The 67,951-nt window shown below is 38.7% G+C and overlaps 2 protein-coding genes across 5 annotated transcripts in view; one reads left to right on the forward strand and one right to left on the reverse strand.

Moving 5' to 3' along the window:
• Positions 1-3,321, forward strand: part of plxna3 (plexin A3) — a 194,902-nt gene extending 191,581 nt beyond the window's left edge. The window contains exon 32 of the mRNA XM_053680416.1: positions 1-3,321. This exon is cut by the window's left edge and continues 576 nt beyond it. The gene's annotated coding sequence lies outside the window, so the exon portion shown is untranslated.
• Positions 3,322-31,015: 27,694 nt separating this feature from the next.
• Positions 31,016-48,973, reverse strand: pnck (pregnancy up-regulated nonubiquitous CaM kinase). Of its 4 annotated transcripts, none has more exons than XM_017467075.3 (12): positions 48,740-48,969; positions 48,198-48,285; positions 45,168-45,299; positions 44,329-44,403; positions 42,257-42,395; positions 41,962-42,085; positions 40,265-40,340; positions 38,731-38,843; positions 37,888-37,966; positions 36,853-36,940; positions 33,743-33,826; positions 31,016-32,105 (listed from the first exon to the last, which is right to left on the reverse strand). In XM_017467075.3, the coding sequence occupies exons 2-12, from the start codon at positions 48,272-48,274 to the stop codon at positions 32,049-32,051; spliced, it is 1,044 nt and encodes a 347-aa protein (XP_017322564.1). In that variant the 5' UTR covers positions 48,275-48,285; positions 48,740-48,969; the 3' UTR covers positions 31,016-32,048. The 4 variants fall into 4 exon arrangements, with proteins under 4 accessions (XP_017322564.1, XP_017322563.1, XP_047011681.1 ...); XM_017467074.3 differs by having other exon boundaries at positions 48,198-48,296; XM_047155725.2 differs by lacking the exon at positions 33,743-33,826 and having other exon boundaries at positions 48,198-48,296; positions 48,740-48,973.
• Between the last annotated feature and the right edge of the window lie 18,978 nt (positions 48,974-67,951).

Genomic DNA, 67,951 nt, shown 5'->3' on the forward strand with positions numbered 1-67,951 from the left:
GATACATTCCAATAAGAAAAGGCGACACGTGCCGTTGCCGTGGAAGCCGTGCTGAATTGTAAAGCCAGTGCCATGAAGGGATGGGGGGGTGGGGGTGGGGATTAAGAAACCGAAAGCAAAATGATGCAATTGAAAACAGTGACATTCGTAAGCTCTGAGAGGGGCCCGGTGGTCTGAGGGAATCTCTGAAAATTCAGTCCTCAGTTCTAAAAACGTGAGAACAGTGGGCATGGAATACAGGAACCGCATCCTCGTCTCAAACAAAATCGCCATAGAGCAACGAAAAGCGCCTTTTCTCTCGTTCTTTTCCTTGTCTCCCGTGAATCTGGGGCCAAACGGACCTGAGCAGTGCAAATCAGCGTCCTTCAGAGCTTGCCTTTCTGTTACGCCCGGACTTATCCCTGAACCCCGACTCGAACATGGCCTCAAGCTGGCCGTTTCTGCTCTAATGGGGTTTCTCCCCTTGATATTGTAACCCCCTACCCCTTACCCCATACCCCTTCCCTCACCCAATCCTCGGTTCCTTAAATTTTTTTGTATTATACCACTGTGTTACTGTGAGGGTTGGAGTGTTTTAACTCAGATCTGTGGTCCTTCCCTGAAGGGAAAGGCTTTGGAGTGTTGTACTTTGATAACAGGCATCCAGACGTAATAGATCCATCCATCCAAGAGCAATAAGTCGAGTTCAAACGGAAGCCATGAGTCGAAATTTCAGCGTCCCATTCCAAACCACGAAATTCCCGTTGTGAGAACCTTTTCTTTTCTATTTTTTCATCCCGTGTCACCGTTTCTGAAAATCGATGGTATATCGTGTAACCGTACTATACACCAAGCACAACAAGGTACAACTGTCACACTGATTATCTCTGATCATTTTAGCAGTTTATTAAAAGCCGCTCGACATTTGAGATTCAGCTGTAGGTAATTGCGAGTCTCTGATATCCGTCTCCGCCCCTTTTGAAACTTATCGCTAATCCGATCGTTGCGCGTCAGTTCTGTCTGTATTCTGCAAACGACACGGCCTTAAATCACCTGTCCTCTTTTCATTTTCCCTGACACTAGCGTCTCAAGGAAACCACAAGGTACTCTGGGAAGAAGTCGTAACGAAGACGCAGCAAATTGGAAAATATTACCAGCTTTCTTTTTTTTCTTTTTTTTATTTTCTTGCCACATGATTCTGAATTCTGCCCTTTTTATTCGAGTATTTATTGTGCTTTCTAATTTATTGTGTTATTTATTATTCTCCAACGCAAGAATGTACGATACGCTATTCGATGTACAGTATTGCTGATTGAGCGTATCATTTCCTCCGTTTTGCCAACGCTTGAGACCTTCCGTACATAAATTCTTTCTTAAAGTAGTCCAAGAGGATTTCTGCAGCGGTGTGGAATTTTCATGATAATGTGTATGTTTTGAAGGTCAAGAGAGGTCAAAGTAATCCGAGTAGACTATTGGTGGGGGGTGTAACACAAGCAAAACGAAGCAGAAGTCAGTTGGGATTTTGTTGTCCTTGGAAGTAGCCAGGCTTATTAATTATGCTTTCAGTTGGACTGTAAATGCACAAGGACATTTTGGTAATAAATTTAAAAAAGAACGTATGTGCTTCAATGGCCTTTAGCGGAAATGAAATCCTCTAAATGATTGAGGTTTCCTGGTTCCATTTGGATGAATCCTCAGATGCTTTAAAGTTTCTGAATCCTGCATATCCTAGCTGCTCGTCAGTTCTTCATTTATTGATTTTTACATAATCCCGGTGCTTCATCACACACCAGTAACCGATCGAAACATATTTGAATGTATTTCAATCCGATCTTAATTCCAGCCCATGTTGAAAGAAGTTTTTAACAAGTCGTTAAATATTTCCAACATTCTCATGAAATTGGCTTAGCGTGATTCCGAATCACTTTTAAGACTTCACGTTGTCGAGCGAGGTGTTTTCTACCAGAATTTGGAGCTCATTAGCATTTAAAAAGCAGGCGCTCTGATAATTAAGTCATGTCCTTTTGAACATTCGTTGTTGGTGTTTTTTTTTTTTCTTTTCGTGGGGCGGAAGGAAGAAGTGGGGAAATCGGGGCCGGCTCGTGTGGAATCTGGGTCTGTCGCGACAGGAGACGCAACGACTTGCATGCTCGAGTGACGAATGTGCCGGGTCAGCAGAGAAACCACTCAGTAAAATTAAAACCAATCATAAATCTACACCAAAAAAATGAAATATATAGAAATAAATATATCTATATATCAAGAACAGTTTGATTGACCACATCTCAAGGTTTACATCTGAATTCCTGAACTGTGAGTAAAAGCCAAACGTACTGTCGGGAAGGGCCTCCTTCTCTGCATACGCACTGCCTGTAAAACTAACGGCCATCAGGGCGATTGATTTTCTGTTTTTGTTTCTCTCTTTGTTTTGTTTTTTTTTTCTTTGTCTTAATAGAGAGTTTCTGGTTAAGTACTCCTCTAGCCATACGATCCGATGTCGTATCTTTTCGTTTTTGCCGCACAGCCGTTCTAACATGCTTCAAGTGTGTAACGTGAAGAAGAAAAAAAAAAAAAGCGCATACTATTAAAAAGCACCTGTACTCGTGAGGAAGAGAGGAGTGGGTAAGGGGGGAAAATTCGTGTTTTTCTGTAGAATCGCTAGAAGAAAAAATGTCTGTTTTTTGAACCATAACTACATTTCAGTCAGTGTTCTAGTTATAAAAGACGTTTAAAAAAAAAAAAAAAAAAAAAAAAAAACACACACATTTTGTCTCAGATGACTTGATTCTAATTTATTTGTCGTTTTTTTTTTTTTTTTTTTTTATTTTTTTTTTGTCTGTTTCTCCCAAATGTTATAATCAATTATATGGTTGAGACTTGTTTACAGTTTCTAAAGATAAAAGGAGTTTATTAACATTAACAATGTGTCTGGAGAGGAAGTAGCTTTGTGTCTGACTGGCTGATTGACTGAGGAATGAATGACTGCTTTGCCTAGTCCTTAATTCTATATAAATATATAAATATATTTTGTATAATTATTGGTTCCGAATGGTTTCTTTTAAATTATTATTTTTTAGTTCCGTCTTTTGTTTTTATAATTTTCAGTCTTTTACATTTGTTTTTGTTTTGTTTTTGTTTTTTTAAAGTCGGTTGACAGGAATTGTAGGAATGAGTCTGTTCAAACGCTGGCTGCAATGAAGTGTTTTGTATATATTTGCACTTTTTTTTACTCGACGCGCAACGGTTTTTGAAAGATCGGACTCTTGATGACACTCAAATGACAAGCATGGTGTTCTTTTATTTTCTGTTTTGCTAATTAAAAGATATGTGGATGATGCTGTATATTTCTTGAATGTTTCCTTTGTATATGTTGTCATCTGCAAGGACTATTTTCTCTCAACAGATTGATGTTTTCATTCAAATAAAGACAAGTGGCTCAGTGAAAACCCAGTGCAGATCGGACGTGAGATCGGATAAAATAACGTGTGGGTCCCAAATGTGTGTGTGTGTGTGTGTGTGTCCATCTTCTATACTGCTTATCCTTTTTCAAGCTCGTGGGAAAACCTGGAGCCTATCCCAGGGAGCATGGGGAAAAAGGCGGGGTACACCCTGGACAGGGTGCCAATGTTTGTGTGTGTGTGTGTGTTGGGGTACTTCAGTTAAATACATATATTAGTTACTTTGTTAATGTTATGGTGTATTAATTCTGTTAACTAATATGGTAAATAATGTCAATTATGGGCACCTTAAAGTAAAATGTTAGAACATTTATTAATATCAATACAGTCCGATACATATTCAAAGTGGTGTCGCAATCAGAAACTCCATCACTTAGCACTAAACTAGGAGCACTACAACAAACAAAAGAACCTCGGGGACTAAAAAGCAAGTGACACACAGTAACCAAGACTTCTTGTATACATACACAGACTATAAATATAAAATATGCTAAATGTTAATTACAAACAACATGTTAAAGCAATAATCATGGGCTGGAAAGAAACCATCTTAAATGGCTCACTTTAATGTGCACAGTAAGCTCGCTGTGTAAAATGGAGTGAGATACGGCTCCATATATAAACACCCGAACAGTGTAGTAAAATGATTCAAAATGGATTGTGGACACTAGCTAGCTATTTCTCTCCTGAATAGCTGCATTAGCACGTCTAGTGTACAGTAGGAAAAACATGTATATAAAATATCACGGTGTCACAACAGTATCAATCAACCATGGGTTAAAAGAAAAAATGATTATGAAATATTTGTACCAAAGACTCTTTGCACGTCCTTGTATACACATCAAAAGAATTCTTTTGGAAAGGCAGTGTGCTGAGCCAAGAAGAAATAATTTAATAATTATCGTGTGCTGCTTAGCCAAAAAAAAAAAAAAAAAAAAAAAAAAAAAGGTAGTTGGTCGGTTTAGTTCTGATCAGCAATGGCAGGTTCTTCTGTGTGTTTGATAGTCGTGTAGGACAGTAACGAACATGCTAGGAGTGGCAGTAGAGGTAGCAATGTGACAGTAGGGGATTACTCGGACAAAGGGTTTTCTTTGTAGTCACATCCCCTGCGCAGAGAAATTAAGGTGGGTCCAGAGGGAGATTTTTGCAAAATTTTGGGAGAGTTGCAAGCAGACACTAAAATATCCGGGGGACCCAGGTAGACGGTACTAGAAAGAAATGCATTTGAGTTGTAATATTGAAAAACATGAATCTGATTATACACCATGACTAGCCGTGAAACTGTACCGACTCGAATATCATTTTGAGCAAAAATACATATAGTCCTACGGAATTAGATCAAAAGCGTCTATTTAGGCGCGTGTTTAACTTGACAGATTACCAGTAATGTACAGTTAATACGGTCAAAGGACCCTCTGACCTAAAAACAAGTGTTCCTGAGACTTTGAGAGGCCCAAAAGTGTCTCCTAAAAGCCTGCGGTGATGAAACGAGAGGAGCAGAGATTGACTCTTAACACTTTTCTCCAGGGAGCGTTTAGTCGTAGGATTGCAGCACAGTGACTTCTACACACTGCAAGTGCTCCTGTTCAAGCTTCCTCTTTAAAATCACCCTCCCGTTACCAACTTCATTCATTACGACAGGTAGATAATGAGCGGTCATTGGGGGTGTGGGGGGAGACAGTTTAAGTGCCTGAATAAACTAACTCAAATTAAAGAAAGTGCCCAGGTACACGGACACAGCGAAAAGATTTTTGAACACCTGGAGCTTATTATGGTTAATACTGTTGTTTTGTTTTGTTTTTCAGTGCGTGCCACAGACAAAACAAAATGACATTGAAATGAACGTTTTTACATACGTCTGTGTAAACGCTGTGTATCTGGCTGGGCTCAGAACCTAATGTAATTCTAAATAAGTGCTCTTAAAGGTTAAATGTAGGTGCATTGGTCTTTTAACACTTTACATTAAGGTTCTGTCAAGTAAGAAATAAAACACAACGTTCCAGCGGTCCTGTGATCATTCACTTTATAGCGGCTATTAAGAGTCACTCCTTCACCGACCTCTCATTTTTTTTCTCATTTGAAAGGAATAAAACTACAAATATGTCATGTTACTGGGGGGAAAAACTGGAAATGGCGAAGATCTTCGTACTTGAAGACTTTCCGGCTCGGACACTGCTAGACTCCTTCCATAAACGTCTCCTTGCAGAAAACGTCACCAAATCAGTGATTAAACAGCACGTAATTCTTTGTTAAAAATATCAGCAAATTGTTTAAATGTGCGTATTGTTAGATTTAGATGATGTACATTGTCTGCCATAGAAGTACCGCGTAAGCCGTTACTGCAGAAACAATAACATCAGAACGATGGGATTTTGCCGTGCAGCTCGAACACCTAGGTTTCAGACGCGTCGTTACAGAAAACTAATCAACACCTTCTGATTCTTCAACTCTGCAGGAGCATTGTGATGTAATTGACATTTCTAGACACGTTAGTTAAGCGCGTACTTCAGCATTATTTTGGCCGAATTCGTAAATCTGATTGGTCAGAAGTTGTTGATTAATTTCCCATAACAGCAGCTCTGACAGTAATTCCAGCTGCAGGTTAATATTAACGCGCTCGTTCTAACATCGTTATCGTTTCTATCGTAACAGCTCACTCACAGCGACTCGTAATGACAGAAGCTCCACATAAATGGATAAGTGGGTAATAAAAATGCGTGTAATTGTTGATATGGTGAAGTTTTCCGTGAAGATATAAAGAGTTTAATGTAAAAGAGTAAATGCGTAGTCTATTATACTGTATATGTATATTAGCTTATTCATTCATTCAGTAAGTGCTTTATCCTGAAAAAGTGGATCCAGAGTCTATCTACTGGGCTTGAAGCAGGGATGCACACCGGACGAAACGCCAGTTCGTTGCAGGGTACGTATGTGGGCTGCGGTTTTAAAAATGACGTGAATTCACGTGCTAAATGGTGTATCAGTAGAAATACAGTAACTATGCAATAGTAACTGCATACGAAATGGGAATAGTAGGTCAAATTCATTATATGAATGTGCTTGGTTTACCAATTTTATTAGATATTCTTTATTTAGGGCAATATATAACTATACAAGTCAAAAACTGTTGTTTTACTACTACCGATTTAAAAAAAAAAAAAAAAAAACCACTCATATGACATTACTTTTTCGATATTATAATGCATTTGGGGGTGGCACAAAACAAAAGTAGCGTTTCTGCGTCACAGCTCCAGGTTCGATTCTGAGCTCGGGTCACCGTCTGTGCAGAGTTTGGCATGCTTTCCCTATGTACCAGTGATTTTTGTCCAGGTTCTCCAGTTTCCTCCTACTGTCCAAGTACATGGCAGGTGGATTTGAACTGGCGAATGAGAGTATACGTGTGTGGTGGCCTGCGATTAGCTGGCGTCCCAACCAGGGTCTATTCCCGCCTTACACCCAGTGTTCCCGGGTTCCACCATGATCCTGACAATGCAAACACTGCAGATTAATTCATTATTAATCAATGATTAGTTACTGAATATGTAATGTATTTGGAAATTGCAGTCATTTTAGTGTTTACTGCAGGTTTGGGAAGGACAGATTTTGAAAATCGGACTGGTTTTATTCTTATATATTATATATGGTTTTGTTCCTTATACCTGGAAACCCAGAGCAGCAAGCAGGTAAACATATACTGTACAGTGATTTTTTTAATATTGTATATTACTTAAACATGTAAATATATTCCAGTTTTCCTTTATTATACATTCGATTTTCAAAGGACTCACGTTTCAATCTGTGACCATTTTACATTTAGCACTAATTTTACATTTTCAAGGATTGATGGCCAATTTTCTTTTTTCTTACTCTTTCTGGAGATAAATTAGTCATCTGCAAGTTGAGGAAGTTTGATGCACCAAACCTGGGCTCTGTTCTGAACCCTGGCAGCACTTAGCATTTAACTTTGATGGCTCTTCTTGAGAAGCACTCGGCCGCTCGGTAAAAGCCTTTGATCACTATTATTTTGAATGAATGCAAGAGAAAGCCTACTAGTGTTCAAAGTAACATCAAATTACTGTATTTTGCTCTTAACATTGTGAACAAAATTGTCTGACAACCTTTTTCCGCATAATGGCTGATTCACAGGGAAAAAAAAAGGCTGTTTGAGGATTTTTATTTATTTATTTTTTTATTTTTTATTAACATGCATACCTAGTTGAGCCTAAAACACTTTACATGAGACGGGACCGAAACGGCACCTAGGACCGTGCGCCATTATGGGGTCTGATTGCATAAATGTAACATGAAACATAACCTCTCAATTGAGAAATATGGATATCTGTCATTTGTGAAGATGCTCCATGATTTGTACGCTAACATATAATGCAATTTATTTTGTTTTCTCTCTGTGTGTTTTTTTACTGGCTGATATTTTAGGGTGGCATCATGAATATTTATGTATCAGAGAGGTGTAACATCTGAAGGGGATAAACAGAAGTGGCGCAGCACCAACGAAAATGAAGGGTTGAAGAAAAGATGGGGGGAAAAACAAGCAGGCAAGGAGGCAGCCTGCCGCTGGGGGAGTACAAAACCTATAAATAAGTAATGTGTTATAAGGAGGGAGGGATGCTCATTAGCCTGACTCTCTCTATCCTGCAGCGATGACGTGTGTGTGTGTGTGGTGTGTGGTGTGTGTGTGTGTGTGTGTAGGCAAAGAGGGGAATGACTACACACACTGTCTCACAAATGAGTCCGTCACAAGCCGGACTCAACCAGCGAGTCCTTGAACTCCTGCGACATCAGAGAAGAGCTAACATTTTCCATTACTCACTAACTTCAGCAGTACATGATAGTGGTGTGTTGGTTTTAGCTTGAAGACATCTTTTTAGCTCCGATACCAAAGCCGCAGCAAGAGCAGCTCACATTAGAGTCTGATTTGTTCCCAGGATTCGTCTGAAACTTTGGCACGGATATGAAACCAAAAAAAAATAACTCCATAAAATATTCAACAGCACAAACTAGAAGAACTAGAAGGAAAGAAATGATGAGCAGGCAGTGATGATGCTTTGATGTTGATGTGTCGGGTTTGTCATGGTTCAGTTTTGAGGCATCAGTTGATAAAGCTTCCTGAGTCAGTCATCAGGATACCATCAGATAATCAAGGATGGTAGAAAAACATGGCCTCCACTATATACAGATGTTCACACACCCATTACCATTAAATATCCATTTGGCTTCTTCCATCATGAAAAAAATAAAAAAAGAAAAAATCATGTCTACTGTTATTTTCTTATTCTGTTGCCTATGTTTTTAGTAGCACTTTATTAATACATAATTTATATTACAGTTGAGGTCATAAGTTTACATACGCCTTGCAGAATCTGCAAAATGTTAAACTTTTGAACAGAATGATGTAAATGATCAGTTTGTCTTCTGGGAAACCGAAATATCTTATATATCTTATCTGATATGTAAATATCTTATGTAGCTTCTGAAGGGAAATACTAAATGAAATATATATATATATATATATATATATATATATATATATATATATATATATATATATATATATATAATTTTTGCTATATTTAAATATTATTTGTTCCCTTATTTTTCAACTGTATTTAAAGTGTTTTTGAATTTTTAAACCCTATTTTATCCCTCTTTATTTTCTGTTTATTTTTATATAAATTCGCATTGGTTTATTGTTTATTTTCCTTTTATTTTCTGCTTAATGAATTTTTGCATTATTTTAATGCTCTGTTTCAATTTATTTACTGCCTTATTTATGGACACACTTCCTTATATTTTTACATCGTATTGTTACGTTTTAAATATATTCCTTTATTCGTCTTCAGTAACAGTTTTATTCCTGTTGAGGGTTGCAGTGGATCTGGAGTTTATCTCGGGAACACCGGGGGTAAAGTCATTCACATTAACTCCTCTGTGACAGGAAAACCCTTAGTTACAGTTGAGAGTTCCATCATAAAGAAAATTCGCCCTTTGTAATTTCGTTATATTTTGTCCAATCACCACTGCTATGTTGGTGGCAATTCCTGCTAGATGAGTTACCACATGGGGCAGCAAAGTGCCATAAAAGCAGTAAGTAGCAGTCATGTTATCTAGCAGTTATCTACTGCTACGCTGAGAAATGTGTCTTAGAATTACACTAACGCAAAATAATAACATGGTTGTTGTTTCATATATAAATTGATTTATAGTTCGGAAATTACGTGTATAGTAGTGAACTGGCTTTGGGACCCTGAGGACTGCTTTGAGATGCAATATTTTATGTCACCACTGATGTTTCTCATCTCATGCTCCATATGCATGCTGCATGCTGAAACATGATGCGAGTAATTTTTTTTTTTCCTAAGGGCCCGTTTGACAAACGACCCATGCTCTTCATGTCCGGTCCACTTATGTAGAGCCGAGTTTCAAACAGTGCTGAGCGTTCATGATGAATGGGGTCTGTGAATCCGGACATGGCGCTCGATCATCGAAGGCCTAATCTAATCCCAATCCAGAGGCGTCAGACATTGCTTTGAGAGCCACTTTGCAAAATTAAAAGCTGCCTCCTGTACTGGCCATCATAAATGCCTTGCCCTATCCCTTAGACTGCATGCGTCAGCTTTCAGGATTTTGCATGTCATCGATTTAGGTGGAGTTTTACAGTCCTCACCATTCTTGCTTGATTGATTTTTTTTTTTTTTATTAGCCCCATCTGGCAGGGGAGAAGGACTTGTGTCTTGGAGGGCTACAGTCTACAGGGATTTGTGGGATTTTTTTTTCTTCTTTTCTAGCACACCAAATTTCAGCATTGGTAAACAGCTGATGTGTTGAATGAATTGTGTTAAATGAGTAAAACTCTGAGGTATTACAGCATAGCTCACCAGAACCCAGTTGCACCAGGTAAACTGAAACATTTCTAATAACATCCTTAATTTCCATACCCAGTCAATAATCATTTATATTTCACGACACATCGTTTTGGAAATACACATTTACATGTACTCCAATGACTGGCAAATGGCATGGTAGTGCAGCAGGTAGTGTTGCTGCCTCACAGCTCCACGATCCCTGGTTCAATCCTGAGCTTGGGTTACTGTTTGTGTGGAGTTTTGCATGTTCTCCTTATGTCCTCATGGGTTTCCTTCATGTCCTCCAGTTTCCTCCCACCTCTCAAAAACATGCTGGTAGGTGGATCATCTGCTCTGAATTGCCTCTAGTGTGTAAATGTGCATGAGTTTGCTGCAGTGGTCTCCCAGTCAGGATGCATTCCTGCCCCATGGCCACTTTTCCCAGGATCGACTCTTAAGGCAACTCCTAATAGTGCCAATTTATTTTCCTTCATTCATTCCTTCTCCTTCCACCTTTTTTGGTGGGGTCGTATTGGCAACAGGCTGAGAAGGTCAGCCAAAGGTTGACCCTGGCCACAGATTCCAGCTGCTCCTTAAGGATCCCCAGATGTTCCCTAGCCAGTTGTAAAATATCATCTCTCCAGTGGGTCCTGGGTCTGACCAGCTGTCTCCATCCAGGATATAGTAGGAGCTGATCAGGACAAGGTGATCATTATATGGTGCTCAAATCACCTCAACAGGCTTCTCTTGATTCAGTGTAGCAGTGGGTCCACTCTGAGAACCTATCATAAAGAGTCTGCCAAGAAACCCTGCAAATGAACATTTCTACCTCTTATACTCACAACTTTCTCCTTATGGTCTCTACCCCATAGATTGACTGGTCAACAGAGAGCTTTGTCTGAAAACTTAGTTTCTGTTTTATCACTACAGACCAGTATAGAGACTATAATGCGGCTGACCCAATATATGTCTTAAGACCCAATCTTTGCTGTCTTTTTCCTCTTCATCACTCACTCATGAAGAATATCCCAAGGTACATAAACTCCTCCACCAGTGGCAAAGTCTTTCCCCTCTTCCCCACTTTTTTCCAGAAATGAACCATGGTCTTGAACTTGGAGGTGGTGATTTTCATCCTAGCCACAAAACGTTCAAATGTAAGGAATGAAACATGACAGGGTGTGCTGTCATAAGAAAATAATCAACATCAAGTTACTATTACCACCATAAAATTGATCTTGAATTGTTTCATTTTTCTTATACCACTTAGGTGGCAATTTGCCACCTAATAGTTTTATTCATTTACAAAAAAAAATCATAGTTTTTATCCATTTTTAATTACAGTGAGCATTTTAGAAACACACATTTTTTAAAATCATCCCTGAAAGGGCTTCTGGGGAATTTCTCAGGAGATCAGCTCTCAAATATCAGAAATATGATCTACAGGGACAAGAACAGTGGCCTTTAACAGCTCTCCATATTCTTATTATAATCAGGAAGAAGGTTTCATCTAATTGTGTAATTGCATTTTAAAAAGTCACCTGCCACAGGTATTCTCAATCAGTCTCAATACATTCAGAGAAAGGCCCAGAGGCCAGTCGCGCTTAATTCATAAAATGGCCTTCAGAAGTAATTACGCCGAATAGGAGCAGGAGGAATGAGTGGCTGGCGCCGGTGTCAGCGTCTCTCTTCTTGTCTGGAGCACCCCACTGCTTTTACTCTGGCACTATAGCTTAATTAACAATGACTATTTGCGCTTACATGTGTAATATACTATTCAAACAGATGTCAGGATGAATACACCAAGAAACAGACACAACACTTAAAAGAAAAGTAAGCTAATCTAATCATTCTGGGATATATGCCTTCAATTGGCTTTGAGGATAATTAAGCCTCTGCCTTTAGCTTTTTGTGCCTTCAACTTTTACCATTGTGCAGTCCATCGGTTATTGAGAATACAACTAATCAGTGCATTAGGCAGTTTGCCAATCATGAGTCCACATGTTTGTTGTCTTTACACAAATATATTGACATGCTTTATTGACATTTAGAAGATTCTATGCCAGTCTTAGGTTCTACATCCTCCTTAGTCAATAAAGCTGTTGTCCAGTAAAAGAAAAACTTCAGTAATATGAAATGGCAATTGTAAGCAAATTATTTTGGCACCCTCACCCAACATTTTAAATAATAGCAGCAAATGACAGTTTTATAATGATGCTCATTCTAATACGCTAACATTTCAACTTACACAGGGAGTTGTGTAGCAGATGCTCCACATATGTTGTTTTTTTAAACCACTTTGGGACATGCTGGATTTTTTTTTTACTATAGGAAAATAATCAACAGTAACGGTTGGTATCAGTAACTCCGCTGTTCCTGTTGATTATTTTCCTATAGGACACAGCACACACTGTAGTGTAAAAGGGAAAAAAAAAATACAGCAATAAAAAAAAGCAAAAAAGTTACTGTAATACACTACTTAGACATATACGATATGTATACTTGATTTGGACAAAAAGTTAAAAAATATATATTTTTGCAACTGCGATAAACGTTCCATGTAGTAACCCTACAGTGTGTAGCTCCAAGTAGAATGACTTTAGGAAGCTAGCGACCCTTAACTATTCAAAGAACCCTTAAAGAACCTTTGATAAGAATCTATCCCTCCATCCATCCATCTATCCCTCCATCCATCCATCTGGTGGTTTGGCTCCACTTGTCCCCTTAGAGTAAAACATTATTGCAAATCAATACGATGTTCTTCTGACTGATCACCTTTTCCCGTGATGAAACATTTCTATCCGGTGTGGTCTCTTCCAGGATGATTCCACCTCCATCCACAGGACTGAATGAGGACTGAATGGTGTGATGAGGATGAATGTGATGTAAATCATATACTATGTCCTTCACAGTCACCAGATCGCACCCCAATAGAACATCTATTTTGGGCATCATCAAAAGCCAAGCTGAGGGAAGAATGGTGTTCATCGCTCCAGTAGAGTTCCAGAGATGTGTCGAACCTGTGCCAAGGAGCATTTACGCTTTTCTGCTAGCTTGTGGTGATATAACAATTTACTTAGATGTTTAAGGATGGTTTTTCCTTTCATTTCCGTCCTGTCTGTATCTATATAATAATACATTTTCCAATGGTTATTTGTGTGATGGAATCAAATTACCACAGCACACAAAGTATTCTCACAAGTAGCTCAGTTCATTTATTCCCGACCGCAATCAGGATCAATCCAATCACCTTGACCTGTAAACCCTGTCAGCTGTGTGCATACGGGGAGCTCCTCCAGCTGGATTCGGCCAGTCCTCAGGGTTCGCGCGCTGTTATCGCTCTGAGCGCTCTGCATGGTGGAGTCAGTGAACCGTAGCGTGGAGTAACTCTGTGCCAGATTTTTTCCCAGTGTGAGCGTTAAGCTGAGTATCAGTGAGCCTACAGGTGCTGTTCAGCATACTGTGATAACCACAGCAGATCAGTTGGTCCTCACACAGACAACCGCACTGCCTCAGACGGCTGGTATAAAGCTGGAAATGAATTAAACAAAGTTTCCTCACTGAGCTTGAAAGGAAATTGCAAGCTTAACATCACCATCACTGACACTTGCTATGCTGCTATGGTACGTTGAAACCCAAAAGAGAACCTTAAGAATGGAGCATAGAGGCATTATGTAAGGAATAAAACACTTAGAGTGCTTTTATAGAAAACTAATCAACAACAGGATGGTGTGATGAAGCAGAGTTTATTGCCCTGAAGTGTTTTAGTCCTCTCACACCGTGCAACTAACAAATTTTGTGGAATGTCCATGAAGCAAGCTATGTTATACCTATGAACAGTTATTTCCTCACCAGCCCCTCTTTTTTCTCTCTCTTGAAGTTAATAAAACCCCAAAAAATGCAGCTTGTCATGTTATAGAGAAACCAGAAGGCACAGTCACTTGTCCTGAAGACTTTCCCATGGCAGCAGACTTAGAGACTCCTTCCATAAATGTGAAATAAACATCTCCTTACAGAAAACTTCATCATATCATATATAATATATATTATACAATTGTCTATGTTAACTGTTTATTATTATTCTTAGATTATGTAAGTATCGAGCATACAAGCCAAGGTGAATTAGCTGTTGCCATAGGAACAATCCCATATTAGTAGGAGCACATTAATATAAACCCGTGCTTTGTTTTAAAGTCTGAACGTTTGTCATAGCTGACGTTATAGAACATTAATCAACGCCTTGTGACTAAGCATCCAACAACGCTGTGGTACAACAGACAACATCACAACTTTGAGAGTTCTTTACTTATAGCTGTGCATATTTTGGCAGGTGTACTTTATTCCTAATTACTATTAGTACTTGTTGAACATGCATTTTTTAAAATTTGCTCCTGAGTAACCCCCCAACAACTCTGCCCCTTCCTCTCTGTAAAAGCCTCAGAAATCAATTATTTTGTCATTTTTATTCTTAATGATGGATATCACTGAATCCGTTTTTTGCTCCAATAAGCTCTGAGAGCATAAAATTGGGAAAGAGATAGTGCTCATTCATCAATTAGCGTCGTTTTGTGGGGCAGCAAGGGAAAAAAAAAAAATCATTAGCTCTGCACACTTACTTAATGTACCTTCCAGTAAGTGTTCGGTTCCTCCTGGTCCTCAGTGCAGTGACAAACAGGAGAGAGTCAAAGTATTCCTACCGTATCACACATTAATATATTCTGACCTTAACAGCACAAAAATACAGCAATAGATCAAATGCGTGAGTGTAATAGGCCTATGGCCATAAACCGCTGCTTTCTTTATGATGAATTACATCCGTACGTATTTAATTAATAACAAACTTTCTGGCAGCTACTAGCTGGCCATGAGATTTACAAATGACTTTAATTACTGCTGTTATGTTGTTATAAGAGCTCACAATGCTCTGCAGGTTTGCATCAGTTACGATGAGGAATAGGCCGTGTTTATGATACATGCGCCTGAAACACAAAAAGATTTTGTCATTAGGATCTGATGAATTCTTCATGGAGGAAATGGAGCTGACTCCTTTCTAATCAGTCCGCTGAAAATAAAAACATTGCTGTTGGTAGACATTTAATACGTTTGTAAAAGATTTCACATCATCTCTAATGTCCTTGATTATTCATAATGTGACTTGATAGCTACAGAGCGTTAGGGTTCGAGGTATGATACAACTTTAAAACCAAAAGAGACGGTATAATTGATTTTAACTTGATCGTGGAACTAAGATCTGTTGCGTAATGGATAAAGCTTGATGGGTCATGCTGTTAAAGTAAAATAATCAACAACAAGGGGTATGGCGAGTTACTGTTACCACCCCAAGCTGTTTTTTTATGTCCTGGGGTCGTTCATTCATCTTATACAACATATTTGTTTTTGGGTTCTAGCATTTTTTTGTGTGTTTTTTCCCCCTAGGAGAACATTTTTAATTTTATATGTTCTAGGGTTCTAGATTTTAGGGTTCTGTATTTAAGGATTCTAGATTTTGCATGCTTTTTTTAATGTACAGTTTTTTTTTTAATGTAACACCGAACTCCACAAAAAGGACATCATACTTATGGTCAAGCATGGTGGTGGAAGTGTGATGGTGTGGGGATGCTTTGCTGCTTCAGGGTCTGGGCAACTTGCAATAATTGAGGGAAACATGAATTCTGCTCTCTAGCAGAAAATCCTAAACGAGAATGTCCGGTCTTCAGTCTGTAAATTGAAACTCAAGCGCAACTGGATTATGCAGCAAGACAATGATCCAAAGCATAGGAGTAAATCCTAGTCCTAGAAGTAAGTGAAAGACTGGTCTCCAGTTATTAGAAGTGTGTGGTTGCAGTTATTGCTGCTAAATTTGGCACAACCAGATTTTAAGTTTAAGGAAGTAATTAGTTTTTCACATTGGTGATAGGTGTTGGATGACTTTTATTTTGCTTCAATAAAAAAATAGAAACTGTATTGTGTGTTTACTCAGGTTGCCTTGGTTTTATATTGTATTTCACTTGAAGATCTATAACTATTTAAAAACTGTTAGGGTTCTAGTTTCAACCCATTTGTAAGCGCACAGCTGACTTGCACGTGTTTTGAAGCCTTTGTGAGTGTCCATGCAGACCTTGCATATCTTTGCATTCTAGTACCACTCAGGAATCAACAGTATTGTGGTACTGGTGGCTTTGAGGAAAGATGAATAAGAATGTGGAGGGTGCTCTTCAGTTTTTATCATTCCTACTCTAGTGCCAACTCTACCGAATGTGATTTGGCTAATTAGCCATACCGCTCTGTCCTGTCATGTATGGATCTGGACTGGAGTGCTAGGAAGATGTTTGTTGTCACCTTAAAGATTAGCTTTCGGCCACCTCCGAGTTAGCAGGGTGCTAATCGCCGCACACTTTGATGTCACCCTCGTCTTCGTGTTCAAACTCGGGCTAATAATTGAAATCATCAAAGGCTCGCCCTTTCTAATCCTCATCTATAGTAACGTCCTTTCTCTCTCTCTCTCTCTCTCTCTCTCTCTCTCTCTCTCTCTCAGACACACAGCATAGGAAAAAATAAGGGGGTCTTAAATTAATGTGCTTAGCGTTTCCATCGTGACATGACAGATCCTTGCAAATTATCCCTTTTGAATAGGTCACATTTTCACAGTTCTTCCTGGCTGCAATTTTTCATTCCCCCCCCCACCCCCCACCTCCTTACTTTTCCTATCATTATTCCTCTTTTCATATTTTCCGGGGTTTCATTTGTCACTTACACACTGATTTGTGAGCGCAATTCATTCGTTTTCGCATAAAATCATTAATGCCGTCTCTCAATTTTTTTTCTGAGAGGCAAGGATGGCCGAGGTTTCAGGAAGGCGTTTGATATTGCAAAATTACCCCTGAAGACTGAAATGCGCTTTGGCATATAGAGTTCTTATGTTAATCTCCATCACCTCCATCAGCTCCACTCAGTGCCACTGTAAGCCTTATCATATAAAATCCATGTTCACATGGACAAACGCATGGATTTTGCAGCAGAAATATTATAACAGAAAACCAGAACTGCTATTTCTGCTTATTTTCCAACTCGCTCTTAAAAGAACATTGTCCTTGTGAATCATTTTGGGGTTTTTGGTTGTTTTTTTCTTTCAGCTCTATCATGTAGGTGCGTGTTCCCAAACTCTAAGGAGGATTCCATGACTGCGGTGATATTTAGTCCATGTAAATGCATCTATATTGCTTTTTTTTTTGTAGTTTAATAAAAGATTTGTCATTACAAACGATATCATCAGCAATAATTTGAGTGCAAAGTGGAATCTTAGAAATATTTACATGAATTTCAGTATATGCTGTATTTGGTACGTCCCCTTTTTGCTTTAATGCCAAGGTCGACTCGAGTGGCATAGACTCCAAATCACAAATCAGTATAAATCCTGCTCCACGTTAGATCAGATCCGCTTGATTGTTGTCTGATACGTCAATGGAATCGAAAATGGATGTCATTTTGACAAGGTTTCTTCACTGAGTAACAATGAGTAACCAAGTTGAGTTTATTTTATTTTAAAATTAGCAAACACACAGAATGTGGTTACTTAGCACCCATGCTAATGGCATGAGGACATTAAGGACAAGTACGATTTATTTCTGTTTTTAAATTAATCATGTACTTTCAGTCTATAATACGGGTAACCAAGTTGCACTTTTCAAAGTGACCTCATCAGGCGATATAATAATCACAATATAATTATTATTATTTTTTTAAACTCTTCAGGGAATTCGTATGATGAAACTTCCGCTTGAACATGTGACTAAGGGTGAATGTGTTCAGGTAACCGTAGGACCCAAATACATATACAGTACGTGAATAATCATGCACTAATACCTGAATTACAATTTACTTAAATATGAACTAATGACTTAAGGCATGTACAAATCATGAACTAATGAAGAGCTAGCCTTAACTACGACCTGAGTCTCATGAATGAATCATGCATGAATCACGACCGCCTTAAGTACGTATTAGTACTGTACATGTCTGTTAGTTAACATATTAATGAACATGTAGGGTTAAACTAAATCAAACCTGCTCTATAAGAAACAACATCAACAATTAAATGGGTGATTTTTCAGAATGATTTAAAGCCAGGAGACCCTATAGCCACCCAGAGCATGTACTAGTACTACAGTGGGATTTGAAGAGAAATTGATGGAGAATGATGCAAAATGGGCATCATTTTTATTAGCGCATCGTTCTACGATAAGGAGGATCACTGCAAATCAATTCTGAAAGTAATCCAGTGCCATCCAATGATGCTTGTGTACACAGCTGTATATGTCAGATTATATGAAAAATTTGAAATGATACGCGTTTAACTGATATTAGCAGTATTTCGTTTCCCTCATGCGTGTTAATTAATACATTAACTAGCAAACTAACGTACTTAAGGTGGTCGTAATTAACGCATGAATTCATAAGACTCACGTCGTAATTAAGGTTAGCTCTTCATTAGTTCGTCATTAGTGCAGGCCTTAAGTCATCATTGGGATATATTTAAGTAAGTATTTATTCAGGTATTAGTGCATGATTATACATGTATACTGTTATTTTAAAGTGTTACCATTTTTTTTTTTAAACCTATAATGGATGACTCATGGAAAAGGATGTTTAAAGCATGAGATTCACACAAAGATTTACACATTAATGCAAATATAATACCACGTATTTTAATTGTATATTATTTGATCATAGTTAAAGGTAAAGTGTAGTTACAGTTGGCTGGGATTGTTTAGTACTGTGCGGTCTAATGCGGTTTAGTACTTTTTTATTAATATTTTAAGTTATATATCTGAAATATGCACATATGTAGTTGTGTTTTTAACTTTACCTGTGTTTACAATGTCTTTTAGCTTCACTTTACATACGTATTTATAAACGTAATATCAATTGGACAGAAATGACCAGTCATTTCACCAATCATCAACCCTAACCCTAACCCCAATCATGGAATCGGCCCTAGGGCATTAATCTTGCGCCCCTAGTTTTCGTGGGCTGAAATTTATATATATATATTTTTTATATTATTGTCATTGCTATGTTGAATAATTAAGAAAAGGCTTTATAGGCTGTATCCAGTCTGGCTCTAATCATCTTGTATCTCAATTATATCCTGATAAAACTTCACCACATGCTTTTATACTTGTAATGAAATGCATCTCCAGCTAAGCAGATTGAATCTGATTGCCGTGTCATGCGTAAAATGAAAATCAGCTCATTATATTTGATCACCATCTTCCTGTAATGTTCTTCATTTCCAACTTCTGCATCAATTGATTGCTTAAAAGCATCAACGTTTGCAGTCTGGGACCACGTGTGTCATGACGTAAGGCATTGGAAGGATGCCTAAGTAGATCAGTGTCTAACTGATTTTTAAGATTTTTTTTTTAATCTTAGATGAGTCAGATGCCTTCAAGGAAATTAGATATTCATATTCATGCATAATTTCTTGAGTAGATGGGACTTGAGAGTTTGTTACAGGAAAGCATGGAGGTGCTCACAGCTGCCTCGCAGCTCCAGGGTTTCCAGGTTGAAAACGTTCCACGTTCTCCTTGTGTCCATGTGGGTTTCCTGTGTGTTCTCCAGTTCTCTCCTATCTCCAAGAACATGCCAGGCGTTGCATTGGCTACACTTAATTACCACTGTGTGTGTGAATGTATGTGCATAGTGCCCTGTCTTGCCTCACATCCAGGGTGTATTCCCTTCCCACACTCTTGAACATGCATGATCGAATGTACTTATCTACATGTAACTAAAATCACAGACCAGTAAAATAGAAGTACGGGTCAAGTTATGATCATAAGCTACGAAGTCCGAGTCAAGTTGCAAGTCAGTAAATTGAATTGGACGTGAATGAGATTTGAGTCAGCAGTCTTAGACTTGAGCGCTGCATAAAATGTATAAAATGCGTCTCAAATCTCCTAACGCCGTTTGAACAATGGGATTTACATCTGCGTCTCTTAAGACCCGATTTTTAAGAGTTCCTAGAGCAAACACTGAATGTAGAATCCGTTCTGGTCTGGATGTCGAGAACAGAAGCCAAGTGGTTGAGTAGAAAAGCCGACACCCGAAACAAAACTCTACGGCCTTCTGATCGCTCCTGCTGCATATGGGAATGGCTTAGCTCACCTCTCTCTCTCTCTCTCTCTCTCTCTCTCTCTCTCTCTGTACGCAGTCACACATGCCTGCTCTTTGAAATTACATTTTGCTAATCCTTCATTTGAAAAGGCATTCCCGCACAACCACAACCAATTAGGAGAAAAATCAAAGAAATTTATCACCTTTTTCAGGCAGAATATTTCACGGGGAAATGAGAAATAATGACGCAGATTATTCGTAAAAAGTGGCTGAGCTAATTTAAAACTCCATATTCATGTGCTTTCTCGATGTCCCCTGTCACCCGTAGTTAGCACATGTACCCTGCGTTCTTTATTAGGGTGGTAGATATGTGAAAAGACGAGGAACTGAGAACAAATATGGCAGCAACACAGCACAGTACGCGTTGCTGTCTCCTACCTTTATTTACTCATTTCATCTTTTGAATGGTTTGAGTAAACGCCAGTGCTGCTTGATTAACTCAGTCTGTGTATTCCTTCTTACTACTGAAACTGCCATTTCTAAATGTCAATCACATGCTTGGCTGCACAGGCTCATTGATCGCGAGCAGAAAGCACCATGACACTGTTGATGCACACAGGCTTTGGACTAAACACGATCGATGAAGGGACGAGAAGAAAAAAGATCCAGTCCCCCCGGTCTATCTGAACAATGGCCAATCACAATCAGCCTGTCTCTCTCTAAATGAAAACAGTGTGTACACAAATGCTCTCTATTGCTGTGGAACAATAAAGCACAGCCCTCTTTGCGTGCTAAGGACTCCATGTCGGCTCCCGTCTCCTGCTCCCTAAAGGCTGCTTCCAGCACCACCCCAGCATTTCCATAATCACTTTATCCATGCGATGTGATCGGGCTGGCACGCAGAAAAGGAAGACATTACCCCCAATTTGAACCGCCCGAGCTCTGGCAGAGTGCAGAGGGCTGTTCTGGGTAGATAAGAGACACACAGCTTGGCAGAGTGAAGACAGTGGGGTGCAGTGAGGGATAGAGTCCTAACTCCTGCTTTTATACCAGCCTAGTGATTATTGCTTCTGTGAGATTCACCCAGCTTGGGGAAAAAAAATTAATGACATTTCTTTTACATGACAAGGAGGCCGAATTTGATTTTCCTGTATTCAATTACATCCTTTGACTTCTTTCATCTGTCACCAAAATGCTGGGAGGCCATTTTCTGTGATTATGCCAAGATGCGGTTCTGCACTACTGCTGTTTTTCGATGAGTCACCGGATCTTCAGCCTGCAGTTCCACAGTTCGCTTCTCTTCTGCTTTAACTTCGTCTGCTGTCACAGCAGCAGTCAAGACCACAGCTTTCAAAAAAGAAAAGAAAAAAAGCCAGACACTGGCCAGCTCCTGAAGTCTGACTGATTTCTTCAAGGCTAATCCAACAAAGACTCAAAAACAGGCCATGAGAGTCTGCGCCAAGATCCAGAGCACTGTTAGTATTTCATATAGGCCACTGTCTGCTTCTGAATAGGGAATATGCTGTAAAGTGTACTATTTTTGTTCATTTGAACAATAGTTCTGATTCCAAGGGCCCTGAGTAGACAGGAGGTGCCCAAGATGTCCAGGAAAATAACAATTGCATGGGGCTAGTAGGCCAGTTCATTAACCTGTCAACGGGCCCAAAATTCCTAATGGCATCCCTGCTTTTAAGTCTATTCTATCAATATTAAACGTTTTTTAAAGATTTCAAAATGGTCACTTTAAAGACCATTAAAATATTCGTTTATGACTTAAAGATGCAGTATGTAATGTACTATTTAATTCTTATAGATCTGTAATCAGACAATTTAATTAATACTTAATGAATTTTTTGTGCTGTTTTTTTTATTCAAGGCTTCTGTCTATCTTTATTCTGGCCCAGAATTTGCCTCTACCCCCAGTTATAACAGTCCAGCAGCCCTTTCCATAAAGTGCAACCTAGTGGATATGTTTGATTAGTTTCAACAGAGCAGGTGGACGTGGCTGAGCAAAGGGAAATCCTTTTTATTTCTATTGCAATTCAGCTCACAGACTGCAGAGGGGGCTACAATTACAAACCGGTCCTTTAATATCACAGAAGTAGACTTGTAATTTCACCAAGTACTAAACTTAACTCCACACCATTCTCATTGTTCAAAATTGGAAGAAAGAAAGACTAACTGTAGAAGGTTTTATTGGTTTGTCCCTATGAGGAAAACCCTTAAAAGATCTTCGTTCCTTCAAGATCTACCTTCCTGCAGGTTTTTATCTCCAACCAAAATCTAACACACCTGTTTTAGTTGATCAAGAACTTCTTAAGGCAATGATTAGATGGTCAGGTGGGCACGATTATGGTTGGAGGTAAAGTCTTCAAGAAGGTAGCTCGACGGGAGCAGAGTTGATGAACACTGAGCTAAGGTATGTAGTGGTCTACAACAGAGTGCTTCCCTGTCAATGGGGCGTTTTAATGGAATGCTTTTAGGAAGCTAAGCATCTTTAAACATGTGTAGCTTTTTAATAACAAGACACAGACCCCTTCTGTTGTTACTAAATTAAACTAAATGTTTTTTGACTCGGTCATAATTCTCAACCCCCCGTCCCACCCCCCCCAAACAAGCAGTTTCACAGGTTTCCAAAGCTACTTCATGTGTATATCACTGACAAGCTAATCTGTGAGCATTTGGTCTTGTCAAAGCATTTCATTTGTCTCCTCCTCCAGAGAAGTGAGGCACTGTACCTTGAAGTGAGCTCTGAGCAGACATTCCCCTAAGGATACCTGAGCAGTGTTCCACAGAGGCTCCCTACCGCGTGATCTTGGACACGTTCCTGAAGGCACATGGAGCACCATTCCAGCACTTTCATCACCGTAATGGATTGTTCCGTCATGTTTCAAACATCTGGCTCTGGAGCTGGGCAGTGAAGCATCGTGGAGGCCGGCTGTTGGGAGTGGAGCGCCGCTGCGGCCCATGGGAGGACGAAGACGGACGTTGGCAGGTGCTGTAGAACCACCTCAGCACAACTGCATGCACCGCTGTCATCGTACGCCAGGAAATGCCTCAAACTAGAACAATTGCGTGACTAAGGCTTTCCATTTCCTCCCTTGTTTTGTAATACCGCCGTCTTAATTAAAATGAGTTATGCCAGATGGGAAGCAGATTGTCGGTATGAAAATGAGACAAGTTAGTAATGTACACAGTTCTGTTAGCAGGGTTTAAGGTTCAGTAACTAACTTGTGTGAATGCATGAGTCTGCCAAACGCACTGCTCTCATGACTGTGCTTTTCTAAAAGGCTTGGCTTTGAGCACCATGTGGTCTGGATGTCATTTTGTGTTGGAATAGAAACATTGTGCCTTTTTTTTAATCAGCAACAATACCTCGTTATATCAAGTGATTTATGACAACAACACAACACAGACGCATGCAAATGTGTTTTCACATATGGTGGGACTGTATCACATAATAAAGAGGTCTGAAATAGTTATACTGTTATTGTTATGCGATATAATGGTATAGACAGGAACTTATTAACCAAGGCCCGCAGACGGAGGCGGGTCTCAAGGGGCTCGGACTAAGATGGTCCGGGCACAAGGCCCAGAAATTTAAAAAAATGCCCTGGAGTATTGAAAACAATGTCATCAAGAAATGTAATTCCTAGATGCAATGTCCTTTTGGCTACGGTACAAGATTTCTGAAACAGCTGTCTACATTTAAAGGCATCCTTTAGAAAAATGTTTTTATTGTTATTTCCTTTCGGGGCAATTAATTTGAGTTAACAGTAAGCATAGTGGTTTCCTGCATAATTTTAGGCAACAGGGAGCTGAAAATGTCATGGAAAACACAGAAATCTCATCGGACACACATGTAGCGAGCCCACATGTAGTATACTTTAGTATTTACAATGGTAAACTGTAGTAAATTGTAGTATAAAGTAATGTATTATATTACAGTGTTTACGACACTTTGTTTATAAATACTACAGCATACTGTAGTGTTAACTATAGTGAATTGAACTCTAGTAAATACTGTAGTATAATTTAGAATTTCTACAGCAAACCGTAGTAGATCGTGGTACACTGTAGTATATTATAGTATCTACTACACTTTGTTAATACTGTAGAAATGACTACAGTGAATTAATAAACAGTGTTTTAAATATTAGCGTTACTATAGAATACTATGGGATACTGCAGTGTGTTCTAGTGTTCTTTATAATGCACTACAAAGGTTTACAACATTCACCTGTGCTGTGAAGGTTGCCACTCATATTGTTGTACATTATAGTACAGTTATAGAAAATTTGCTACAGTAATAACTTTTTTAAAAAATATATTACTATAGTAGAATTACCACAGAAATCTGATTACAGCACTTGATAACTTCCTTTTTCTGCCCCGTCAAGGTATTTCATACCCTCTCTGCTCCTAGCCAGTTCAGGTATTTCATAAACTTTTTACCCCTAGCCAGTTCAGGTATTTCATACACTTTTTACCCCTAGCCAGTTCAGGTATTTCATACGTTTTCTGCCCCTAGCCAGTTCAGGTATTTCATGTGTTCCAGCTCAAGCACACCTGGTGTAACTAATGAAGCCCTTGATTAGTTGCATCCGGTGTGCTTGAGACAACACCTGTTTTGCATATTTGTGCTGTTGTGAGGGATTCTATTCAGGGGGGTCGAATCATTTTGAAACTGGAGAAGTCATTATGAGTTGCATTTGCAGTTGAATTTGGGGAAACCACTTGAAGCATTCGTTGTGTTGAGCTGTTTCAATTGCTTTTGACTTGTTCGACTTGTTCGTTGCAAACAGCTGAAAGTCTGTAAACCTGATTTGCAGTGGGGGTTGAATCATTCTGATTGCAACTGCACGTGTATTTTCATTCATTCTGGTGTTTTCCTCTGTCCCTTTTAGTCGTTTCTACTGCTTTAAAACACATTACCCAATTTATTCTGGGAAATATATAATTTTTTGATGAAATGACGTGGTTACAGGTATGTTAAAGAACAAACATATGGTAAGAGCACAGTATTCAGTACACTTCAATATTTTGTACATTTGTTATTTCCTAATAATAATAATAATAATAATAATAATAATAATAAATTATATTTGCTGATCATGCATTAAATACAAACTGGTATTATTATTATTATTATTATTATTATTATTATTATTATTATTATTATTAGTTCCTTTTATCCATATTTGAGGCCACACTTGCTTAATGTCTCAGTAGATAGTAATGAACCTCCTACATAAAAAGAAAATTGTAGGTGTGGAAGCGCCCCTGCTGAAAAAAAAAAAAAAAAAACAATAGAAACCATCACAGAAATACTAATGGTTTCCACTGCAAACCATCAGCTGTTAACCATTAAAACCATTACCAAATGGTTTCCATTATGTAGTAGGAAGTATTAAGGATGTAGGGCCTTAATGGTATCCACTAGACATAACATGCCACCAATAGAATGCAACAAATTACCAGTAGAGACCCACAGGGACCATTACAGATTCCATTAAAACCAATACAATTTGCATTATGACTATTAAAACCATTACAAATTTGATGAGGGTTTCTATTGGGTTTTTTTGGGGTTTTTTCAGCAGGGTCCAACAATGCGAATGCCACAGAGTAGGGAAAACCTTTTGCCTTGGTTGTTTAAGCATTCATTTCTCCCATAAATTGAAACTACTGTATTAGTAAATTCAGATTATACAAATCCAAAATGCATTTAGTTTGCTAGGTAGATTTTACAGAGCTCCGATAATCATTACAGCCTGAAAGGCACAATAGTGTATGGAATATTGTTCTTCTATGCTACGTAAAAATAAGAGAAAACTGTGCTATTGCTTTGATAAACCAGGGAAAGGTTCAAGGAGGCCATCTAAACATTATCTGCTGTTTATTGTCAGCTTTTTATTTTTTTAAAAATGCAGACCTGAAAGCTGTGATAGTAGTTTGTGTTGTTATAATAATGGTAATGTATACAGGTTGTCATACCATCTCATCTTTAGTACGACCTCGCGGCCACAGTGAACGCGACAGGAGTAATTCGGGGTCAGATGCTACATCACATCAACACTGTGTGATTAAAACCCTCTTCATTAGTTATTTATTCGCTGCATTACCTGGGCTCCTGCTACACACATCACATGCACTTTTTCAAATCAGTTCACGGACGTAAATCCGTCCTTATTGGTCAGGAAGCTGTCCGGTTCGTCCAATACAAGAGCCTTTTCACTTTTTACCCTGGAACCTTCTTGACAACACGCCTTAAGTGCTGAAAGTGCTCTTACTAGGCTGCTGCAAGCATGGCTTCATCTATAATTGCTTATGGGCCTCTCCAAATTGCTTCCACATGGGTGCTCCAAAATCACAGGAGCTCTCCGAGCTTGGCGCAGGAGCTGAGTTATTGCTCGCTATTTGTTCTTGAGTAGCAGTGGTCGATGCCACATTGTTGGTCTTTTATCTTCCATCTTGGCATTTACAGGAAATGGTTTGCACTGCGTGCAAAAAAAATAAAGTACAGCCAGTTCCTTTTTAAGGGTTCTAGGGTTAGTCCCATCACTCGACCCAAATTACCATTGAGCCACTTTGTGCTGTTCGCTTTGTGCTGTTCATTTCTGAAAAACACTGGAACGCTTTTAGGAATGTGTCTCCTTAGTTTAGCATAAGGTTGGATAGATTTCCTCATAAATGGGCATATTTTATGCCCCATTTCACCCCTCATTGGACACCTGACCTGAAGTTTATCATGTTTGACTATAAAACAGCAATTTCTTTCTTTTCAATCAGGCAAAACATATTAAATGGAAAATTGTCATCAGAAAAGCCAGATTAGCTCGCCACAGTTTTTATAACAAAATCAAAACCAGATTTTGCCACTTTGTCATGTACAGGCTGTTTTGTTTGTTTGTGTGTGTGTGTGTGTGTGTGTGTGTGTGTGTGTGTGTGTGTGCGTGCTTCCTACTAATAGATGTATGTCAACTACAATATCTAAATCCAGTACACTGCTGACTCCATGACTGTGGTGCCATTTTAGCACTCATAAGAGAACATTAAGGGCATTCTAATGATTGAATAAATGATGTTTTTAAATAATAACTTACTTTCAGTCTCTATTTAGGTAACAGGGCTGTCAGTTCAAAGTGACCTCGTCAGTCAATACCAATATTTTTTTAAAACTTTGCGTCTTCCCATAATCTTTAGGAAGTTCACATGATGTAGCTTCCTGCTGAACGTGTGACTTGTGGAATATTCCAATTTTAATATTCATATGTTCAGGTAACAGGATTGACTGTGGGACACAATTAAAATGTGCATTTTTATAAGCTATAATGGATGATTTGTGGGAAAGCATGTTTCAAACATGAGGTGTTAAATGGAGTCACACATTAATGCAAAAGTAATATGATTTTTAAAAGGTTTTAAAGAATATATTTGAAGATAAAGTGTTAGGCCTAGTAGGCTGGGACAGACAAAAGTGCTGTTTTCAAAGTGCTGTTAGTCATTCATCTGAAACCTGCACACGGGTTGTTGTGAAAGACACGTTATCTGATTTTACCTTTACTTGAAATACATATATTTGTAAATGGGATACAAATGGCGTCCCAACATGAGAAAGCAGCACCTGATTTATTCTGAATATCGAGGTGACCTTGGGACACTTATTAAAACAACTGAGTTAAGACAGCTTGTGGCGTGTGCTATTAGGTTTTCCATTTGAACAGCCGTTCATTAGGCTGTCCATTAGAACAGGCTTTTATCAGGTGTGTCATTAGAAAAGCCTAATCAAGATCTTTCTGTAAGTCAATTTTTTAAAATGCTAATGCAGTGCCCACTGGGAGAGCACGAACATGTCTGGTGTTGAGGTTGTGGGTTCATCTAATGTGATTATGTCTTTCTCTTGCAGGGCAAGCTTCCCTTAAAAATAAATAAATAAAATAAAATAAAAATTGGACCGCACTGCCCTCTGCTGGACGAATATTTTACGGTCGGTTTAAAGATAGCACAAAACTCACATACCACACAGTTTGAGAAAGAATTTAAGGCAGTTCCATACATATCAGGAAATCAGGAAATATCTGGGGCACTTCACGACTGAAGAAGAAAATTCACCCTGGGTGGGATGCCAGTCCCATGGCTGCAGGGCATCATGCACACACTCTTTTAGACACTCATTCACACCTAGAGGCAGTTTAGCATAGCATGTTCATGGGCAGTGGGAAGAAACCCATGTGCGGAGAGTATTTACAGAAACTCTGCACAGACAGTAAACCGAGCTTAAGATCAACCCAGAGACCCTAGAGCTGTGAAGCAGCAATAATACTCACTGTGCTATCATGCAACTTAGTTCAGTTTTCTTAATAAAGATCATTACCTGTATCATAAAAAGGGATAACATTAGTGTTGCATTAGTGTTAGTGCAGAAAATACGCCAATTGAGGACCTTAGTGTCTGGTTTTTACATTATATTCAATGTTTTTCCATTTTTTGTCTGATTAGGCCAATTCTACGGCCTAATCAGTGACGGTAACTCAATACAAACCGTCTATAGACATTCATGAAGACATCTGCCAACATGTCATATGAAGTTTATTTACTTTTCAGCAACATGTCACAACATGTCAATAGACTCCATGTGAATTTGAAAGTAACAGGACGAGGGACAACTCGATCGTCTGTGGCTGATCTACCTACTAACCATTACGAGCTGTAAACTGAAAGAGGAAAGTTCAAGTCACAAACGTAGGTATTAAAATCGTTCCCATCGTAATCATGATCCGAAGAGATGTCCTTATGCAAATGTATAGTTCTTAAACGTCTAAAGCAATAACACACAGTGTAATATAAAGTGCTGACTGTACAATTTTCCAACGCAGAATGTATGAGTAACATAATTCAGTGCTTTAGTTACCATTAAACAGCATCAACTTCAGTGTTAATAAGCCATAAATAATGTTACCAAATTAAATGAATACACATTTAATAAGATTTGTGTACGCATTAAGTAAATACACCATCATCCGGTAATAAATATAAGTACATGCACAGTGAATTAGCGTCAATTAAACTGCATCATATAATACAGATTGAATAACTGACTAAATTAATCAAACAGTTTGGGGATGTACAGGGAATTTATCCCATTCAGCCTCATCTAACCACCACAAACATGCAATGTTAGTTCAGCGGTTAATGTTTTGTTTATTTTAAGCATTGCTTTTAGTTTCTAGCAATATACTGTATGTTGTATTGTGATGTAACAAGTTATTTAAAGGATGCCTACATTCGGCGTTCATAACACATTCATAATTATTCATTCATTATTACAGTATATAGTACAATGCTACAGGATGTAAATGATTATTTTTGTTTTTTGTTACTGTCCTTCAGAAGCTGCATACAATACTTACATGTTTCCCAGAAGACAAAATAATAACTATTTACACCGATCACCCTGTTCAAAAGTTTACACCCCCCTCCTGACTCTTAATATGTCGTGTTGCCTTCTTGAGAATCAACTATTTTATTCATCTATTTTGTGTAAAATAGAGTGTACAACCAAAAACCTCATAATATGCCGGACCTGGAGGATTTTTCTGAAGAACAGTGGGCAGTTTAAATGCTCAGGACAAACAAGGGACTCATGAACAACTATCACAAAACATAAACACATTTGTGGATCATCCAGGTAACAATGCACAGTATTAAGAATCAAGTGAATGTAAACTTTTGAACTGGATTGTTTGTGTAAATTCGGTTATTATTGTGTCGTGTGAATTATATGCAAACATCTGTTATGTGAAATAGCTTATTCAGGGCAGGATTAAATAAAAAAGCAAATAAAATTTTATTGATCCGGCTTATTTATTTATTTTTTTAATTCTGAACATTTTGCAGCTTCTGCAAGCGGTATGTAAACTTATGGCCTCAAGTGTAGATACGTCATGTCAAAACCTATCAGGTGACATTCATACCTTCTTATGTTGTGTAAAGTTGAATAGAGAAGATTTAAAAAAAAAAAAAACATCTGTTATCATTATGGCCTGTCATTTAAAAAAAAAAAATCGTAACAGGTTATTAGTTGGTCTTTTACCAAGGTACATTGATAAATCCTTGAGACATATGTTATATAGTATCAACCTGCTATCATATGGTCTGGGAAGTGTATGTTCTGCATCTGTTTTATATAGGAGCATGAAATTTTAAAACTACTGAAACAGGAGCTGGAGACAGGAGTAGCGACAGGAGGAAAAAAAACTTGAGTTGAACAAATTTAAAATGTAAAAAAATGGCATATGTTTATAACAGATCTATGTTACGTCACCTACATACTTTCTTCATTAAACCTGTTACAACAAAAAAGAAAGTGCAATCCTGCTGGTTGATTAAACTGACATTATACCAAATGAAGCTCAAATTATATTTGCATATACCACAATGTGATCATTTCCTAGAAATAAATTTATGATCAAAAACTGTATATATGGGGTTTGCAGGAAAGGAAACCAGTGATGTGTCGTTCACACACGAGTCGATTCTATGAGTGACTCAAATATGAGCCATTTGGTAAGTGAAAGCAAGATCTGTTTTGGTTTTTTTAAATTATTATTTAGAAGGTAGACTTAGATTTAACAATCTCAGCTACAGGGACATGACTGGTCAACATATCATAAAGTTTGTTCAGTTTAGAAAAAAAGAAGGCAATGATTCATATGGGGGACTCACTAAACAGAGCCAAAATTCTCAACACTATTAATGCCGTGTTAATTTATAGATGACAGAAAGAGAGAGTTTTATCATAATTTATTGCAGACCACAGAAATTAAACTGATATTTCTCCAAAGTGAAGTCAGTTTCTGCCACCAGCCGTTGCATAAAACAATTAAATAGATACTATACAGCGTGTCCCAAAGTCTCCATTCATAGGTGAAATTAACACTTTTTTTTTTTTCTTTTCTTTTTTTTTTTAGCAAAATGTCTTCCAAAATGTTTCATGTCTATACACACAACTTTCTTTTTCTTAAAAGCTCATATATGGGCTAAAGGAATGGGAATGGAAAGGAAACTTATCAGAAGATGTCTCAAAGCTTTGAAATTATTTGCTGCCATTGAAACAAACTAGCAAGATCAATATAAAAATTGTGCATCAACAATCTTGAACGGTCACCTCATCACACGAGCCTCTCATAAATCCTCTAGCACTGCTTTATAAAAGTTTTATGCAAGACTTATGAATGTCTTCTAAAGGCCCTGACCCTTCAAATAAAGTGTAATATATTATTTAATATGCAGTATTCTTTCATCTTATTTACCCTCAGGTGCATGGAACAGATGTTATATGATCTACCAGTTTAGCCATAGCATCATTACCTCACTAAGGATGTTCACTAATACAAGTAGCAGTATGCTCTTTATGCATAACGTATATTACAACATGGCATTTAAGCGTTCATGTGGGTTTCTAACGATTCCCTTACAGTGATCGTGTAGCAGTGAAGACTAGGCTCGAAAGAGGCTCTAATGCACTTCCATCTGGCGCACGTACAAGTCACGCTGGTTCGTATTAGGCAAAGCAGCACATAGAGCCGACATCAGCAGTTCAGGGTCTGCAGGGTCTGCTTAGAAAAATGCTCACTCAGACGTATGGTTGTGTTGACTTTTGGTCCTCCGCCAGTTGGATTTCATAAGGTCTCTAGAGCAAAAACAAAACAAAACCCAACATTTAAAAAGTAAATGCTTGCATTAACTTTACATGACTAATGGATATCAAATAATTCACCTTTTTATATTGGAATGTCTCCATTAATAAAAATCGACTGAGGAATTGCACTGGATTTCATTTATACCCTAGCTGATTGGACAAAATGATTCTCAGTAATGTTAAGCATCGGTGTAATATACAGTAGAAGTGTGTATGTATTGGGACTGGGTTTCTGTTGGACCCAACAAAAAAGTTGCTAAAGCAGGCTGGTTTTTACTCTCGTGGGTGTAGGTGAGAGCGGGCGATCAGATATGAAGCTCACAGGACAAAAAAAGTCCATGTTCATAATAACCATGCGTTCTGGGTACTTGTGTGGCTCATAATTCATCATTATACCACAGTGCCGTTGGATATTCGAATCTGATTGGTCACCAGCTGATGCATTTTATATAACAGCAAAGTCTTCCAGTGAATACGATTGTTGTTTCTATAGTAACAACTCATTCACAGGTACTTGTAATGTGGACGCTCTACATGTTATGAGCCTAACAATTAACGGCTTAAAAATTGTGCTGTTATTCAACAAAGAAGAACTTCTAATCATTTAAACGGTGATGATTCCAGTAAGTAGATGTTTAGTGAACATTTATGGAAGGAGTCTCCAGTATCAGCTCTTTCTCTATGCTTTCTGCAACCGGAGAGTCTTCGGGACAGAGGACTTATACAACAATACAGTAGTAACTACAGATTAAAAAGTCGATTATTCCCATTGCTGTTCGGGTCATTGATTTAAACACAGCATTAAATTTACATCGTTCAGGAACGTTCTCAGTAGTTCATTTGATTGAGTTCAATGTGTAAATCATTAGAGAATGGCATGGCACCTTGAAACGTTTACCCACTGAATCTGAATGCTATACTGGCTAGATGGCTAGCTAACTTAGCTAAAGTTAATGATGAATAAAAGTTTGTTGTTAAGGTGGACTTTGACAGGTCACTCTTATATACAGTCATTCACTGTAACAATGCAAGAGTCTGATACTGGATATTTTATTTAGTTATTTATTTATTTTAATTTCTTGGGAATTAATTTAAATTTTTGCAGTTTACTATTATACATGGATTATGTAACAGTAGTTTAAAATGATATGTATGTTAATACTTAAAAACAGTTTACTATAAGAAGCTTGTTAACAGGCATATTAAGTTCTTGCATGCATTGTATTATGTGGCTACAGAACTCCATGTCCTGCCAAAATAACCATGGTTAATAAGACACAATCGTAGCATTATCTGCATTATTACATTTTCAAAATGGCATATCAAGAGCTAGAGTAAATAGCCTTTTATGATATTTATCATTTGACTAGTGTCACACTCACTTTTTTTTCTGAGTAAGAAAAAACATCCTGCTTTTCAGTGTGTTTAATTTAGCAAGTATGTATCTGATGGCAAAAAGAACTCCATGGTAGGATAAGTATTGTTCCCAAATTAAATTTAAAGGAATATTTTACCGAGAAGTAAACATAGCTAACAATAAGTAAATGAATGCACGGTATAACAACAAATGGGGCTACTGGAGAGTTTCCTTTTGTTGGTGAACTTAAAAGCTCACTCAGCTCACTCACCTGAGATGTGTCTCGTTCTTCCTCCTCACTAGCGTGGGCCTTCTTCCTGAGGTGATGCACCAACATGGTGGCATTAAAGGCTCTCTGAAATACACAGTCCGGTGTGCTTTAATCCCAAAAACCAGCAACCAACCAAACACAAGCATTGCAGTGTTGGGCTCCATCCAAAAATTTGAGTTTGCTGGATAATGTTCAATCAGTGTGAACTTGTAAAGTGTAAACCTAGAACCCACGTATAGCATAACGAAATAAAATATGGTGGGGTATGCTGTTATAAGAAAATAATCAATGGCAGGGTGGTACGATATGGCCCAATGTTAACACCACAAAGTTGGTTATTTTCCAATAACAGCAAGCGTTTTATTGATCTTACACCACAGCAATTTGTCAGTGGTAACACATTGTACTTTCTGTTTATGATTACGTATGTAATCACTTATGTTATAACAGCTATAAAGAGCTGTTTTCTCTCTGTCTCTCAAAGTTAACAGAAGCTGTGCAGCTAGTAACAAAGAAACCACAGAATTAATCTGTCCTGAAGACTTTCCCATGTCACAAAGCTAACTGTTACAAAGCGCTGATACTGGAGACTCCTTCCAAACATACAAAATAAAAGCCAATTCAATGATTGCACAGATTTTTTTTTATCTGTTTATGTGGAGCATCCACTATACAAAACTGTTAAACTGTTACTATAGAAACGGTAACATATCAGAGTAAGTGCATTAATATACACGTGTGGTTTGCTGTTCAGCTGGAACAACTGTCCTGTCAGAGCTACTACTGAAAAGGAATCAACACCTTCTGACAGCACCGTGGTATAAAATATCGCAACATACACCAGTAAATGTTTCTCATTTACATTTCTGCTTTGTGAATTTAAATTTAGCTCATCAGCCTCAGACGCTCCACCCAAATACTGCCAGATCTATATTGTACACTTAGTTGGTGACAACTATTACATTCTTGCCGGTTATAATCTCACTGGCTCTCCGCACCTCCACGTGTACATACCTACATGCACTGTCTTTTATCAGACTGACAAACTCTTTCAACAAAGTGACAACTCTGAGCTTTTTTGAGCTAGATATAGTCACTGGATTGGAAACAGCTGGTCTCAAATGGTGTACTTTCAGTGTTCATGCTGGAAAATGATACGAAATGTAATGCACTACGAACATACGGATGATGCACAAACCGCCGAAAAATGAAGTGTGAAACTTGGGACACTTTTAGCACTCAGTGGTCACAGCCTTCTACTGCTACTTAACGGAACGAGCGGACCCACCAGATGGTACTGCGGTTTAAATTTTGATGATGGGTTGGCACGTCGACCAAGAACTCAGCTACGTTATGGATGTAAATTAAAAGTAGAGATTTTAAACTGGACAGTTTTGGGGGTTTAACATCAGTACACTGTAAAACCGGATAAGTTCATTTAACTCAAAAAATTTGAGGAAACGAATTACCTCAAAAGTTTTCTTAAAAATTTCTTTAAGCCAAATACACTTAAATATAACAAAAATGTATCTCAAACTTGTTATATTTAAGTGTATTTGGCTTAAAGAAATTGATTCATCAACTTAACATTTTTCAGGTAATAAGTTTCCTCAAATGTTTTGAGTTAAATGAACTTATCCGGTTTTACAGTGTAGTGTATGGTGTAGAATATACAGCATAGTGTATAGTACACTATTTAAGCACAGCTACTTTCCATTACACTGTCAGTCAATCGGCCCCTTCCTGTGAAGGAAGCCGATTCTTGGCCACGTCGAGGATGACAACAACCAGACTCTCTAGTCTCATAGCCAGACTTCAACTTTCCGCTAATCATGAATGAGGAGCTAAAGGAAGTGCTGCCTTTTATTTCTTAACCTCTTAACTTCTTAGAGAGAGCACAGATTAAATGAGTCTTCCAGAAAGGATGAACTTTTACACATGGTCTGTAGCCACTATTATTACCATTACAGCAAACTCCACATACTCTTATCTATGTTCTATACTGCATGGCGAGCAGGCATGCGCTGATAATCAGGTAATCAATATACACTCATATTCTGCATACATGATGATGTTAAAATTAATACCTCTGCATTTAAATCAGTTCTTACTTAGTTAGGCAGCAATGTGTTCTGATTATGGTGCTAGCCAAAAGACAGTCGAGCGATACAAATACATATAAATGTTTTCATGAGCTCGCATTTTCATTACAGCTTCCATGGAAATATTTCCATGTGTTCTTTGTTTTAATTCTTTGCCTAGCAATTTTACATATTGTATTCACCTTTTTGAGTGTTTCTTTTGTATTTTTTCATTGTTGCTGTTTGTTTGAATTTGTTGATTGTTGAAATGTCTTTTTGTGCGTTTTCCAGCCAATTAAAACCCTTCGTTTTCCCCTTGTACTATGTGTCATGTTTGTTGCATCTCCCAGTTTTGACTCTTGATTGTTATCTTAGTTTCAGATCATGGATTTACCAATGTGCCGGAATATGTATAAATGAAGAGGAAGGACTTGCTAGATTTGTTCAATTTCCTGTGGGTTCTTAGTCATAAGGAAAGGTAAAGGTACAGTTGCTAAACCCCACCATAACTCTAACCTCAATGGTTGCAAATTTATTTATTTTATTTTTTTTTACACAATCCTATTGATCCTTGCTATGGATCACAATATTGTCTTTCAGATTTCACTTGTATCCTGACTCCCATTACTGCACATCACATGTGTAGTCATTTTTAATACAAGAATATTGTGAATGCCATAAGCTGTCATAATATGCTAGGAAACTGTCATGACATGAACATGTTATATCAGCACTTGTCTAATTGCTATCATTTCATTCAGCTTCCAGTACAATGAATGCGCAAAAGTTCCGACATCGACAGAAACAAGCAACTTCGATTACACATCTAGTCACACATCTTCAGCAGGGGAAAATGCAGTCTGATGTGATGCTAAGTAATTTCATATGAGACAAGCGTAAATGTGATTCTCCTAGGCTTTCACAGAAGGCTCAGTGTGATCTGCGAGACGTGAAGGTGAGGAGCCAAAGCTTTCATCCACTTACTCAGATCAAGCCGTGATGCACGGATGAGTTAAAGTGCTATCTCACCTTCCACTGGCTCTTGGCAAAGTTCTTCTGGATTTGCTCGGACACGGAGCCGTGTATGTTTTTTTCCAGAGCTGCTCCACCTGAAATCCTGCCACAGCATAATGTGTTATTTGTAATGAATAAAACACGATAGGAAAATAATCAGAGACACGTGTGATGCAGGTGTGATACAGCCCCTATGCAAAGCGGAGTTACTGTTATCATCTAAGAGTTGATTGTTTTCCAGTAACAGTTGTTAATCCTAAACTGTTTTATTCCCGTTATACTACAGTAATCCACCAATGATTACACTATTTGATTCATTCAAGAATGTCTGTGAAAGTTAGTTCCCTGTTATAATAGATATAAACTGTCATTTATATCTATTATGTATCTATAATAACAATGTAGCTTGTCATGTTACCAAGAAACGTTGGTAACTTGACCAACACGGTAACATGACCAACGTTTCTAACCATAACCCTAACCCTGATTTTCCAGTGTTGGAAAACTTACAAAGCACTGGCACTGGAGACTCCTTCCATAAATGTTACATAAACACCTCCTTAGACAAAACTTGACCACTTGATTCAAAGTTTTTCTTTGATTCTAAGTTTTAACCTGTTCTTACATCATGTTCTTTTTATCATTAGGCTTGGATTATGTGACGTATCCACCATACAGTCCTTTTGAACTAGCTGTTACTATAGAAACAATAATGTATTAGAATGAGCACATTGCTATAAGATCATGATTATTGACGTGGCTGCCGTTATAGACAATTAATCAACACCTTCTGGCCAATCGGATTTGATCATTCAGGCGTCCTGTGGTATAACTGTGGTTATTAAACCACATGAGAAATAAACAATCCTTCTTTCTTGAGGTCTACACTTTTAAAGATCTGTGTAAACATCTTCAGCTACAAACTCTCATGCAAAAGCACACACCATGTCTCTCTCTATTCCTTTCTCTCTTTGAAGGCCAACATCTCTTTCACCAGCGATCGACCTCTCCACTCTCCCACCACTTCACCATGGCTATTTATAAACTCACCAAGGATGCTGCAAGGCCTGCTCGCAATTGAACCTCTTCTTTGGATCTTTCTGCAGTAAGTGGACTATGAAGTCTTTGGCTGGGAGCATTAGGAGGAGAAAACACAGAAGATAAACACAACAGGATCAATGCCATTTAGCATGCACAGCAGGTGGTCTGCTTAGAGGTGGGAATCAGGGAGAGTAATGTTTTTCCATTTATTCACGCTGAAAGTTTCAAAATAGTCTTTTATTCACTTTAGATGTGCTTTAGGCAATCTGGGTTGTTTTTTTTTGTTGTTGTTGTTATTTTGTTTGTTTGTTTTTACAATTTTCCCCTTACACAAAAACATTACGATCTTAGTGTTATAAGGTTCTATGTGGCATTCTCTATTCACCATGATGGAATAATATACTATATAATTGTAAGGTCACAACATGCTTGGTGTTTTCAGTTTGTGTCTTTAGTTTTGCACAGGAGTTACAAATGTTATTAACAGTTTTTTGTTTGTTTGTTTGTTTGTTTTAAAAAGCTTAAGGCTAGCAGTTTAGCATAAGCCTAAAATAACTGAATGAAAATAACTATTTTTATCTGACCCTAAATCTAGTCAGTCAGCCAAAAGCAACATGTTTTGGCTTATTGACTAGATTTAGGGTCAGATAAAAATAGTTATTTTCATTCATTTTTAGCCAATCACCTTTGGATCCTCAAGAATCAAAGAAAGGGATAGTCTTGAACTCTGTAGTGCTGTAGAGCTCCAGCAGAAAGTCACTGGAACTTAATTCCCTTAGATCCAAATGGATACTACTCTCATCATGACACTTCCATGTGCATCACTGATTCTGTGTTTTGCATGTACAGTACCTGAATGTGAGATGTCATCCCAGTACGGCGAGTCGAACTCAAACTCTGCCTGTATGATCTGTTTGTAGAGTTCAGTGTCATTATCATCGTAGAATGGAGGATAACCACACAGCCTGTAGAGATACATGACACACTGCATGTCAAGAATCCACTATTATGTACTGTATGGCCAAAGGTATCTGGGAAGGCTTTCTACTAGAGTTTGGAATGCCTGTAGGGATGTGTGCCCATTAAACCGCAAGAGCATTAAAGCTGGGTGAGGAGTCACAGTTACAGAGGTGTTTCAGTTCATCCCAAAAGTATTCAGTGTGTTTGAGGTCAGCTCTCTGTGCAGGTCAGTCAAGTTCTTCCACACCAAAATCAGTAAACGATGTTTTTATGGGCCACACTTAGTGCACAGGGGTGTGTTCGGTAGCACTTATTCTCTGAGACTTGTATGGGGGATACTCCACTCTAATCTAAGCCTAGTAATCAACAAGTTTTTCAAAAGAGTTATTATTTACCAAAAAAACCCATATACTCATTAATATGATGAAGCTTTATGTGAGATTTTTTTTTTTTTTGGAGAGGGGGTACGATGGTTTAGTGGTTAGCACAACTCCAGGGTAGGGGTCTTGAATCCCACCACCCCATGGCTTGCATGCTCTCCCCTGCTTCAGAGGTTTCCTCCGGGTACTCTGGTTTCCTCCGCCAGTCCAAAGACATGTGCTGTAGACTGATTGGCATTTACAAATTGTCTGTAGTGTGTGAATGTGTATGTGATTGTGCAATGGGTTGGCACCCTGTCCAGGATCTCCCCCGCCTTGTATCCCAAGCTTCCTGGGATAGGCTCCAGGCTCCGCACCACCCAGTGCAGGATAAGCAGTATGGATGGGTGGATGGATGTTTATTTAGCGTTTTTGGAAGGAGTCTCCAGTGTCAGTGATTCATTATTTTATTAATTAGTGGTAAGGCTGTAACTTGAAGTTCTCCACCATGGGAATGGAAGATTTTATCTTTAGCAGTTTCTTGGTAACAAACTGCATTTTTTCCCCCAGTTTTATTAACTTCAAGTGAAAGTGAGGGAACAACTCTCTGTAGCTGCTGTAGTGTAAGTGATAGTTTGTATTCATAAAATAATTCAGTGCTGCAATCACAACAGAATATTTAAACAAAATAAAGTGCTGAATGCCCTGTTTAATTTTCATTTGACTACATCTATATTGGTGGATTTATATTGCATACTATATAGCATATAATATGGTACAGACCTTTTTATACAGTCCTTTTTAACAGTAATCGCTGGTTACTTAGGAATTAGGGAAATATTATAGTTATGAGAGTGAATAGATTAAGAACTCTGACCCTGGCTATGGATCCTGGAAGTTTATGACACTAACAACATCTAAATCTAACCTATAGCTAACACAACCAGAATTGTATCATTGATGTCAATACATCAATTATGCATAAACTGTGCTGTATATAACTGAACTTATATCATATATCATTTACTACAGACTATATGTGTGTGAATATGTGTATGTACACTTACATAATAAACGAAATCACTCCCACAGCCCACAAGTCTATTTCTTTACCATATGTCTTCTCTTGTAGAAGCTCAGGAGCTACACACACACACATACAGAGAGAGAGAGAGAGAGAGAGAGAGAGAGAGAGAGAGAAGTCCTCTCAGATTATGACTCCTCACAGAAATATTTTCATGCTAAACTGATGTTCTTTTGCTAGTTTTCTTTATTTGTAGTGTTCATGAGCATTTATGAATAGCCTATGGATTAAAAATCCTGTCAGTTTATTTCATGTTAGCAAGCAAGCTATCAATATTAATAAAGTTTATGAATATGACTTACAATACCTCTCAGAAATCATGTCAGGTTAGCTGATGTTAATCAGCTAGCTGTCATTATTAATAGGGTTCATGAGCATTTGTGAATAAGCATTAAAAATCCTGTCAGGTTAGCTCATGTTGGCAAGCTAGCTCTCAATATAAGTAAACTTAGACATAGAAACCTTGTCAGTTTAGCAATCTAGATATCATTATCAGTGGAATTTATGAGCATTTATGAATATGATTTAAAATCCTCTAGAAAATCTGTCAGATTAGCGCATGTTAGCAGACTAGCTATCGTTACGAGTGAGGTTTATGAGCATTTATGTATATGGCATGAAAATCCTCTCAGAAATCCTCTCAGATTTAGTCATGGAAGCAAGTTAACTATGATTATTAATGAAGTTTATGAGCATTTTTAAATATATTTTAAAAGAAATCCTGTTAAGTTAGTTAATGTTAGCAAGCTAGCTACTATTACGAGTGAATTTTTTTTTTTTAGCGCATTTATGAGAAAATCCTCTCAGAAATCCTGTCAGGTTAGCTCCTTAACAAGCTAGCCATCATTATCAGAGTGGTTTATGAGCATTTATTATTACTATTAAATATCACCGTTTATGAACAATTCTCTCAAATCCTGTTAGGTTAGCTCACATTAACAAGTTACCTACCATTATGAGTGAAGTTTATGATCAAGGTGGCTAAAAAATCTACTCGGAAATCCTGTCAGTTTAGGTCATGCTAGCAAGCTATAAGCATTTATAATTGTGAGTTAAATATCCTGTCAGGTTAGCGCATGTTAGGAAGCTAGCTAACATAATCTGTAAAAATACAGGTGCAAATATGAATGCATGTATGAATGATTTCTTTTTCACAAAGTTGCCAGCATCTTATAATATATATATATATATATATATATATATATATATATATATATATATATATATATATATATATATATATATATAAATATACACACACACACACACACACACACACACACATATATATATATATATATATATATATATATATATATATATATATATATATATATATATATATATATATTTAATAGACTCAGACTCACACATTTAAAGATTATATTTTTTTCCCTGCCTATGTAGACAGTGCAGTCATGGCTAATTTGACACGACCTTCTCCAGAAATATTAAGATGCTATTAAATTTGAAATGAACTAAATATTAAATTTCCTGTAATAGCTGACAGATGATGTTACAGCGCTGATGCATCTGGGAAACTCACCCACAAGCCACAAGTTTAGCCCTACAGTTCATATTACCAATAATCAGCTGAGTTTATTTTGAAAATAAACTTACTAGAAGAGCTTGTAAGGCAAAGTCAATTAAATGTGATACAGGACGATGAGTATCTCTTACCTACGTAAGCAGGGGTTCCACAAGCAGTGGACAAGACGCCCTGATCGGCTATTTTTGAAAGCCCAAAGTCGCTAAGGACAATCTTGGAATCTTGTAATGGAGTTTCATATAGCAGGTTCTCTGGCTAGAAGGCAATAGAACAAATTATTACTTGGACGCAAAAGAGGTAACGGAAAATGAGAGATGTCGTTATATTCAGTTCCCTGCACACAATACATAATGATTGTAATAATAATAATAATAATAATAATAATAATACTTTAGAAATTCTAAATCATGTTCTTTGGTGAATTACCTTCAGGTCCCTGTGCACAATGTCCAGCTGATGGAGGTACTTGACAGCTTCCAGAACTTGCATGATGACGCGGCTGGCATCCTTCTCTGTGTAGCTGCCTCGCTGTAGAATTCGGTCCAGCAGCTCACCTCCAGTGACCCTAAGGCAAGAACACACCATGGATGTTTACTACAGCTCAAGAACAATGCTAGACTGTAGGAAATTAACATATAAGTTATAAGGCATGCTGTTGTAGGAAAATAGTCAGCGAAGGGTTGGTGTGAGGTGACCCCACATGCAGCAGAGTTACTGTTACCAACCCAAAGTTGATTATTTTGCTATAGCAGCATGTCCCGAGGTGTTTTATTCCACACTTGCCAAATGTTTGCTTGTCTTATTTATTAAACAATAACATGTCATACTTTTTATCCATTTATAGTTGCATTTTATGTTATGAAATGCCTGTGAAACAAGATCCTGTTACTACGTATGTTATAGCAGCTATGATTGTCCCTTCCCTGCTGAAAAAAAAAAACAATAGAAACCATAACAGAAATTCTAATGATTTCTACTACAAATACCATTAAAACCATTAACAAATGTAGTGTGTTTTGGCCCATATTCTATTAGGATTTAATGGTTTGTATTGGTTTCCACTAGACATAAACATGCCACCAATTGAACCCAACACATTACCTGTAAAAGCACACAAGGACCATTGTATAGTTTCCATTAAAACCATTAGAATTTCTGAATTGGTTTCTATTGTTTGTTTGTTTGTTTTTCAACAGGGCACCAGCATCTTTTATTTCTTTCTTTTGAATGCCAACGAAAGTGTTAGCCCTATCATCTGGCGATCATGACTTTAAATTCATCTGTGGCCAAGAGTCCAAGAGAACTAAATTGGCCCTGTTCTCTGGTGGGAGGGATGACAGGATCTCTCTCTCTCTCTTTCCTGTCAATCACAGCAACACTTGCCAATCCTATGTGTCTATGTTCCATGTATGTGGAAGAGGGCAGATTGCACTTTCCTTTGAGTGTGTTACTCGACCCTGTGATGCAGCATGAGAAGGAGTTTGAAAAGATGTATTTGGCTGGCTTCATGTGTCTTGAAGGAAACAGTGTAAAGTGTTAGCCTTCACCCTTCCTAGTTTGTACCTATTGTGTCATAAGTGAGAGTTGGCAGGTGGATGGGAATTAGTCAAGACCAAAATACAGAGAAAATGGGGGGGGGGATCACTGGAGACTCCTTGCATACTTGCAAAGCTTAACCCTAGCAATGATTAGATGCATAACAGCAAGTTTTTTGAATCCATTTATCATTAAATGTTGATTATATAAAGCATTAGCTGCTACTATAGAAGTGATAACAGTAAGCACATCAATTTCAACCAGTGATTTCTATTGCAGACGGACCTCCTGTCATTGTCATTAGTAATATAAGCAATATTGGCAGGAGTGTATCAGGTGAGAGGGTAAAATAAAAGATACAGGAAATGTGAATGCAGCTAAAAAGAAAAAAAACAGCCATTCAGCCATTCATGTTAGTATTGTATAGTGTTCACTTTATAGTTATTATGAACAGAACAAATCCTGATAGTGAACAGAGTAAGGTTCTTAGACCAAAGGCTGTTAGATTTGGTTCAGTCAGGTGTTTAGTTTACAGCTGCAAGAGAGGATGAGGTAAGAGATCTTGTTTAGACTATGGGGATAAAGTGAGACTGTGAAAAAGGAACTGTCTTAAAAACACTTTCTGACGCCAACTTTAAATTCCCCGGTGGCTTCTAATGATCAATGTTTCCACTTTGGGAGTGGGAGATTTCACACAGTGGCTGTATCCGTCTGCCTCGTTTCACTGGAGCGTTGCAAGACAGAAGTAACTCCACAAACAGACCAATTTATCTTTCTTTACACAGTGGTTAGTCTTGCCTCCACATTTACATTAGTGATGGCTTTGTTTACCGTATGTAAAGACTACATAAAGGCTGAAGGATTGGAACGAATGACAGAACCAAATGACACATTGTGTTAAATTCTTCCACTGAAACCGGACCCTGAGCTAAGCTCCATGTTTATTTAACATGTCTACTCACAGTGTCATTACCAAATACAGTTTTGTAGGCGTCTCGAACGTCTCCTCTAGGGAAATGATATTTTCATGCTTGATTCTAGAGGGAAAATAAAACAACCCTATTCAGATTATTGATTATTGTAGTTAATAAATATATTGACCATGTTAGTTGTTTGATCACTTGACAGGGGTGGGAAAATCAGTAGCCTGAGCACTAGGACAAGTAGATTTTGTTTAGTTATTTACCCAGTAATAGATTCAACATCCAGAGAAATACAAGAAAAACCTGTCCCTTTACTGATTTTGACAAAACAAAGGTTTTCCCACCCCCTGCTGCACTACACACATCGGTCGATGCACGGTCTGGCTGATGGTAGACCGTTTTTTACTAGTCGTAGCTCAATTTGTGTGCATGCATGACATATTCAGAATCAGCAACATGCAGGTATGTCCAACTATAAGTAACATACACCTCCCAGTAAAGCATTGTTAATTAAGAGAAAATAAAGATGCTAGCCTTGAATCATACACCTTTTAGGTATGCTATGAGAACAGAACACCATATCTCATAGCTGAAACATTGGCCAACAAGTTGCTTACATTAAGGTGTAAACATAATGTGCTACCTGATTATATGCTTATTAGTTTCCCTTACTAGTTTCGCTAACTAACTAGCTCACTACACAGTACATCATTACATTGCATTAGCTACCACCCCTTAATCTAAGGTTTCTGGGCAACCGAAATGTACTGGACAGCACACTGAGCTTTCATTTGTGCTGGGCTAGATAATAAATGTATGATTTGTCCACCCCTGAAAATGATTTGTAGTAACAAAACACACACATTAAGCCTACTCACCGGTGTAAGACAGCGATCTCGTTCTCCAGCATGGACTCTTTACCCTTCAGGGCCTTTTTGCGGATGCACTTGACCGCTACATGCTTGTGTGTGAGGCGGTGTTGAGCCACTCTCACCTCAGAGAATGAGCCTCTGGTACACACACACACACACACACACACACACACACACACACACACACACCCAAGAACACTGTTGGATTCAGTGATGCATGGTAATATCGTAATATCTCCAGTGGGCAATTAACACTCAGTGTTGAGCTCTTTGAATTTAGACCTACATCCATCCATCCATTTTCTGTACTACTTATCCTACACAAGGTCGTGGGGTACCTGGAGTCTATCCCAGAGAACTTGGCTCACAAGGCAGGGGACAGCCTGGATGGCGTGCCAACCCATCGCAGGGCACAATTACACACACATCCACACACTACAGACAATTTGTAAATGCCAATCAGCCTATCACGAACAAGAAGAAAAGAAACTAACAAAAAGAACGAGACACGAGAGAACAAATGAACAAATGACCAACAAATGAAAGAAAGAAAGAAAAATTAATACACCCTACAGAAAATTTGGAAAGGCCAATCAGTTTACAATGCATGTCTTTGGACTAGTGGAGGAAACTGGAGTACCCAGAGGAAACCCACAAGCAGACTCCACGCACAGAGAGACGGGAATCGAACCCCCAACCCTGGAGGTGCAAGGCAAACGTGCTAACCACTAGGCCACAGTGCCCCTGCCCCTCCTTAATAAACATTTATGCAAAAAAAGGTTTATGTAACACATTCACAAATTCTTAATTCATAGGTAACTTAGTCCTAACTAGAACTAGAAGATACGACCATATCACACCGATATTATCAATACTGCATTGGCTCCCAGTAAAATCTCGCATTAATTATAAAATACTTTCATTAACCTATAAAGCACTAAACGGTCTCGCGCCACAATATCTAAGCGACCTTTTGGTTTTATATGATCCGCCACGCCTACTTAGATCAAAAGATGCAGGCTATCTGACGGTACCTCGAATAGTGAAGGCTACAGCAGGGGGAAGAGCTTTCTCTTATAGAGCCCCACAGTTATGGAACAGTCTTCCTATTAGTGTTCGGGACTCAGACACAGTCTCAGTGTTTAAGTCTAAGCTTAAAATATATTTGTTTACTCAAGCCTACCCTGACTAGATTCTGTTCTAGTACTTCGCAGTCATAATTATCTTTTTTTCTCCCTCTCTCCTTTCGCTGAGCCCCACACGAATTTATGGAGATACTAGAGATCCAGATCCTTTCTGCCTCTGGATGGAGCTCAAATCTTCTTTAATTCCAGACTGCTGGGACTACGGCTGCTCTTAACGCCATACAGACTTCATATAAATCCATAATGAACTTTTTCACAATATCTGTTGTTACCCAGATGAGGATGGGTTCCCTTCTGAGTCGGGTTCCTCTCAAGGTTTCTTCCTCTTAAAACATCTTAGGGAGTTTTTCCTTGCCACCGTCGCCACTCAGTGGCTCGCTCAGTTGGGATAAATTCGCACCTTTAATATCTGTATACCGTGTTGATATTTCTGTAAAGCTGCTTTGAGACAATGTCTATTGTAAAAAGCGCTATACAAATAAAATTGAATTGAATTGAATTGAATTAATAGCACTTAAGCACTTGTATAATTGGCCATAGAAACCTAGAATCCTCTAGAAACTGCGAGTAACCGGAAAGACTCTAATGTTTTGCATAAAACAGCTTCAGAAAGATTTTTTCTTATGTATGTTTTATAAAATAATGTGACATACATGTGAAAAAAAAAAATGTTAAAATTTTTCAAATGTTACAGCTCAGGTTTCAAGTAATTTTGTACCATGCATTTTAATTTCTAAAATTAATTTTTAAAAAGTTCTATTATTTATTTATTTATTTATTTAAACCCAATAACTGTCCTTAGACTGTCTGTCACGAACGCCGGTGAAGATTCCTCAGTCGGCCACCAGAGATCTCACTCGCCTGAGTTTTAACACTAGACTACATTACCCGAGAGCCCATATACTTGACTGATTGCAGCACACTTGTTCCGCATTACTCAGTTATCTAACCCCTATGTATTTGTTCACTCTTTGCAAGGTCTTGTTTGCCCCAGCTGAGTTTCTGAGGATTATTATTCCCATGTTGTTCTGTTCATGGTTTAATTTACCTCTAGGTGTTTCTTCAACACCTAGAGGTAGCCTAAATGAAACATTTTTATTTATTTATTTATTGGGCAGAGCCATCTACGCGCTTGGGAAACTTCCTCACGGCCAACAAACATCACCTCGCTCTCAGGGGACCCAACACAAAGATACTTACAATGCATAGATATGGTACAAATGAAAGAGGATAAAATATCTCCACTGACATGAAATTCATAGTAACCATTTAAATATTTGCTTCGTCCAACATCTGCGACAAAACGTTCAACTGAATGTACAATAATTATATTTGTTTTGTTGTTTTAGTCAATTTAATTGAAAATATATAGAAATCACACTGCATGGGACTATTTTATATCTATTTAAAACCATCCCTGTGCAATCAGTTAATATATTCTCATGTTTAATTGATATATATAAAAAATACATTAATAAATAAATTATTACAGTGTTAAATACACAACTACTGTGTTGAACTAACTCTACAGTATTGTGATAAATAAATGTTGGATTAACACCTCTGCTTTTTATTTACTATTATTTTATTTATAGTTTTTCTGTATCAAGTTCTGAATTCATTTGAAAGACTGTATGGTTTATTCTAAACAACAATTCATTCAACAATGATTTGTAGGGTTTATGAGAAGTTCTGCACATTTTTTAACTTAGATCTTCAATCACTGGTTCAGATGTTCACTGTAAGGTGTGTGTTTACGTGTGTGTGTGTGTGTGTGTGTGTGTGTGTGTGTGTGTGTGTGTGTACATCCATGTTTATTGAATTCTATTGCATCTCAAGTACATTTTTGGATGAAGTCAGTAGAAACACCATGCAGGCAAGAATGACTCACTCTCCCAGTTTCTCCTTCAGCTCATATACAGCGTGGATGTCTTCTGCCTTCTTGTGCGACTCTCTTATTAGAGGCATGTTCACTTTGTCTACACACACACTCACACATTCATGATAAGAAAAAAAAAATAATAACAATAATTACCACCTCTGAGCAGCACTTTTCCTTTCAGCTTATTGTTGCACCCTACAGGTTTTCTGGCACATTAACTGTAAAACACTTCTATTAAAATCCACCTGACTGCAATATCTCAACGTATAAATTATTTATTCTGGCCTAATTTGTTATTGTTTGACGTACAGCAGTAGGCGAGGTGTTTATTCTCTCTTGGCAACTTCCTTGCAAGAAATACAGCTAGTGATCATTAATATTAAGCATATTCATTTACCCTGCAATATGACATGGTTAGGTTATTGGAAATTAACAGCATTATTTACATTAGCAAAGCAGAAACATAATCACGTCTCTACATAAAACACAATAATACATCTGAATGACGGTTAGAACAATAGGAAAGTAGAGATGAGGGAGATTAAAATTACCTGCTGATGGCTGCCACTGAACTGCAGATGTGCACCGCCTCGTAACTGTGAAGTAAAAAGTTTTTTATGTGGCCACGTCACCAATATCTGCGCAGGGCTCTTTAATCAAGAATCGCATTCACTTCCCACTGACGACCTTGGCCACCCACACAGTTAAGAAAACTGGAGTGAGAATGAGAGTAACGTGTTTGTGTGTGTGAGCGAGAGAGAGAGAGAGAGAGAGAGAGAGAGAGAGAGAGAGAGAGAGAGACATCCTGGTGGGTGTGAAAGAAAGAAAGAAAGAAAGAAAGAAAGGGAAGCAAAGGATATAAAAAATAATATAAAAACAAGAGAGCAAACTAAAAGAAAAAGGGAAGAAAGAACCAATAAAACTGTGTTCGTATGAGAGAGAGAGAGAGAGAGAGAGAGAGACAGAAAGATATTAATGCATGAAAAAGAAAGAAAGGAAGGAAGGAACGAAAGAAGTTGGGAGGAAAGGAAAGGAAGGAAGAAATGAAGAAAGAAAGAAGAAATAGAAGCAAAGAATGTAAAATAATATAAATACAAGAGAACGAACAAAAGAAAAAGAGAAGAAAGAACAAATGAACATGTGTTTGCATGAGAAAGAGCAAGAGACGAATACATGAAATAGAAAGAAAGAAAGAAAGAGATTAAAAAGTGAAATTAAAGAGAGAATGAAAAAGAAAGGAATGTGTGAGAAAGGAGAGATAGAGTGACTCTGTGTGTGTGTGTGTGTGTGTGTGTGTGTGTGTGTGTGTGTGTGTGTGTGTGTGTGTGAGTGTCAGACTGATTCTTTTCTTCTTGTGCACAGAGAAGAGAAAGCAGTGTTTGTCAGAGCTGATATGGTTCTCATTACAGGGTGATTGTTCAATTTTCTGGACTCTATCACTCTCTCATTACTCAGTGTGGCTCAGCAGAAGCTGTTGTCTCAGTTCCAGGCCTGCGTCTGGTGTGTGTGTGGTGGAAGAAATCCAGGCCGCTGAGCGAGTGATCTCTCCATGTACGGGCACGATGGGGAATCCACCGTCCACGCTCTGTCTCTTCCTCTCTTACTCATCATCCAAACACATAAACGCTCCTCACTGTGTCCAAATGAAGAGCACATTCTTTCACACACTCAACACTGAACGCAAAAACCGTCCTCAGTGTGTGTAAATGAAAAGCGTGTTCTTTCACACGGAGCTGAGAGACTAACACTGAGTCCAAAGTAAACATCTTGCAGGTGAAAAACTTAATGTGAAGAGGTGTACTTAGGTTAAGCCTTCATTAAAATTGTCTCAAGAATACAAAGGTTTGGATTTGGAGGTGACAGAGTGAAAGGTGAGAGAGAGAGAGAGAGAGAGAGTGAGAGAGATTCGTAAAAATCTATAGATCTGGAGTACATGCTGCAGTTCTAGTCCTGGACATGCCGTGGTTTAAAGGGAACAGAAAAGCGTTCACACTATGGTTTGGAGAATGCGAGGTTGAATGCAGAGACATCCGTGGCCAGGAGACAAGAGAGCAAAATTGGTTGTGGTCTCTGTGTGGGAGGAGCATACTGTCTCTTCTCTGTCAATCACAGTGACACTGGCCAGTCATGGGCATTTGTTAGCTCATGAATGTAGAAGAGGGCAGATAGTACCTTCCTCCACGTGTGTTAGGATGCCATGCTTATAGCAGTTATAACATAAGTAAGTGTTAACTTTTATTTGACGTATGCTCCATGATATGGTCGTGTGGTGGTTTAGTGGTCCGCCAGGGTTGGGGGATCGATTCTCACCTCTGTCCTGTGTGTGCAGAGTTTGCATGCTCTCCTCGTGCTGTGGGGTTTCCTCTGGGTACTCTGGTTTCCTCCACCAGTCCAAAGACATGCATGGTAGGATGGATTGGCACCCTGTCCAGGGTGTACCCCGCCTTGTGCTCGATGCTCCCTGGGATAGGCTCCAGGTTCCCCAAGACCCTGAAGGATAAGCGGTATAGAAGATGAATGGATGTTCTCAAAATAAATAAATAAATACATGTAATGATCGATGCATAAAAACACAACATCCATACCTTTTCCATACGGCTTATCCTACACAGGGTCGCAGGGGAGCCTGGAGCCAATCCCACGGAACTCAGCCACAAGGCGGGGGACACCTTGGACAGGGTGGCAATCCATCATAGGGTACAATCGCACACACACTCACAGACAATTTGGACAATTTGGAGATGCCAATCAGCCTACAACGCATATCTTTGAACTGAGCAAGAAAACCAGAGAACCCAGAGGAAACCCCTGAAGCACAAGGAAAGCATGCAAACTCCAAAAAACATCATTTTTAATAAATAAAACTTGAAAAAGAAAAAGAAAGAAAGAACGACCGGGTAAAGATAGATTACAAAGGCGCTCCGGGAGGAGCGCCTTTGGAGGGGGGATATGTTACGCCACGGCCAGCAGATGGCACTGTGGCGCTGCTTACTAGAGACTGAACTGGGTGAAGTGGACACGTGACGTTTGTTTTGGTTTGTTCGCTTCATGTTTGAGTTGTCATTAATTTGCCCCAGGTGTTCATGTTTAGTATTAATTATGTTGGGTATTTAAACCCCTCTGATGGATGCGCACGTCATGCGCTATTATTATTTGTAGCTAGATACCTGAGAGTGAGAGTCACCAGTATTGAGTGTATAGCATCTAGGTTTAGCATGCTAAGCGGTCTTTGTTGTCATGTCCCGTTTCCTGCCTCGATTCTAGTTTGTGTTTACTCACTAGTCCCGTATAGACCGCGCTCCCTGTGTTTGGTTTTGGTTTGTTTGTTTATGAATGAAGACAGCGCTCCTGCGCTTACTTCCTGCCCACTGTCCTGTTTCGTAACAGGCTTCTACACTATTAAAAAAAAAAAAATCAGAGATGCTGTAGTTAGTACCAATGAATTATTCCATCCTTCCTTTCAGGAGACAGGATTGCTGAAGGGGTTCAGAAGAGCAGTGGTGTGGCATCAGGATAATGACTAAATGCTTTTTAAAAAGAAATGTCCAGGTAATGTGTGTTAATTAGGTTAAAAGCTGGATATACAGATGGCCTTTAAGCTGAGTCCAGGTTAAAGAACCCTGTCTGCTTATTTCTGGGCTCATGAATTACACATAAGTGGGTTGGTGTTTTTTTAAATTATTGAAGCATGTGAAAAATGTATCTTGAATATTGTCTTTTGGGACACAATGGCTTAGTGGTTAGCACATTTACCTCGCACCCCTGGGGTTGGGGGTTTAAATCCTGCCTTCACTCTGGTGCACAGTCCACCACTCCAAAGATATGCACTGTAAGGTAATTAACATTTCATAAAAATTATCCTTTAATTCACCATCAAATCTAAAGACATATGTTGGATGAACTTCAAGTTTAGTAAATTAGCCAATAAAAATAAATAAATTGTAATTTAGCTAGTAAAATTCATTACTTTTTGCACATTAGTTTGTTAGCTTAGCTAGCTAGTTGGTTTTGTAAATTATTTTTACAATATTTTATAATTTTTGGTATGCTTAAACGTAGATTTTTATGTGTACACGTGTAGAATTTTCTCTGTACTCTTTCCAGTCCTGGATGCCCGTTAGCAAATATTATTTTTTAATATCAAATATTTGACACAATGTTAATAGTTGAAAAGAAGGTTGTATGCTTTTTTTCATTTCTTTTCTTTTTTAACTCTAGTAGTTAATTTTTTTATCTCTAATTGGAGCATGATCACGATTAAAGGATGTAGACGTACAAAATATTATTATATTATTTCATTTTATTAATAATTATAAAAATGCTGTACACAGATATGACCACTAGGGGGCTTAGCGTCAATTCTAAAAATTCTACACCAGTACTATAACCCAATTACTTGAGGGTAAGTCTATCCATCCATCTTCTATACCGCTTATCCTGCTGGGTCGTGGGGAACCTGGAGATTATCCCAGGGAGCATGGGGCACAAGGCGGGGTACACCCTGGACAGGGTGCCAATCCACTTGAGGGTGACTAAATACTGTAAATGTCTAAGCATAGCATATGTCCAGTAGAAAGCTTGAATTCTGATGTAAATGAAGAATCGTACAGAATGAACTGAGTAGGCCTACATAACAGATTATTGCAGTCATCGACATGACGTGACAACGGAATTCCATCAACAGCAAAAAAATTATCAGTTGAGGGGGGTATGGTGGCTTAGTGGTTAGCACCTCGCACCTCTGGAGTTAAGGGTTCGAATCCCACCTCCGCTCTGTTTGCACGGAGTTTGCATGTTCTGGGGTTTCCTCTGGGTATGCCGCTTTCCTCCCCCAGTCCAATGACATGCATTGTAGGCTGATTGGCTTTTTCAAAATGAATTTGTGTGATTGTGCCCTGTTAGCCCCCTGTCCAGGGTGCCCCCTGCCTTGTGCCCCAAATTCCCTGGGATGGGCTCCAGGTTTCCACGTAGCCCTATGCAGGATACGCGGTATGGAAAATGGAATGGACTTTATCAGCTGAATACTGTTTATAGTGTCCTCAAAATGTGAAGAGAGGCAAATCTATTCAGAACTTTTAATCATATATTAATACATTAAAATCCTTGACAAAAGCTCTTTAATTCCTGAAGATATGATTTCCTAAAACCTTACTCCAGCATTTTAATTGCATAATTTTACATCAGATATGAATGCATTTAATTATCTATGAAATTACTGCAGTCCGAAGTCATTCTGAGGTATACTACATTGAATTGAATTGATGGCCAGATTTGTAATATGTTAATCACGTATATTAATTGTGTGTGTGTGGGGTGGGGGGGTTATACATTTATACAAATTTGGCATCCACAGAACTAGACTGGGAGATTCTACACAATAGAAACCTCACAAATGGAAAAAAATTCCAAGCAGAAAGCCATTTTAGCTGCAGATCATTTTTGTGAACCAGAGTGTGAATCATTATTGAAATGCAATGCACAAATATGACCACTAGATGGCATCAATGTTTAACATCAACCCTCCACCAGCAAATAAATAAACGTTATCTCTAACAATCCAGAGGATTTAGTAAAATAAATAAATAAATGATCTAATCACAGTCTGAATCTGGACACACAGTACTATACAAACGTTTTAGGTGCATGCAAAGAAATGCTCTAGAGCAAAGAGGACTTCAAAATAATGAAATTAAAAGTTTCTACGTTTAAAAAAAAATACCGTAAAGAGCAGTAAACAGTAGTAAATGAAACAAAGTCAATATTTAGTGTGACAAACAAATAAAAATAAAAATAGTCGTCTCATGTAGAATTAGTGCAGTTTTATAAGGAAATGAGCTGTAAGTTCTATTGAGCGTCTTGCAGAACCAGATACAGTTCTTCTGGAGACTTTGACTGTCGCAGTCGCTTCTTATTTTTGTTGCAAAATCCAGCAGCCTTGATTGTGTCTTTTTTTTTTATCTGAAAAGTGTCTCGTATGTAATATCCTGCTTTCTTTACTGATGTACAAACATTTTTCTGTAACATTTAATTTTGTGCTGGAAAACTAATGTTTGGGAATCTATCATGTTTTTGTACTGACTCGATAAAGTTGACGTCATAAAATACAAAAAAAAAAATCTGTAACAAAGTTTGTACTTAAAAAAAAAAAAAATAGGGCGCTTAAAACTTTTGCACAATACTGGCATTCTGTGAATGGTAGAGTTGAGCAATACTGTCAGGTGTCCCTGACCTTTAGCACAGAGAGCATGAGTAGGCCTGCAGCAGCGTACTATACAGCTCTAGATTAAAGAAAGGGTTCTTGTCCTCACTCACTGTTAATAAAAGGTTACTTCAGGGGTTCCAGAAGTTTATAGTTTTAGAAGTTCTGGATTTAAAATGTAGCGCTTGTACATTAGTATAGTAAAGGTTTCGTATTTATGTTTGTTTTTTCTGACTTCTGATGACAGGGGTGGACTTTACCATTAGGCAAATGTCGCCAATTGCCTTGGCAATTGCTGCCAAACAGCTACCAAGGCCCCGAGCTACCAAGGGCCCGAGCTACCAAGGGCCCCGAGCTACCAAGGGCCCCTATCTACCAAGGGCTCTGGGCTACCAAGGGCCCGAGCTACCAAAGGCCTGAGCTACCAAGGGCCCCGATCTACCAAAGGCCCGAGCTACCAAGAGCCCCTATCTACCAAGGGCTCTGGGCTACCAAGGGCCCGAGCTACCAAAGGCCTGAGCTACCAAGGGCCCCGATCTACCAAAGGCCCGAGCTACCAAGGGCCCCTATCTACCAAGGGCTCTGGGCTACAAAGGGCCCGAGCTACCAAAGGCCTGAGCTACCAAGGGCCCCGATCTACCAAAGGCCCGAGCTACCAAGAGCCCGAGCTACCAAGACCTGAGCTACCAAGGGCCCCGAGCTACCAAGGGCTCCGAGCTACCAAGGGCCCCAATCTACCAAGGGCCCCGAGCCACCAAGGGCCCCAAGCCACCAAGGGCCCCGATCTACCAAGGGCCCGATCTACCAAGGGCCCCGATCTACCAAGGGCCCCGAGCTACCAAGGGCCCGAGCTACCAAGGGCGCAAGCTACCAAAGGCCCGAGCTACCAAGGGCCCTGAGCTACCAAGGGCCCCCAAAACATTGCATAAATGTATGATTATGTAGCCACTACATATGACTATTCCACAATTTTACTGCTCATCTGCAGAAATGATTCAGGAAGAAAGGAACCAACTTGTGCAAACGTCTGTGACGTCACATGTAGTATAGAGACATAGAGACTCTCTCTCTCTCTCTCTTTCACAGCATGGTTTAATCTCTCTCTCTCTCTCTCTCACTTTTTAACATTATGGTTTATTATCTCTCGCTCTCTCTCTCTCTCTCTCTCTCTCTTTCACAGCATGGTTTATTCTCTCTCTCTCTCTCTCTCTCACTTTTTAACATTATGGTTTATTATCTCTCTCTCTTTCACAGCATGGTTTATTCTCTCTCTCTCTCTCTCTCTCTCTCTCTCTTTCACAGCATGGTTTATTCTCTCTCTCTCTCTCTCACTTTTTAACATTATGGTTTATTATCTCTCTCTCTTTCACAGCATGGTTTATTCTCTCTCTCTCTCTCTCTCTCTCTCTCTCTCTCTCTCTCTCTCTTTCTCTCTCTGTCTCTCTCTCACAGCATGGTTCATTCTCTCTCTCTCTCTCTCTCTCTCTCTCTCTCTCTCTGTCTCTCTCTCACAGCATGGTTCATTCTCTCTCTGTCTCGCGCTCTCTAGACTTACTAATCTAGGCCTAATATCAAGATTAATTTCATAATATTAATATTAGAAAATAAAACACATGATTATGTATTTATTGTTATTATTATTATTATTATTATTATTATTATTATTATTATTATTATTATTATTATTATTATAGTACTGGTACTAGTCGTATTAGTAGTGGTGTATTTTTGGGGGGTAAAATGATAAGATGTGGATTCATGTTAGTGTAAAGTTTCAGTCCTGATTGAGGAGTTGTACAGCTGAGTGGTGCGGCTCTCCTACACTGCACCCAGATGATGCCCACTGACTAGCTAACATGCTGTCTTGATTGTTGTATATTCTTTGTCACACTGTTCTGCTGTTTCTGTTTGCCTATTTTACCGATATGACTTCCTATCTGTTCAGTGCTACTTCGAAGAAATATGTTTAAATAGCATTTATGTTTCTGGATTGTGTTAGAATTTTATTCTAGTAAGTGGTGCCTAACCATCTGGTCTAAACATTAATGAGCCGGGTGTGGTGGTCCGCTCAGGGCCACAAAGTCCAGGGCCACTTTTTGATCCCAGTCCACCCCTGATTATTGCTATTAATGCTAAATAACATATGCTGATCATTTAAATATCGATGTTAAAACACCGAAATGAGGGCCCATTCCTATATTTTGCCTAAGGCCCTCAAATCACTAAATCCGCCCCTGTCTGATGATCCCACAGAGTCAGAGGCATTCGATGTTGTCGAGAAACTAACGACCGTAGATGGACTCCGAAATTTGTCCAGTTTTATTGCTGAACTCCTGCACTGGTGCAGTGTGTCACGATCGTATCATGCGCGCTTTTCATTTAATTGTGGCTTGCTTGACTGTGGCACGAAGTTGGAGTAACATCAATTCAAAATAAAAGACTTTTATTTTATTCTATGTAAAGATTGTGAGTTTCCCTGAGAACACCATTTGTAAATCAAGTAACCCCACAACCCTTGGCTTGTGTTCCGATTACTGTATGTTTCATGCTCTGGGTTCCAGGAAATGATCATATGATCCTTCATGCCACCTAACACTTCCTGCCTTGAGGTCCATGCCTGACAAACATGACCAGCTGTCAGTACTACATGCACTCATTGCATGTAAAACTGTAAAACACACACATCACACACACACACCATTTTTAGACGTTGTAGGCAGGACACTTCAGGTCTCCCTTTAGAATGATAGATGCGTGTGAGATGTGAGATGTCTTAGGGCAGGGTAAGCACTTTAGGAATGTGCTTCTAAATATCATGGTCTGTGATTTATATCCATGCTGGTCTAAGATTTTATGACTTTAAAAAAAAAAAAATGACATAAGGATAATTAAGATCTTCTCGATTGAAGAACTACTACAAGCATTCGTCATGTTGAACTATTTCAATGGCTTAAGTTTGATTTGTTCATTGTTCAAACAGCTGAAAATCATTTTGATTGCAACTGTTGGTGCAGTAGATAAGGATTAGGCTGAAAACTATTGGAGTACTACCTTATGCATTAGAGATACATTGATACATTTCTATTGACTAGTGATACATTTCTAGTAGTACAAATAAACAGGACGTTCAGTGAGTGTTCGCATACCTGACCTAATATAACTTGCAGAAGAGCACCAAATACCAAAGAGAGTATTACTATTCATCTGATTAATGACGTTTCAGATCTCAGCCGACACTAATGGATGAAGAATTAGGTTAAGCACACTATTCGTGAGCTTAATGTGAATGAAATCTTTTCCTACAGCTTAATCTTATGTTCATCTATCATGTGAGTGAAGTCTGGTTAATGTTACACCTTCTATGAAATTGTCTTGGGTTTGGATATCGGTGCAGTATATGCTACGTCTTTACAGCTAGTGGGCTAATGGGATTTTGAGTCGTGGGTGTCTGATGGACTGGACTGGGTATTTCAGAAACTGTTGACCTCTTGGGATTTTCAAGCAGAGCAGTCTATAGAGTTTACACAGAATGGTGCGAAGAACAAAGAAACCTTTTAAAATAAAAGAAACATCTTAAAAATAAAAGAATTCAGAGGTGAATGGCTGGAGTAACTCGAATAACCACTCTTTACAGCCACAGCGAACAGAAAAGCATCTCAGAGAGCATATGTCGAAACCCTGAGGTGGATGGGGTACAACAGAAGAAGATCTGGTTCCACTTCCACTCGTGTCAGGCAAGAACAGGAATCTGAGGCTACATTGGACACTGGATCACCCAAACTGGACATTTTAAGATTGCGGAAAAGGCCAGGTGATGTTTTTCCAATCTTCAGCTTCTTGTTCTTGGCAGACAAGAGTGGAACATTATGAGTTCTTCTGCTGTTGGAGCTCATTCAAGATTCGACATGCTGTGTGTTCAGAGATGCTTTTCTGCTCATCAGAGCATTGTAAAGTGTAGCTATTTGAGTTACTTTAGCTTTCCTGTAAGCTCATATCGATGTGGCCGTTCTGCTATGACCTCAACAAAACGTTTCCACGTGAAGACCTGCCGCTAACTGGATGGTTTTTGTTTTTCACACCGTTCTGTCCAAAGTGTGTGAAAATCAGCCACTAAGGAAAAAAAAGTCACTGAGGTCACATTTTTCTCCATTCTGATCTTTGAACATTGACCTGTATCTGCATGATTTTATACATTGCACTGCTGCCATGTGATTTCCTGACTGTTTAACCGCGTGAATGTTGCGTAGGCATTGTATAGACATTAACTAATAAAGTTGATGGTAACTGTAGTTGGAAAATCTTCATAAATCTGTACTGAGAGGGAACGTGGAATTAATCTGATTTGATTTGATTTATTTTATTTTTAAAGGTAATCACAAACCCGTTTAACCTTTGACCACACCACTGCCAAATGCAGGCATGGCCACACAACTGCTACCTGACCCCCGCTGAAATAGAAAGTCGTTTACATTATTTATGATGGCATCTGCAGCATGCAGACATTATGTCTGTCAAAGCAGCTTGGATCATTTGAAAAAGTGATGTCATAACTTGCACCTGAGCTACAGAACAATGCCTGGAATTGTTTACCTAGTGCAGATATAATGTTACCTTTGCTCACCAATAAAATTGTCTTGCGTGTTGTTTATTTGCTTGGCAGGTCATTGAGCAGACCAACAGCCTGCATGTCATGTGACCTGCAGCCAAATTTGTATAAATGCCTGTCTGGCATTAAGCACGGCACTACGTAATGCATCTATGTAAACAACTTGTATCTTAAGAGTTCCTTTGTAATCCCATCAACGAGCACTTTGAGAGGATGGGACTAGCTATTTCAGAAGCGCTAAAAAAAAAAAAAAAAGAAGATGGTTAACCTTAGCAAGACAGCTGCAAAGTCACGAGGACTACACCAGCCTAAACTTGGAGATGGAAATGTGAAAGCACAAGCATACGAGGCTCTCCTTCTAGTCTGAGGTCAAAGAGGCAGATTACATCAGTACTACTATTCCAGACATATAGCATTGTAGCATGTGTCATTCAAGAGGATTTGTAATGGATTCACCCTTTAGAGCCTAATACAGATCCCTCACACTGACCAACCTTGATCTGTGTCTGGAGTACAATATGGCCTGCTCTGTGAGTTTAAAAAAAATCATTTAAGGCTGTTAGTTTAACCCTTATATCAAAAACCACTGATAAAACCTGAGTAACAAATGCTTGTATGTTACTTATTAACACATACTTCACTATAAAGCATCAACGTAACTACTAACTGTTAATTACAACTAGTTAGTGACCAGTTAAAATGATAACATTCATAGCTGCTACAGCACAAACTAACCTGTTTCATGGACATTCAGTAATATTTAATGTAACTATAATAAAGTGTGTCTTTCTTTCATAAACAAAGAATCACAATCATTGGCCAATTGCTGTAGTATAAGAGGAGCATGTCCTACATGAAGATGTGCTGGTATAGCAAAATAATCAGTTACTCATTAGTGGTATAGTGCTCGAAAGGAACTACTAGCCACCTGTAGGCAGAGTTTATCAGAATATGTATGGGGAAACTTCAAGAAGAGCTCTTCTGTATCACTGTAGTTCTTCAAAACTCATCAGGAATGTGTTTCTCCGGTATTAATTGATTTGATTTTACAGGAAAGGTTTGTAGAAAAAGTTTGCTCTTGACATCAGTGCATCAACACTGAAGAGTCGACTAGGCATGTTTACACCAGACGTTTCTATGGTTAGATTTTTATTATTATTATTTTGGCCATTTAAATTCTAATTCTGTAGTATGTGGTGAATATTTTACAGCAATAGAGGCTTATCCATTTTGGACCTTATTTACAGAAGGGGCGCTGAGAATTGATTGACTGGTTTATTTTTGCGGTAATGCGGTACCTGTAACGTGTAGGGGAAATGGTGGACGTCATCTTCAACAGCAGCGGAAAAAAAACCCCTGAATGTATTATTTATAATTATGGCAGTAGCAGTAGGAAGAGAAGAGATATTAGATCCTCGTTTCCATGCTTCACTGGAAATATATCAAGTATGTAGCATCTTAAAGAACTCAAAGCTGAACAGATTCCCAAACATCATTAGTTCATCGTTAGCTTTGGAGCTTTCATTCAGTTGTGCCAATCAGTCCACGGACAAAACAATATCACTTGGATACACACAATTCAGAAAGCAGACTATTTCAGGCCCTCAAAGTGACATATGGAAGAAAGGCTCAGAGCTCAAACATGGGCACTCAGATGATTTTTATTTATTTATTTATTTATTTATTTATTTATTTATTGTTAATCATAAACCATAAGTAAATACATCAAGTACGCTTCGTCCAAAAAAAATAAAAAAAACGTGTTGATTTACCATTTTTTTGTGTTGATCAAATGAATATATTTATAGAAAGGGCAGACTCAATTTAATATAATAAGTTGTGATATTTGAACATCTTATAATTTTTAATGATAGCTATGTTTTTGTCTCGCTTGCTCCAGGGTCGTGAAGGTTAAAAGGATTTTAGCTATGGGAACCTTTTTCAACCAACCTCTCACTTGCAAATTTGTACCCATTTGTTCAACTTAATTCATATGAAAAGTTACACAGAGTAAATTTGTAAAACAAATTTTTTAAAAATTAAATAATAATAATAATTTCTCAAATCAGGTTATTTTGCTCTTCACAAACCTTTCTTTTGACTTTTTATGTGATATGTTTTCAAAGGCCAAGACGCTCCATTCATATATATTGTGTTCTGGATACACCTGTGATTAGAGCTATGGTGAAGAAATGTATTTCAAACACCTTTTTCATATTCTAGGCTGTGTAATAGCACCTGGCACATTAGTCATAAGTGATACGTTAAAAATAAATAAATAAATAAATGTAATTAGGGTTAGCACGTTCACCTCACACCTCCAGGGTCGGGGGTTTGAGTCCCGCCGGGGCCGTGTGTGTGCGGAGTTTGCTTCCTCCGGGTACTCCGGTTTCCTCCCCCAGTCCAAAGACATGCATGGTAGGCTGATTGGCATGTCTAAAGTGTCCGTAGTGTATGAATGGGTGTGTGAGTGTGTATGTGATTGTGCCCTGCGATGGATTGGCACCCTGTCCAGGGTGTACCCCGCCTCGTGCCCGATGCTCCCTGGGATAGGCTCCAGGTTCCCCCGTGACCCTGAAAAGGAGTAAGCGGTAGAAGATGGATGGATGGATGGATGGAAATGTAATTAGATTGTCTTTTCCATTAAATTTTCTTGTAAGGCCAGTATGTGAGGTGTTTGGTACTGAGACTCCATGAGAAGCATCTGAATCAGAGAGCTTCAAAATAAGTTTTGTTAAGAAAACATTTTTTTTCTTTCTTTCTTTTTTTGCTGCATCTGTTAAACAATAAGATTATAAGGTTAAACTGTTAAAAATAAAATTATAAGATTCTTCTTCACAACTAGAAATTTCCATTTGACACTTTTTCAATTGTCAATGAATCGATTACCAAGGAAGCACTTTTACAGAAAACAAAGTTCATTAGAGTGCAAGAAATGAAAAGATATTGTCACAAATAGGACAGGAGACACGTAGATCAACTGGACAGGGTTTTTATTCACTGAATGAAAGCTATATTTGTGATCATCAAGCATCACGTAAGTAAATGGCATAAGCAGTCAGCAGGCGAGTGAATAGCACAAACAGTTCAATATGGATAATGACACTTAACTGAAGAATCCTTTCCTCCTTAGGAGGATGAATCGTGGAGAGCACAGGAAAACAACGGACTGATGGTTCGAGGGATTCGGGTGATGATGATGATGATGATGATGATGATGATGATGATGATGATGAAGGTGAGGATTAACCATGAACGAAGTCAGGTAAGTATACACTCATGCTGAGCCTGATGAGGCCGGACGACATGTAAGTGAAAGCTGTGTGCTTATGAAGGGTTCTTGATTGGGATGTGACAGGTGTGGCCGGTTAGTACTCAGGTGATTGTGAACGAGTAGGTGGAGCTGAAGGAGCAGGTGTTGATGGTATGCTGCATGAATCCATGATAGATATGTTGAATAAAGGAAAGGTTATCTAATATTTCCCATTAAGAGATTATAACATAACAAATATTACATAATTTGCTTATATTCAATACTAATATTGTGTTAAAGTACACCTATTCAGTGTCATCGTATGTTTAAGCCTTTTGCATGTGTTATTCATTTTAGACTATGTACAGCATCTACTTTTTCTTATTTTACTTAGTTAGAGACCTACAGCGATTGAGAGAGATTAAGAAAGGGGAATCATTGCTCAAGACCTTCACTGTGATTGACAGCTTGTGTGTGTGTGTGTGTGTGTGTTTGTTTCTGTTTGTGTGTGTGTGGAAGCCTTGCACACAGAGGTAAGATTTCAGTCTCCTGCTGAGAATTTCTATGAGTCATATTCTAGAATTCTTACCCTACTCATAGGCTTGTTCTTTATTACAGAATACCTACACATTTGGATTAGTAGAGTATGCCCAAATATATTTACTTTTTAAATTGAGGGTGTGTTTAATTGAGTATCATCTTCATTACACTGATTCGCTGACCATCTGTTGTGGTTCTTGGAATTACAGACTTTATAAATCACCAGGGTTGCATGTAATTCATGGTATTTCTTCAAGGGTTCATTCACTTTTAGTGGTTTCAGATTTTTATGGCATCCAGTTTCTGGGAACCTGTGGCTTTTATTTTGAAATTCAATTCTAGATAAACGCAGCCAGTCCTGTGAATGTAAGCAAACTGGCATAGGATTCATTTCATTATTCCATGAAGTAAAGTCAATACAAAGAAAGGGGGTCAGTGTTTGTTTAGTTATACAGGTTGTCCCAATAGTTGTCATACACAGGGGAAATTAACACACTCACTCACGCATCTTCATCCGCTTGATCCTTTCTCAGGGTCACGGGGAACCTGGAGCCTATCCCAGGGAGCATCAGGCACAAGGCACGGTACACCCTGGATAGGGTGCCAATCCATTGCAGCGCACACTCACATACACACTCACACACCTATTCATACACTATGGCCACTTTTTCTGACACGCCAATCAGCCTACCATGTATGTCTTTGAGCTGGGGGAGGAAACCGGAGTACCCGGAGGAAACCCCCGCAGCTCGGGGAGAACATGCAAACTCCTCACACACATGAAAATTAACACTTTTTAGCAAAATATCTTCCAAAATATCTCCAAAGTTTTCATACAATACCCCCCCCCCCCACACACACACACACACACACACACATACACAAAACAATCAGCCATAACATAAAACCACCCGCCTAATTTTGTGTAAGTCCCCCATTTGTGTACGTGCCACCAAAACAGCTCTGACCCATCAAGACATGGACTCCACAAGACCTCTGAAGGTGTGCTGTGGTATCTGCCTCCAAGACATTAGCAGCAGATCCTTTACGTCCTGTAAGTTGGGATCAGACTTGTTTGTCCGGCACATCCCACAGATGCTCGATCAATTTGAGATCCGGGGAATTTGGAGGCAGAATCAACATTTGACCTCTTTGTCATGTTCCTCAAATCATTCTTGAATAATTTTTTCAGTGTTGCAGGGAGCATTATTCTGCTGAAAGAGGCCAGTGCCATTAGGGAATACCGTTGCCATGAAGGGATGTACTTGGTCTGCAGTAATATTTAAGTAGGTGATACGTATCAAAGTAACATCCACATGAATGCCGGGACGCAAGGTTTCCCAGCAGAACATTGCCCAGAGCATCACACTTCCTTTGCCAGCTTGCCTTCTTCCCATAGTGCATCCTGGTGCCATCTCTTCCCCAGGTAAGCGACGCACACGCACCAGGCCGTCCACATGATGTAAAAGAAAACGTGATTTATCTGACCAGGCCACCTTCTTCTATTGCTCCATGGTCCAGTTCTGATGCTCACGTGCCCGTTGTAGTCGCTTTCGGTGGTGGACAGGGGTCAACATGGGGTTTGACTGGTCTGCAGCTACACGTCCCCATATGCAAGCAGCAATGCATTGTGTGTTCTGACACCTTTCTATCATAGCAAGCATTAACTTTATCAATTTGTGCTACAGTAGCTCTTCTGTGGGATCAGACCAGACGGGCTAACCTCCGCTCCCCACGGGCATCAGTGAGTCTTGGGTGCCCATGACCCTGTCGACGATTCACGGGTTTTCCTTCTGTGGACCACTTTTGGAAGGTACTAACCACTGCATACTCGGAACACTCCACAGACCTGCTGTTTCGGAGATGCTCTGACCCAGTCGTCTAGCCATCACAATTTGGCCCTCGCCAAAGTCGCTCAGATCCTTATGCTAGTGCATTTTTCCTGCTTCCAACACATCAACTTCAAGAACCGACTGTTCACTTACTGTATAATATATATCCAACCCCTTGACAGGTGCCATTGTATATATATATATATATATATATATATATATATATATATATATATATATATATATATATACATATATCCATCCATGGATGGATATATATACTCATAAATGATAAATGTTATTTATTGAAGCAAAAAAGTTATCCAATACCAACTGGGCCTGTGTGAAAATGTATTTGCCCCCATTGTTACTAAGTCCCCAGAAAGTTGAAAGAAATTCCAGAAATGACGACCAAGAAGGTGGTTTAAATACATCAGACTGGGAAGGGTTACAAAGCTATTTCAAATGCTCTGGGACTCCAAAGAACTACAGTGAGAGACCATTATCTCCAAATGGAAAAACTCGGCACAGTGGTAAACCTTCAAAAAAGTGGCCAACCATCCAAAATTCCCCAAACAGCACAGCAACTATTCATCCCGGAAGTCACAAAAGAGCCAAGGACAACATCAAAAAGGACCTACAGGCCTCTCTTGCATCAATAAAGGTCACTGTTCATGACTCCACTATCAGAAAGACACTGGGCAAAAATGGCATCCATGGAAGAGTGGTGAGGTGAAAAACACTGCTTTTTTTTTTTTTTTTTGCCAAAACACACCTTGATGATCCTCAAACCTTTTGTGAGAATGTTCTGTGGACTGATGAGTCGAAAGCAGAAGACTGTCATATCTGGCATAAACCAAACACAGAATTCTACAAAAAGAACATCATACTTACGGTCAAGCATGGTGGTGGAGGTGTGATGCTGTGGGGATGCTTTACTGCTTCAAGGCCTGGGCAACTTACAGTATTTGAGGAAAACATGAATTATGCTCTCTACCAGAAAATCCTAAAGGAGAATGTCCGATCTTCAGTCCGCAAGTTAAAACTCAAGCACAACTGGATTATGCAGCAAGACAATGATCCAAAACATAGGAGTAAATCCACCTGTGAATGGCTCAAAAAAGCAACATGTAAGTTTTGGAGTGGCCTAGTCAAAATCCTGACTTGAACTAATTGAGATACTGTGGCAGGACCTTAATCGGGCAGTTAATGCTTGAAAACCCTCCAGTGTGGCTGAACTAAAGCAGTTCTGCAAAGAAGAGTGGGCCAAAATTCCTCCAGTGCTATGAAAGAATGATCTCCAGTTATCAGAAGCGTGTGGTTGCAGTTATTGCTGCTAAAGGTTGCACAAACAGATTTTAAGTTTAAGGGGGCAATTAGTTTTTCACATGGGTATTAAGTGTTGGATAACCTTTTTTGCATCAATAAAAAAAAACTGTATTGTGTGTTTACTCAGGTTGTCTTTGTTTTATGTTGTGTTTCATTTGAAAATCTAAAACTATTTAGTATGAGATATACACAAAAACAGAAGAAACCAGGGTGGCGGCAAATACTTTTTCACAGCACTGTGTATATATACATATATACTTTTTTTTCAGATAGCCTTTAATAATCCCTTTGACAAAAGGAGAAAGTATTGAAATCATTCTCATGGCTGGATCAGGACGCTGTCGCAAAGTTTTGATGGGCATGCAATTACATGCATAACACCAGATGTTCATCGTGAGTGGGAGAGATGACAAAACATCCTCTACATGATTGCCATCTCTTCATAAACACACACACTGAATCATCTCTCCCACTAATTGCATGTCCATCGCAACCTTGCCACAGCTTCCCCATCGAGCCATGAGAATAAGTTGTGTTGCCAAACGCGTTCTTAAAGACAATACAAAAAAAAGGTCTTTATTTTGGAAGACACTGTGTTAATAAGTGCTCATTATCCCTGTGTATGGAGACTTTTGCGACAAGACATCCTTGAAATGGCACATGTCCATCACAAATTTCACCTTAAAATAACATTTTTAAAATGCCGTATACGTCTCACTCAATTTTAAATCTATATACTCCCTGACCAGAGGAGAAAAAACGACCTATTATGGTAAAATATATAAATAAATAGAGTACAGTTGCAGACGTTGCCAGTACAAAGGTTTATTTATAGTCTAAAGTGATGCACTGCGTTGGAGTCAGTGATACAGGCCGAGCAGAACATGTACTCAGTTGCGCATGACCTGTGAGTCAGAGGCATACTAAAATGAATATTTACAGATGACTGTCATTTATTGTGGTTTACAAATCTGGTAACAGCCACAAGACGCAATGCATTTATTTAGTGTTAAGACTAATTAGCAGAAACGGCTTTGATCCGATACCTACGATCCGTATCGGACTGAGACCGGCAACAAAATGGTGGATCGGATATTGGACTAAATAGAATGCAGTTGATCCGATCCTGTAACAAATGGAGAAGATTGAAATTGGGTTTGAAATGATTTTTTTTCTTGGAACTGCAAATGTTTACATATAAAGAGACTTGATTGTATTTTTTTTTAGTATTGATTTTTATTATATTTTCAATGTGAGTGATTTTTGTGTGAGAACCCCAAGGAAACACTCGAAGCACTGGGAGAACAATGAAACTCTGCGCATGCAGGGCGGAGGTGGGATCCAAATCCCCAACCCCGGAGGTGAGGCAAACATGCTAACCTGGATGCTCACTGGACAAGTTCACTGGATGTTTTTTGTTTTTTTGCACCATTCTATTAAATCTTTAGAGACTGTTGCGTGTGAAAATCTCAGGAGATCAGCAGCTTCCGATATACTCAAACCATGCCATGGTCACTGAAATCACATTTTCCACCATTCTGATGTCTGATGTGAACATTAACTGACCCCGTCGGAAGTATTGCAATGACAAGGACAGTTTTGTAGTTTCTTACTATACGCTGAAGACATTTGTGTTGAATGTTGGAAGGTGAATATGAGACCATGGATCAGAATTTCAGATTTCATTTCCTGATATTTAATTCTAGATGTGTTAGACAACTTAGAGCATGGCACCTTTGGCGGCAGGCAACACAACTTTTAGGTAGACCTCAGCTTCTTTCAGTTGTTGTTTGTTTCCGGGGGTTTCTCCCTTCAGTGTCTTCTTCAGGAGGTGAAATGCATCTCAATTGGGTTAAGGTCTGGTGATTGACTTGGCCAGTCTAAAACCTTTCACTTTTCAAGTTCCTCCCAATTATTGTATGCATTTCTCTGCAAATTAGCAGACAGCATGTTCCTGTAGACTTCTCATTTCATTCTGTTGCCACCATCATGAGTTACATCATC

Source organism: Ictalurus punctatus, chromosome 5 (genome assembly GCF_001660625.3).
Source record: "Ictalurus punctatus breed USDA103 chromosome 5, Coco_2.0, whole genome shotgun sequence".
Taxonomy (NCBI): Eukaryota; Metazoa; Chordata; class Actinopteri; order Siluriformes; family Ictaluridae; genus Ictalurus; species Ictalurus punctatus.

Coding starts and splice junctions, on each gene's coding strand:
- pnck (XM_017467075.3), bottom strand. CDS start 48,274: ATGCCTCTAATAAGAGAGTCGCACAAGAAGGCAGAAGACATCCACGCT. Junction 45,300..48,197: donor CTGAAGGAGAAACTGGGAGA/GTGAGTCATTCT, acceptor TGTGTGTACCAG/AGGCTCATTCTCTGAGGTGA. Junction 42,086..42,256: donor TTGTGCACAGGGACCTGAAG/GTAATTCACCAA, acceptor ATTGCCTTCTAG/CCAGAGAACCTGCTATATGA.